We start from the raw sequence: 72,089 nt of genomic DNA, 5'->3' as shown, positions 1-72,089 counted from the left end.
GGAGAGAAACGGTGGGTGTATGATACAAAATGTTCACATATCTTATATGGTACACCTCTCCTTCTTCCCATTCTTTCTCCTCCTTTTTCTCCTCTTTCTTTTTCTTCTCTTCTTTAATGTCTTTTCATAAAATTTTATATTGTTTTTCAAAAATATACTACACAGCTTTGTTAGCTGTAGTCATAAAAATGTAATATTTTTATTTTTTTAAGTCCTATTTTCTTCAATTATGTTGCTTCTATTTTTGTTTCTGGTATATTGGAAAATAATTCATTTTGTATATTGATTTTATAATTTATTGCATATTGACCTAATAAATTCAAATACTTTGTCTAGAAAGTCTATTTAATTTTCTATGGGAATAATGAAAATAGTTGTAAGTGATAAGTTTCTATTTCAATAGCTTATAATTTTTATTTATTTTCCTTATCCTTTTGCTTTACTTAAGCCTTCAAATAAAATATTCAAAAGCAGTAATGAAAACACTCAACCATGCTTTTTTTCTTTTAATTTAAAAATAAACTGTTGTTTAATGATGGATTTTTGGAAGATATACTTTATTCAATTTGTAAATCTCAGGTTTATTCTTAGTTTGCTAAACTTCTTTTTCATAAAAATACAATAGGTACTGAATTTTCTAATTGCATTATGATATCTCTTTGAGACATAAATGATTTAAAGTATTACTTTTCTAGATGTTTGCTTTTGAAATTTTTCATAGCTAACTTATTATATTTTTTTAATTAATGGAATTTTGATCACAAATGTAGTCTATATATTAAGTCTTTGAAAATTGCTAAGTCTTTCTTCAGTGCTTAGAATGTGGCCTTTTTTTTTTTTAATGAGTAGGTTTATGGTTAATTTGTTGGCATCTGTTGAATTCTGCTCATTTTTCTTTATATATTTTAAGACTATAACATTAATTTTTTACATTTGTTAAAAAATCGAGAGAGATTTATTAGAGTTTATCATATGATAATAGAATACATAATACATGCCACAAATTATATATGTTATTATAATATGATGACTCTCTGCTTGAAAGTATATTTTGTCTAACAGTAATCTGGCTATACCATTTGTTTTCATTGCTACTTGCTTAGTATAATTTTCTTTTGTGTTTCTAGTTGCAGTCATTTTTTAACATTATGATTGTGTTTATAAGTAGTGCAAAGTTTATTTCTGTTTCTTTTTATTTACTCCTATTACTTTTGTCTTTTAACTGGAAAATTTAAGCCATTTACATGTATCACAATTATGAATGCTTTTGACTTGTTGCTAAAATTTTATTGTTCTATTATTTTTGTTAATCTCTTTTGTTGCCTTCTTTGCATTTGATAAGTGTTTCCTTTTTTCCCCTCTAATGGTCTTAAAACCTATTTTTAAGTTTTTATGCTTAATATATATATATATACGTTTAGTGTATGTATATGTTTAGCATATATATATATGTTAAGCATAAAACATATATGTGTTGACATAGTGTATGTGTGTATGCACATACATACACACAGACACAGACACATGCACATACACACATGTACACATTCACCACTACCATTAGTCTTAAGAAGTATATAAGGCTATTAGAACCTTAAAACTTCTCAGAACTAAGAACTGTTTTTGCTTTACATGTTATTGTTGTCTAATATTTTAATTATGACTTATATTTCACTCCCAACATGTATTGGATATTATTAGTGTTTTATTATAGTTACTATGTTTAAACTACATACATATTTATCAATTCCTTTGGTCACTATTTCTTTTTTTAATTTTTTTATTGAAGTATAGTTGGTTTACAATGTTTCAGGTGTACAGCAAAGTGATTTAGTTATATTCATATGTATCTCTATTCTTTTTCAGATTCTTTTCCAGTCACTATGTCTTCTTACGTTTCATCCCTTCTTTCTTTTCTTTATATTATTTTACTTTATATTTCCTAAAGCAAATTCTTTAGACATTTATTTAGTAAGTATTCATAAGTGGTAAACTCTATCAATATTTATCTAAATTCTCTTTATTTTACCTTTTTTATTAAATAAAAATTAAATATCTATAAAATTATGGATGGGAAGTTATATTGGCTCTGTATTATTAAGGGCTTTTTCCCTCTGTTCTTATTATTCTGCTCTTGTCTATATTCTTGTTATTGATAGTCTGCTGTCAGTCTGATCATCATAATTTCTACTTAAAATGCCTTTCCTTTGTGGCTGATTTAAAATCTTCTTTTTAAAGAGGAATTTTTAAAGATGGTGGCACAGGAGGTTCCTGTACTCCATTCCTCCCACAAACATTAAACATACAGCCATATATGGAGCACTTCTCTCTGAAAGAAAGCCAGAAACTGAGTGACTTCTACACATTGGATGAACAAGAAAAGACCCATATCAAAAGAGGTAGGAAAGTCTGGGTTTTCCAGAGAAGTAAAAGCTGAAAGAGTTCATCACCACTAGACTGGCCTTATAGGAAATATTAAGGGGACTTCTTCAAGATGAAGCAAAAGAACACTAATTAGTAAATGGAAAACATATGAAAGAATAAATCTCACTGGTGAAAGAATAAATCTCACATAGTTAAATTCAGAGTATTCTAATGCCATAATGGTGGTGGGTAAGTCACTTATAAATCTAATAAGTTTAAAAGACAAAAGTAGTAAAAATAACTATACAATAATCTGTTAATGCATACACAAATTAAAAAGATGTAAATTGTGACACTGAAAGCATAAAACATGGGTGAACAGTGGTAAAAATACAGAACTTCAGTATGCACTTGAAATTAAGTAGTTATCAGATTAAAATAGTCTATTATATTTATAAATAGTTTTATGTAAACTTCATGGTAACCACAAAGCAAAAATCTGTGGTAAATACACAAAAGAAAAAGGGAAGGAAATCCAAGAATGCCACAGGTTTGTGATGTGTGATGAAATCATCAAATCACAAAGGAAAAAAATCAAGAAAAGGAGAAAGTAACAAAAGAATTACAAAACAGCCAGAAAACAATTAATAAAATGGCAATAGTACGTCCATACCTACCTATAAACACTTTAAGTAAATGGACTAAATTCTCCAATCAAAAGACATAGAGCCTCCTTCAAGAGACAATGAAAATCTCAAACACCAACTTTATACTGCAAGGAACTAGTAAAAGAAGGACAAATGAAGCCCAAAATTAGTAGGAGGAAAGAAATTACAAAGATCACAGTGGAAATAAGTTAAAAAGAGACTAAAAAAACAATAGAAAAGATCAATGAAACTAAGAGCTGGTTCTTTGAAAAGATAAACAAAATTGACACACCTTTGGTTAGATTCATGAAGACTAAATGAGAGAGGACTCCAATAAATGAAATCAGAAATGAAAGAGATGTTAAGAACTAAATAGACATTTTTCCAAAGAAGACATTCCAAAGAAAACATACCTGGACAACAGTTATGTGAAAAGGTGTTCAATATCACTAATCATCAGGGAAACATAAATCAAAATCACATCATGCCTGTTAAAATGACTATAAAAAACGCAAGAGATAACCAAGTATCAGCAAGGATGATAAGAGAAGGGAATGCTTGTGCACTGTAGGTGGGAATATAAGTTGGTGCAGCCACTATGGAAAGCATTATGCAGGTTCTTTAAAATTTTTAAATTAGAACTACCTTATGATCTATCAATTCAATTTCTGAAAACAGGATCTTGAGGATATATCTGTATTTCCATCATCTTACAGCATTATTTACAATAACCAAGATATGTAAACAACCTATGTGTTTGTTAAGGGATGGCTAGACAAAAAAGATTTGGTATATATATCCAATGGAATATTATTCAGCCATGAGAAAGAAGGAAATCCTGCCATTTGTGACAACATGGTTGGATCTTGAGTGCATTATGCCACCTGAAATAAGTTAGACAATGACAGACAAATACTGTGTCATATCACTTATATGTGGAATATAAAAGCCAAACTCATATAAACAGAGACTAGCATGGTTACCAGGGATTTGGGGGGTGTGGGAAATTGGAAGATGTTGCTCAAAGAGCAGAAATTTCCAGTTAAAAGATGAATAAGTTCTGGGGTTCTAAAGTACAGCATAGTCATTATAGTTAGTAACACTATTATATACTTGAAATTTGAAAATAAAATACACTTGACCTTTGAGCAGCCTGGGTCTTAGGGGGACCGACCCTCCATGCAGTCAAAATCCATGTAAAACTTAAGTTGGCTCTTCATATACATGGTTACTCTGTATGCATAGTTCCACATCCAGAGATTCAACCAACGTCAGATCATATAGCACTGTAGTATTTACTATTGAAAAAATCTTTGTATAAGTGGACCCATGCAGTTCAAACCTGTGTTGTTCAAGGGGCAACTGTAAATCTTTTTGGTTTTGGCACCTTAAATGTTTATTTCCATTTATATAAATATTCATTATATATTCTTTGTGCCTTTTAATATCTTGACACATATTTCATTAATTCTGGAAAATTATCGCCTGTTATCTCTCTGAATACTGTCACTTCTCCATTTTCTTGTCTGTTTCTCTAAAACTGCTATTAGCATTCTTAAATCTTTTCTGTCTCCTTTCCATGTTTTCTAATGTTTATTTGCTGTTGATCTTCCATCTGTGTCAATCTAGGTAATTTCTTCTGTTTTATTTTGAGCTTACTGAAGTTTTTTTTAGCTGTATTTAAACTGTTTTTCTGATCCAATGACTATATAATTTCAGTAATTGTATTTGTAATTTCAAGAAGTTCTATTTGATATTTAAATAATATACTTCATAATTTGGGGGGACTTGTTCTGTTTTCTTCCTTTTCATATTTTAATTTTTATCTTTATCCACTAATTTTTAAATATATATTTTATACTTATATTCCAAAATCCTAATCTAAAAATTCTGGGAGTCTACGTCTTCTCGGTCTTTCACTATACCATATTCATTTTTGTGTTGACTAATTTTATATTGTGTGTTAATATCTGTTAAGCTTTATACATAGGAATTTTGTGCAGTCCTAGTTGAGGGTCATTGTACAAATAAGTTGTCTTTGCTTTTGGTTGGTATCCCAAGGACCTTCAAAGCTATAAACTCATGAAAATGTAGATGTTTAGTTACAATTTCATGGGTAGATATTTTCCACCTGGAGTTCAGGTTAAACATGATTTTTCTTTTTATATTCCTCTACTGGCAGTAGATATCTCTCTGCCGGCATTATTCTGGCATTTTAGTTCTGACTTCCCACTTTCATGGACCCCCCCAAGGCTTCAAGTCCTCTACTGATGCAGCCATTAATATCCAAATTCTTGAACACAAAGGTTGGGGGAAATTCTGAAGTTAACTACACATTTACTTGTTTTTAATTTATTTATTTATGACTGCATTGGGTCTTTGTTGCTGAGCATGGGCTTCCTCTAGTTGGGGCAAGCGGGGGCTACTCTTCGTTGTGGTAAGCGGGGGCTACTCTTGGTTGCGGTGTGTGGGCTTCTCATTGTGGTGGCTTCTCTTGTTGCGGAGCACAGGCTCCAGGGGCGTGGGCTTCAGTAGTTGTGGCATGTGGGCTCAGTAATCGTGGCTCACAGGCTTAGCGCAGGCTTAGTAGTTGTGGCTCACGGGCTTAGCTGCTCCGTGGCAAGTGGGATCTTCCCAGACCAGGGCTCAAACCCGTGTCCCCTGCACTGGCAGGCAGATTCTTAACCACTGCGCCACCAGGGAAGTCCCTACACATTTACTTCTAATTAGCCGCTTTAGTCTTGGCTTTCTTTTCATTTTAGTATGTAGAGACTTTCTTTACTTTCTTGTGAGCTAACTCATATAATTGAGGGAATATTTATAATATTTTAAACCAGCATTCCTAAAGTGTCTTTTATGAGGAGGTTATTTGAATTATTTATTCTGTCATATCATTTAACAGTCTCTCTCAATTAATATGTGTGTGTGTGTGTTTGTGTAATTGAACATTTTTACTGATCAATAGGACCAGTGTTGACTTAACTGGTGGAAAAAAAATCACCACAGCTCATACATGCTAATATGCTTTATTTGCTGAGAGCACACTTAGAAGATATATGTGCTACATACAAGATACACTTTTTTCCCAATTTATGCTTTGCAAAGGACATACAAGTATAATGCCTTCTTCCTTTAAAAATGATTATGCAGGGCTTCCTTGGTGGCGCAGTGGTTGCGAGTCTGCCTGCCAATGCAGGGGACACGGGTTCGTGCCCCGGTCCGGGAAGATACCACATGCCGCGGAGCTGCTGGGCCCGTGAGCCATGGCTGCTGAGCCTGCGCATCTGGAGCCTGTGCTCTGCAACGGGAGAGGCCACAACAGTGAGAGGCCCGCGTACGGCAAAAAAAAAAAAAAAGATTATGCAGTAGAAAATTTAGAATTTGTAGTGGCTGAAGTAGGTGAAAAAAGACAAATGGGCTTCAAATGTCATTGTGAATTTTACTTCAGTTATTTTAAAGATTGTGTCAATTTAGTAAAGAGCTCCTCATGGATTCTTAAAGAAGCCTTCGGGAAGTAGGCACTGACTATACACAGAACACTACCTGTAAAACTGAGACAAAAAGATTACCCCATTTCAACTCTAGAAAGAGGAATATTAATAAAAGCCTTTTATGGATAGTACAAAAATGAGCATTTGATCTCTTCTACAATGTCGAAAATCGTTTTTTTAATGGAGAGCATAAACTAAATGAGAGAAAAAATAATATGGCAAAGATTAATATCTTACAATGACTATACAAAATTTCTCTGAGTGCTCCTTTATTTCTTTTCCATTTTCTTTTATTTTATTTCCATTTGCTCCTAAATCACTAATCACCAAATTTTCAAAAGGCACAGTCAATACTGAAGTCATTTACTAACCTGATCGTCTAGTGTCATATGCCACATTACATAACTCTATATGCCAATATAATCAAAATCTTAATGAAACCGAATTAAGCTGTCTGTGCTTTGGCTCTTCAGGTATCTTGTCTCTTTATTATAGAAGTCAATCTCATTTGTTAAGCCCTTTATAAATTTTAACTAAGCCAAGAAATATTTAGCTAAATGTTTTATTGAGATCCTGAGAAAATAAACCAATTCCTTTCTCTATATTCTTAATTTTTTTCCCTATTCCCCTCTACCTATTTTTTTGTTCAATTCTGTGTTGTGTAAAATTCAGGTTGGGTTGATTTTTACTATTGTGAGAAATATGTGTACACATGAGTGGTAAAATACATGTGTCATTTAAATAATAAGTATTAATGAATATATAACCATCACCTTGCTCAAAAAAAAGATAATATTTCTGGCACCCTTGAAGCTTCTTAATGTTCCTCTCCCAAAATATTTTTTCCTGAAAAAATTATCACTCTCCTGATCTGTTATAACACTCCTTTGCTTATCTTTTATATTTTACTATGTATTTACCCATTTATAACTTTGTTTTAGTTTGCCTGGTCTTGAACTCTACATAAATTAACTCGTACTATACATAATTGTGTGCCTTCTTTCCTATGGTAAATATTATGAACTTGTTTTATATTGTTGCACATTGCGTGTTTTAAACAGGGTTCTCCAGAAAGCAAAAACAAGTGTGTGTGTGTGTGTGTGTGTGTGTGTGTGTGTGTGTGTATAGAGAGAGAGAGAGAGAGAGAGAGAGACAGAGAGAGAGAGAGACAGAGAGACAGAGAGTTGGAGAGAGACAGAGAGACAGAGAGACAGAGAGAGAGAGATTTATTAGAGGAATTGGCACAGACAAAATATGGAGGCTGAGAAGTCCCACAGTGTACAGTCTGCAAGCTGGAGAACCAGGAGAGTAGGTGGTGTAATTCAGTCCAAGTCCAAAGCCAGGGCAGCCAATGGTCTAAGTCCCCATCTAAATCCAAAGGTCTGAGAACTAGGAATGCTGACTTCAAAGGGCAGAACATAGATGTCCCATTCAACCAGAGAGAAATTTCACACTTCCTCTGCCTTTTGTTCTATTCAGGTCCTCAAAGGGTTGGATAATGTCTACCAGCATTGCTGATCTTTACTCGGTCTACGAATTCAAATGCTAATCTAATTTGCTTCCATGTTCTGGCTATTGTAAATAGTGCTGCAATGAACATTGGGGTGCATGTATATTTTTGAATTTTTAGTTTTTTAAGGAACCTCTATACTGTTCCCCATAGTGGCTGTACCAATTAACATTCCCACCAACAGTGTAGGAAGATTCCCTTTTCTCCACACCCTCTCCAGCATTTATTGTTTCTAGATTTTTTTGATGATGGCTATCCTGACTGGTGTGAGGTGATACCTCATTGTAGTTTTGATTTGCATTTCTCTAACGATTAGTGATGTTAAGCATCTTTTCATGTGCTTTTTGGCCATCTGTATGTCTTCTTTAGAGAAATGTCTATTTAGGTCTTCTGCCCATTTTTGGATTGCATTGTTTTTTTTTTAATATTGAGCTGCATGAGCTATTTATATATTTTGGAGATTAATCCCTTGTCGGTTGCTTCATTTGCAAATATTTTCTCCCATTCTGAGGGTTATCTTTTCCTGCAAAAACTTTTAAGTTTAATTAGATCCCATTTGTTTATTTTGTTTTTATTTTCATTACTCTAGGAGGTGGATCAAAAAAGATCTTACTGCAATTTATGCCAGGGTGTGTTCTGCCTGTGTTTTCCTCCAGGAGTTTTATAGTATCTAGCCTAACATTTAGGTCTTTAATCCATTTTGAGTTTATTTTTCTGTATGGTGTTAGTGGGTGTTCTAATTTCATTCTTTTACATGTAGCTGTCCATTTTTCCCTGCACCACATATTGAAGAGAGTGTCTTTTCTTCATTGTATATTCTTGTCTCCTTTGTCATAGATTAGGTGACCATAGGTGCATGGGTTTATCTCTGGATTTTCTATCCTGTTCCATTGATCTATATTTCTGTTTTTGTGCCAGTACCATACTGTTTTGATTAGTGTATGCCCATCAACATAGGAATGGATAAAGAAGATGTGGTACATATATACAATGAAATATTAGCCATAAAAAAGAACAAAATAATGCCATTTGCAGCAACATGAATGGACCTAGCGATTGTCATACTGAGTGAAGTAAGTCAGACAGAGAAAGACAAATATCATTTGATATCGCTTATATGTGGAATACAGTCACAGATATAGGAAACAAACTTATGGGTACCAGGTGGGAAAGGGAGGGAGAGATAAATTGGGAGATTGGAATTGACATATACACACGACTATATACACTACTATATATAAAATAGGTAACTAATAAGGACCTATGTATAGCATAGGGAACTCTACTCCATACTCTGTAATGAAGAGAATCTAAAAAATAGTGTATATATGTATATGTATAAGTGATTCACTTTACCGTATACCTGAAACTAACATAACATTGTAAATCAACTATACTCTTAAACAGATTTTTTAAAACTGCTAATCTCTTCCAGAAACACCTCACAGACACACTCAAATAATGTTTTACTAGCATTCTGGGCATCCATTAGCATAGTCAAGTTAACACACAAAATTAACCATCACACAGCCCATTCATTTTTGTAGACGTTCAAAACATGTTATCCTGAAAATATGCCACTTTTGCATATTAACTATTTTGAGCTTGAAAGCACTAGAGAAACAGCAGTTGCAGGAAGGGCTCTCTGACCTTCCCCTTTCTACCTAAAAGCAGGTCATAAAATTAACCATGAGAAAGGTGCCCTCACTGTACCAGGAGGAGAACATTCTTATCACTGGAGACTGAGGGGTGGTGTCAAAACCGATCTGTACAAACAAATCTATTAAAATAACCCTTATCTTCTATTAATTTTCGCTATTTATTTCCTATTCACTTTCTCATAATTTACTACCCTTAGCCTGTATATCTTTGTTTTGTCACTTCTCCACAAATGTATCATTTCTTTGTTAAAAATGAATAAGCTCTTGGTCCTAACTGCTTATTGGGGTTTTCGTTTTCCTTAGGAAAACTCCTTTGTGCACATAAAAATATTAAGTAAAATTGGTGTGTTTTTTCCTGTAAATCTGTCTTATGTAAGTTTAATTTTCAGGTTCAGCCATAGAATCTAAGAGAGTGTTTTTCCTCCCCAATATTTTCATACTTTACGGCTTTATATTGCTTGAATAAAAATGTATCCATTCTATGAATGGTGAACATATCCAGTTTCAGACTAGTCTGAAAAAAACTTGTGGAACACAATCTTGTACATGTCTTCTGGTACACACGAACAAAAGTTTTTCTAGAGTATATATGCATAGAATTGAATTGCTACCTTGTAGAATATGTGTAATTTAAAATTTCCTAAATAGTGTTCCCAAATAGTGTACTAGTTTGCACCCATAGTATCCACATTTTCATCCACACTTAGCATCTTCAGATATGTTTAAATGTTTGTTAATCTGGTAGGTTTTTAATGGAACCTAATTGTGGTTTTAATTTGCATTTCTCTGATTACTAAATGAGTTGAGATTTTTTCACATGTGTTTGAGGGATTTTGACTTCCTCTTTTTTGTAATACCTAGATTAAAAAATTACATGTAGAAAGCACATTTGGTAAAGCATATTCTATCAAGTTAAACATGTCTTTCAAACCTAATCAACCTATAGGGTTTGTTGGCTAATCTATGCTTCTTGTTAGACTCATATATATACCTGAATGTAGTAGTTAACACTCCTTTAGAATTCAGAGCATTGAGTTAAGGTTTAGGAAATATGGTGGAGTACAAAAGAAAGAAAATATAATACTTAGATGAGTAAAACTTGTTGATCTCAGAGAGTTTGTTAATAAATTTGAACTGATTTTCTAAAAACTTAATAAAAATATTGAAGATATGTAGCATAAGAGACTTATCTAAGTAAATTGAAACTAGTTTATGAAGTTTTCATGGAAAATGTGCATTTTAAGTTAGTTTTGAATCTTCCAGTTAAAAAAAAAAGGTTTTACTGAACACTAGCGAAGTACTTGCAACTGTTTGAAGTAGTTGGAAAAAGATAAGTTATGAAAAAGTCTTAATATAATGGTCTAACTATCCACTGTGCTTAAAGGATGAGATTATCACAGATAATTATTGATAATGTAATGATGAAATAATTGTAGAAAATATAAATTAACTTTTTAATACACCCTGTGAGTATTGGAATTCATAAAATGGTCTACCTTTAGATAAGAAAAAAATGAGATGATAGTGTCTTTGTCCTTAAAATGGGTGAGTTGTAGACTGTCAAAAGAATCTCAAAATGAGTAAATAGTATGGATGGATAAAGGTGAGGCAAGGGAGATTTTGGTAGAGGAGAAACATTTATTGAATATTCCTTCAAGGGAAACGCTAAGCTTGACACTCACTGCCTGTACATGTCTTAGTTCTTCTAGTATTTTTTTTTTTTTTTTTTTTTTTTTTGCTGTATGCGGGCCTCTCACCACTGTGGCCTCTCCCTCCGTGGAGCACAGGCTCCGGACGCACAGGCCCAGCGGCCACGGCTCACGGCTCACAGCCGCTCCACGGCAGGGGGGATCCTCCCGGACCGGGGCACGAACCCGCATCCCCCACATCGGCAGGCGGACCCCCAACCACTGCACCACCAGGGAAGCCCAGTTCTAGTATTTTAAATGATGTCAGTTTTACTTGAAGAAATAGTGGTGTTAGATAAATGTTGGTCTTTAGGGTAGGGTCTGGTAATATTATCTCTAATGTCTAAAACTATATGTCTACTTTTCATGCTTAAAATAAATGCTTTTATTTCCTTATGTGCACACCATCCATTATGAAGAAAAAAAACCTGGCAATTATTTATTTAGTTTGTTCAATGCATATAGTCAATTAAAGTAGCAAATTCTGTGGGGCTAGAATTATATGGCATTTCCTCATTTAAAAGAAAAATGACATTGTTACTGCATAAGCAAAAGTTATGGTCTGATAACCAGAAACTCTCAATTCTCAGTCACTTGTGAGGACAAAGTAGATTGCATTTTAAATTTTTTATTTTCTATTTGTTTCTCATGCAAAAACACATCCTGATCAGCAGAGCAACTCTATTCATAGAAACTTGAGAGTCACAAGTGGACCTAGGCTGATGGGGCAAACACAGTTTGGAATATAGTTTGTCACTTTGCCAGGTGAAAAATAAAGCTCAGGAGATTTGTACAACAAATTAAATATTTTGCCAAGAAGTGTTACAAATCATTTACACACACAATTTGTGGCCAGAACTCCTAAATTTACTCCATGCAACAATAAGGATCAAGGAAATATACTATGTGCCTGTATACTATGTTGAGCATTAGAAGCAGTGAGCAACACTAAGCTTTGCCCACCTAAAATTACTACCTTTTCACTTCACATAACAGAGATAAAATCTTTAATAATGGATAAACTTTCTGGTTATTTTCTTTTATTTGTTAAAATTGTATAAGCAATTGAAATTTTTCTGGTTAATTTTCCTTATTATGTGATCAAAAAATTTTTTATTGGCTTTATTAACTTGGGATTTTTAATTTAGTGTCAATACAAATAACGACCATCATCACTCACAAAAATTATGGTGCCTGTTTGAATGGCACAGTAACAGCACCACCATTAGATGTTACTGCTTCAAAGGTTAATATTTAAACTGAACAGACATCAATTTGATGATCATTTATTATTTTGCTATCAATATTTATATGAGTTCTCCTTTTAAATACAGTTCACTGATTTTATTCCAGTTAAATATAACAACATCCAGCTCTTATCTACGCAAAATATGTAACTTGGGGGTCATGAAAAATATAAATATTAATAAGGGTATTCAGCATCCTGAAGAACAATGGAGTCACACATGTACCTGCTAGAACTCATCTGAATCATATGGAAATAAAAAATAATAATAATTTGGAGATGATGATTCAGCATTGTTCTCAATGATAATGTGCCTCTGAGAATAAATATTATAAAATCTTAAGTAATCAATCCATATTTTAATGCCTTTGAAAGGAGAGTGGGGATTCTCCAAAGAGTTTCCAGATCACTGAGAAAGAAATGAATAACGTTGTTTGTGCAAGTGGTTGGGAGTTGGAAAATTAAATTGAAGGATTATATTTATTAGAAAGAGACCATTGAGAAACACTGACTATGAAGGATTTATAAGAATTGATATAACCCTCTACAATGTTGTATACATAAGACAATACATTCCATATTTTGTGGTAGTTTAACAGATGTAAAGCATAATTTTGACAAAATGTCCCTCTTTACCATTTGATTACAGCTTAACTCATGAGGTGTAAATCTACTGTACAAAATATTTCGTAGTATAAAATGCATGTGGAAGTCCTGTTAACAATCAGTACATTATTTGTCAGGTATACATGTGAGTCTGTTTTGCCTGTTTTCACTATTACTTTGTATTAATAATTTTGTCTTATGAAAAAAGAATAAATTAAAAAAAATTTAGAATAGTTTTAGGTTTACAGAAAATTTGCAAAGTTCCTGAATATCCCTCACCTGTCGTACATTGCCATGTTACATTTGTCAATGTAAAAAGTAAATGAAATTATTCTAAAAGACTAAAACTCATTTAAAGATTAAAGAACTACAGAGGTAACTTTTAAAATATGAATAGAGAGATGAATTATATTACTAGAATCAAGTGTGCTTGAACAAATAAATATAAGCCAGCCAAGAATCACAATTATTTGGTGCTCCTATAAAGCTTTTTATAATCTCTTCATCCAAGGTAATCAGAACATTTATATCTGACTTGAAAGGCAAAGACTGATGGGTATGCCAGGTTAAAGACACACAAGTCAGTTAAGGAGCGCTAGAAATTGATAAGATTTCTTTCATGAGGACTAACATTTTTCAATTCATTTATTCCTATTCTGATTAATTATGACACTATTTTGAGAGGATTCTGGCAGATTTATTGCTAATTAGTTTGGCTCATTCAAACTTGCTGCCTAGTACAGGATATAGTGACAGCCCTTATGTGGGGTTATATTTATTAGGAGAGTAAAATCAGTGGATTGGGTCCCTGTTTAAATAGATATTTTTAAGGAAAATTTCCTTCATCTAAACATGTATCCTCCTAATAACGAAAGACAATGTGAATTAAGAAAGGTAACTATTTTCATGTTGAGCTTTAACATTTTACATGAATAAAATATTTATCCATTCTTCTCATAGAAATTTTAAAAGCTGTACATTTGTATCTATCAGTTATACTCTTAAAATTAGTTATACTCTATAAATTTTCATGTAGTATATTTTTAAGTAAAAACAACATTGAAACTTTGTTTTTTCAGAAAAATGGTAGAAAGAAAAATTTATATTAATATTTGCAGTTAAATCAGGAGAAAGATTTCCTTTATTGAAAGCGATTTTTGAAAAAAAAATGATCACGGTCTTTGTTCAGACCTGTGAGTGTCCTACCCCTGTAACAGCCTGGTCTCCCTGCCGTCAATACCACCCCATGCCAATCCATTTCCCCGTCCTATAAGTTTTATTGCTTTAAATCACTCATCTGATCATACCACATTCAGTAAAATAAATAAATAATATTTTTAAATTAAAAAATTCATAGCATTCTAACTGCTGAAGAATGGGTTTTTACAGGGCCAAACAGTCTGGGACTCAGGTCTCTCTAGTTGAAAATTAGGGTCAGGTATGCCAATGTATTTGCAGTGCCCTTATTTTCTCATGCCTATTGCCCTTGCATTGGTGTCATCTCAACATCTGCTTACTCTTCATTTTTAAAGATTCTGTTAGTACCTCCTCTGTGAATTCTTCCCCAATTCCCCAGGAGCACCTTCTTGCCTCTTCACTTAGCGCTCAGTTTATTCCTGATTAATGTGCATGCTATTCTTTGGACACTGCTTGTTTACTCATTCTTCTTTTACTTCAGAATGTGTAAGAAATTTTGCATTTTGCATTCCTCAAGTGAATAGCATAGTCCCTGCCAAAGAGTAAAACACTCAATAAATACTGATAGAGGAAAGAGTAGGAAAATGTATAGTGATTTTAATTGCAGTAAAGAAAATAAATGCCATCAAGAAATACCTAAATAATTTCATCTTGTTTATAGGGTAAGAAATATTTTTCCTCAGTTGTTAAATATGACAGATACTGATATGACATTATCCCTTAAAATTTTTTTTTTTGCCTGCCAGAACATTGCAAGAGAAAAAGCCTTAGCTATGAGGCTTTGTTCATTTCCTCTTTTTCTCATTTTGGAGGAGTCAGTTAACAACTGGTGCCTACATGCCTAAGAACTGATGTTACCTGGACATCTAACATAATACTGTGCCTCTACGTACTAGAAAATACAAAGAAGCAAGAGGATTAACATTTATAACTTTTAAGTTATGAATTTCTAAATAACACTTTCTGAATCTAGTTATGTGAAATCCTTTTTTGAGCTCCTATTTTCTTCTCATTTCTCTATTGCTGAAAAATTCTGATTCTTCCCCCCTCCCCAACCACTTTTAGAGAACAAGTAGTCTACTCTTTGAGAGTTAGAAGGATGGTTAGTGTCTCAACTTTGATAGAGAGTGTGACTTCACAAATGTAAATATGCAGTAGAGAAAGAGATCCATCTTAAAAAGAATGTAGCTTTGACTGTTGGCATGTGGAGCTGACTGGAAGAAATTAGAAGAAAAATTAGACTCAGTCATTAAAGAGCCACAGCACCTTGGGTCGAAAGAGAAAGACTATGCAAAACTTAAAATGATATTTGAGTACCTAACATTCTACAAAGTAGAAGAAGGCTGAAGTGAGCATATTCTTCAATACTATCTTCAGATATGGCTCAAGAGAATAATGGAGAAGGAAGTAAATCCCAGAGGGCAGAACCAAGGGCCACGGAGCACAATAAGCTTTGGGGTTACCTTCAGGGAGTAAAAAAGGTGACTTAATCAAAGGATATTCTCTATCTTCCAAATTTAGCATTGCTGTGGAATAGCAACCGTTTTGTGTCTCCAGTTCGTCTGCTATCTTGAAGGGGTTTTTTGTGTGTGTGATTAATTCGTACATACATACAATGAAATATTACTCAGAATCTAAAAGTTTGTGCTCTAAGTCTATGAATCTGTTTCTGTTTTATAAATAAGTTCATTTGTATCATTTCTTTTTAGATTCTGCATGTAAGCAATATCATATGATATTTCTCTTTCTGTCTGACTTACTTCACTCAGTATGACAATCTCTAGGTCTCTCCATATTTCTGCAAATGGCATTATTTCATTCTTTTTAATGGCTGAGTAATATACCATTGTATATATGTACCACAGCTTCTTTATCCATTCCTCTATTGATGGACATTTAGGTTGCTTCCATGTCTTGGCTATTGTAGACAGTGCTGGAATGAACATTGGGGTGCATGCATCCTTTCGGATCATGTTTTTCTCCAGATATATGCCCAGGAGTGGGATTGCAGGACTATCTGGTAGCTCAATTTTTAGGTTTTTTTTTTTTTTTTTTTTTTCGTTACGTGGGCCTCTCACTGTTGCGGCCTTTCCCGTTGAGGAGCACAGGCTCCGGACGCGCAGGCTCAGCGGCCATGGCTCACGGGACCAGCCGCTCCGCAGCCTGTGGGATCTTCCCGGAGCGGGGCACGAATGTGTGTCCCCTGCATCGGCAGGCAGACTCTCAACCACTGCACCACCAGGGAAGCCCTATTTTTAGTTTTTTTAAGGAAACTTCATACTATTCTCCATAGTGGCTGTACCAATTTACATTCCCCCCAATAGTGTAGGAGGTTTCCCTTCTCTCCACACCCTCTCCAGCATTTATTGTTTGTGGATTTTTTGATTAAAAAACACATAGCTTTTAGTTCAACAATTCTAACAACTTATCATAAAGATATATATAAGCAAAATGACCTATATATAAGAATGTTCAATACAATATTTTTTGTAATAGTAAAAGAATGGAAACAATCTAAATGTCAGCAGGGAAAATAATGATGTATTTATGTAGACATTATAAAGGATTAGTCATTTTTTTCTGGAAATATACTCAAAATATATTGTTATGTTAAAAAAGAAGGTGAAGAATAGTGTGTACTTGCCGCCATACAGATCAAATTTGAAAATATATTTACCTGAATACATATGATGTATAGTTAGGGTGACCACATATTTTAGTTTGCCCCATATATTTCTGATTTTCACCTGTTGTCCTAGCATAATGAAAACTTGTACACCCTTTTACTCTCATAAAAGTCTCAGTTTGGTCGATAAACTATATGTGTGCCTTAAGTTCAGGTGGTATGTGCCTAGAATATTATTTAAGTATGCACAAGAAATACAATTATGGCTGCCACCAGGATTGTTGTGGGTCTGGAATGGAAAAAACAATTTATATATAGTTTTTTGTAAGTGTATCGTAACCATGTGCATGGATTTTCAATTCATAAGAGTATAAAAATTTGAAATTGTTAAAATTTATTTCCATAAGATTTTTATAGAATGTGAAATTATTGTGAAATACAGGAAAAATGATTAAAATAGCAACACGAAATTATACTGTTATGTGGAGAGAAAGAAGCAAATAGAATCATCATTAGAGAATATTTAAATGTACAGTGACCTAGAATTGCATTCTGCTGCTACAATGCCAAATTGTGGACCTAAGGCAGAGTATAATTTTCTCACTGACCTCTTGATGTTTTGCAAAAATAAAATGTGTGAGATAATTATAATGGCTCCCAGTAATTAAATAGACTCCTAATTTGTAAATAAATCTTGCATATTTTCAGTTCTTACCAGGATATAGTATCTATCTTAACACCATGGAAAAGCTCAGAAGACTTTTTTCCTCAAAATTCAATCTATTTTTTCTTCAGGCCAGAAGGCTATCATAAAATCAAGCATTGTAGGACAAGCTTCACTAATTATTTGTTAGAATATAAGCTTCTGGTATGACAGCAGCTTTTTCTGGCTGGTTCACTGTGATAGTAGTGAACCATTAGCTATAATAGTGCCTGGCATATTATAAGGATACAATAACTACTTATTGAATAAATGGATTAATTAAGAAAAATTACAATTTGACAGGTATTCCCATACTATAGTTTGGTATATAAATTGGCATAAACTTCTTTCAGGGTGAGGTATTTTAATAGCACAGAGTTAAAAGTATATTTTTTGAATGGGCAATTTTATTTCTAGAAATTTATCTTGGAAGATACTCATACAAAGCACTAGAATTCATACAACATATGTTATATGCTCAATGTGGCATTACTGTAAATAGTAAAAATGTCATAAGTATTCATTTATTCATATTTAGGGGAATAAAGTCAATTATTTTCTATTCATAAATGGAATATAATGCAGGTATTGAAAATAAAGTAGATATATATGTACTGAGTTTGAATTGATTTATAAGAAAGAAAAGGCAGGTGAAGGAAGGAAGGGAGGAAGGAAGAAAGAAAGGGAGGGAGGGAGGAAACTACCCGCAAAGAATCCCCAGATTGGCAAGGTCAAATATGAAAACTTTTAGTCAGCAATGAAATCAATTAAATGAATATCTTTTATAAATATATTTTTTAAGTTAACTGTAAATTTTACCAAAAATTTCTATAATGTATAAATATATATAGCATATATATATATATTTATTTGATCATGGTTTTATTTCCCTGTTACTAAGCTCTACAAAAGCTGGTATTCTGATTTTTGTGTTCATTTCTTTGCCACTTATTCCAATTCATTGTAGACACTCAACAATTATGTGGGTTTTCTTTTTTTTTTTTTTTTTGGTGATGTATATAAAGCTAAGCTATCGAGATATCTCAGAAATAAAGTCAAAGATCAGGGATGGAGTAATATCATATATTCTCTGTCATGTGAACTAGATATATTTAAAATAAGAGGGTTGGACAAGTTTCTCCTAATAAGTCTAGAGGCCCAGGGATCAATATTTTGCTGACAGTACTTTGAGCTCCTGCTGCTTTATTATGTACATATAGAAAGACACAGGCAGGCTTCACTTCTTTTGTATTTTAATATTTCCTCTGGCAATCTAAGCAGGGTAGCCATCTCCATGCCCTTTGTGTTACATAATGCTGTTGACTAAAATCATTATGCAGATGTGTGAGTCTGCAAAAATCAGTGTCTAACAGGCATCTCCTGTTCCCCGCCTCCTGCCTCATGAATGTAAAAGAACTTTGATTTGGTTGGACAATGCAACTCCTATTGTGCACACTGTGTGTAATTTTCTTTGTTTTGTCTCATTGTGTAGCCTTTGGTCAAGCAAAACTATCTGATTTAAACTGCTGATAGTCCACAGTATTTACTCTGTGGTAATATAAGGCATGGTTTCATGCTGAATTTTCAAATTCAAATGACCATAACCCTAAACTTGGTAGAGACTGTGATTTTTATGACTGATTTTTTTTTTTTTCGGTACGCGGGCCTCTCACTGTTGTGGCCTCTCCCGTTGCGGAGCACAGGCTCCGGATGCACAGGCTCAGCGGCCATGGCTCACGGGCCTAGCCGCTCTGCGGCATGTGGGATCTTCCCGGACCGGGGCATGAACCCGTGTACCCTGCACTGGCAGGCAGACTCTCAACCACTGCGCCACCAGGGAAGCCCTATGACTGATTTTTAAAACTGTTTCTTCGGAAGAAAAGTAATCGCTACTATGGTTTTTGGTGATATTGATAAGTTAGTAAAGATCTTGGAGCAGTTTTAGAAATAAAATGTTATAGAGCCTTTATATGGGATTATTTGTGGAGACTCAACTTCACTTTACTGACATTTACATACAAACAGCATTTCCTGGTGTTCTGCTGTTAGAATAACACAGAAGGGAGAGTGACTCAGAGCCTGAAACCAACCAGAAAAATGAGAGCCCTGAGTGCTCATCCCACCTTCTGTGCCAGCACTGCCAGAAGGGCTTCGATGAGTTAACAAATGATAAATTTATGATTGGGTAAAAAGTGACCCACACTACATTTTTTCTATTATTTTTGAAGCCTAAGAAAACCTATTTAATTGAACTATTCATTTAAAAAAATTTGAACTCTCTGAGTAAGAAGGAAACACAGACTATAATTTAAATATTCCTTGACCTCCTGCTTTCAAAGAGGTTAAAGCACACTAATATTAAGGTAAAAATCTATTTCCAAATAATTATAGTCCTTGGGCTTGTGAGAGGGTAATATATTGAAAGGCATTAACTATAATAGATATGTGATAACTGCCATTTGACTGACACTCAGGTACTACTTGAAGGACTTCTCCAAGGACGGAAGATTCTTTCTACCTCATAAAAACCTGGATGCCCCCAAAGGAGGAAAGAGTAAGTGTTCTTGAGAAGATATTTATTTGAATATGTTTTGAACAGGGAATTATAAGAGAAATAATTATACTATTAAAATCAAGTTCATATGATAAAAACAATAATATTTATAGGGCTTTTATAATTTGTCAGACATTTTAAACATATAAAAATTCCTTTAATTCTCCAAAGAACCATGTGATGTAATTTTACAAATAAAGAGACTAGGGCCTAGAAAGGTTAAAAAATTCCCAAAGGTTCTACCTCTAGTAAATGGTAAGGCTAAGATTAAAATACAGGCAATTGGACTGAACATAGTAAGTTATAAAAACTAAAGACAAATTTCTACTGAAAGTATTTTTCTTTTAAAATTTGGAATGTCTAACTGATATGTGAGAATATTATTTGAGTTCCTATTTTACCTCTTTTTAAATAAGTTCTCTCAATTATAAGAGGTGTTTATCTTGGTGATTAGGTTTTATTAATGGCATACAGGTAAAAACAATTCCAAATTATCATATATTTTGCCTCTTAAGAGTTGTGCAGTCATTAATAGAGAAGTACAAGAAGCCATTTGATAAACAGAGGCCTTTGTTCATAATATGTTATACATAAAATTTCTCTTAATTTGTCCTTGTGATTCATAAATAAATGAAACATTAGATGTAGGAAAGGCAGATTTTTATGTTTTATATTTAATAAAAACTATTTTAATTACTTAAGAAGAAATGTATCCTGACTGATATACTTAGCATAGTACTTACTATATAGAATTTGTTTAATGAATTAATTTTTAAATTAATTAGTAAATCTAAGATTGCCTAGATATAAAAATCACTATATTGTGTTTAAAAGTAAAGCTATGCTTTGGGACATTATAAGCTTTGGACAACTAGTCCTGATGTATTTCATATGAGGTAAAATAAATATTTTCAAGAATTAATTTTTACTCTACATTATATTTTAAATTTAATCTATGACATTCTCATTTTGCATACTGATTTTGTTTTACATTAACCAGTTATCTGTAACGTGGAAATACCTTTGGACTAAGAGAAGCAAAAAGAGTTTGATTCAATCATATGCATTATCATTTCAACAAATATGTGATAAAAAAGTAGGTCTCAAAGTACAATGCTTACCTTTACTAATTCAAAGAATGTGTTATTTAGAATATATATCCTAATGGAAGCTATTTGGGGAGAAATAAGTAGTATATATAGAAGGATAAATGAGACTTTTCAAAGGTTTATGGAAGGTAAAAATGATTTGTGAGATATTAATTCTGGGGAGACACAGACAAGGCAGACAGGTTTCTTGTCCTGAAGGAGTCCATTTTGTTAGAGGGTGACAATCAGTTAAAAGAAAAACAAAGTAGATTAAAATGACAAGATATTATGACAGTTATGAGAAAGGTAAGTGCCTTCTGTGGTAGGATAAAGAATGGCTCTGTGGACACGAGAAGATCTGTAAAATCAAAGCATCAAAAAGATAATGAGGTAGGATTTAATTGCTGGTACTTTCTTGTGTTTCTTTTGCATATGCGTAACATACTAAAGAATTTTTACAAGCTGCACGGTTATGAAAGAAAAAAAAAACAATGTGAATGTCTAATTGAAGGGGTTTTTAATAAACTTTGATAATGGTGCTTAATTTCCACCTATATTTACTTGTTTCCTCCTGTAAGAGCCCATGAATTCCCAGTTAGGGCAATGTTTTAGAAACTCAATATATTATGTAATGGACTACAAAGCTATAAATAACATCATAAATAAAACCAATCTAATTATATCACAACAGAGGCTAAGAATCCATTTGTAACCTACCAAAAGATCCAGCTGAAGATACATATGTTTTCCTTAAAATAATGAAGTATAGAATGTGTGAATTTTATTTCACAAGCAAGCCTGAGGTTTTGTGTATGTCAAACTAGGGAGAGGCTATATGTTTTCCGTGAAAAAGAAAAAGGATTACTTTTAATAAAATTAGAAGCAGAAAAGTTTCAAGCTTATTTCAGTCATGAATATGCCATAGCTAAATTAAAATCCACAGTTTTATATCTGGAATTCAAAAAGAGTGTTTCAAATTGGAGGAATTTCAGCTATTTGTTTAAACATGGATGTTAAATCACTCAGATTTTCTTGGATAACAAAACATAATGAAATATACATATGTCAGTCTGAGAATTTGTAACTATGTCTGTCCTGTTAATAACGGGAATACTTGATGACCTGGATTCCACTCACATGGAAAAAGAAAAGAAGCAATGAAAACTAGATTCATTGCTTGCCTACACTTTATGTAAATATGATTCACATTACTCAGAGCTTCAAACTCTATTACAAAGGGAAACTAGGATTTGAAGCTTTCTTGTAAGCAGTAACACAGAGAGCAGGGTTATATCTGGAAGTAGTAACCTGTGTGTTTCCTGTGTATTTCTCTTCTCATCTTCCAGCATTTCATTCGAACCCTAAGCCCTTTTCATCCTCTCTTTCATCATACATAGAACTGACAAGTAAATACTTAGAGAAAGCATTGGTGTAAGTGATAAACTGAAAGATTCTACCATGTACTTAGAGAGCAAGTTTTTCTCCACCCAAAGATAATTTTAGGTCTGTGGTAAATGGGAGGGAAGGGGAACTGGTGGCATAGGGGAGATGCAGATTTAAAGGAAGGAATAGAGAAGCAAGAGCCATTGGCATGAAAAAGGACAGAAGTTCCAGAATGTTGTTGATTCCGGATCCTCATCTATTCACAGCCTCTGGACCACTTGCCAGCTAGTAGTTTGAACCATTAAGTTCATCTGAATATGAATAGGTGGTCTTGGGCATTCTGTACTGCAGTGGGACATGAGAAAAACATTTTCCCAGTCCCATTCTATGGCGGAATTGAATAAAACTAGTTCTATTTATTTATAGGATTTATTTATTCATAGGATTTCCCTATAAGTTAGCTCAGTGTTGGGCCCTCTGGAATTTAATACATACCGTTGAAATGACTTGTTAGTTCCAAATATGTGTGGCCTTTCATTTTACAAAGTGTCATGTGTATTTTTTTTAATAGTTTAGTTTTCTAGATAGCCTGACATAGTACAGTCCTCTAGATGTTCTCCTCAATCCAAAAAAAGGGGACAGTCTTTTTAAAAATAAAATTATTTTTTTCCTGTAAATAAAAATCAGCAAGGGATTCTTAGGTATTATTTTCATGACATTCGCTATTGGTTTGTGACTTTCAGAATGTGAAGTATCAACTTTCAAAAAATCACATGAGAATACTACTTCAAAAGATGAGTTACTTGTTTTTCAGGTACTGTTACTGATATTCAAAACGGCAGTGTATTTATGTATGTTCAGCTCTTCTTCAGAGTAATGATGCTTATACTATCCTTCAGGGAAGTTAAGTAGGAGAATTTGTAAGTTTTATAATTGACTCTAAATTTCACTTTTAGAAGAATTTTACACTCAGTCATGTTTTATTTAACATCTCAGAATGGCAAGTGGATGAGTATTCCTGTATCACCAAGGTATCAATGAAGCATTAATTTATAGCAACATGCAGAGAGGTGGAAAAAAACCTTTGACAGACTTTAGGTAGTAGGAAGTGAAGAATAAATTTTACAAGAATTTAAATATCACACAGAATTTAGTTTGCAGTTATTATCCCAAGATAACTTCAGTATAGGAAAATAACTTTTCCAAGTCTTTCTCTATATAAGAAATCTGGTGTTATATATAGGTAAGATCCTCTGGAAACAATATGCTGCATGGCCCCAAATCAAAATAAATAATCACAGTCTCTGATTGGGTAATCTCACTTATGGAAATTTGATTTAAGGGAACAATTATCAACAATATAATGCTATACACTCAGAAAAGTTTGGTAAAATTTTAATTCATAAAATTAAAAAAGTGAAAATCTTATGTCTAAGGAGGTTTTAAAGGTTATAATACATCGGCTAAAAGGAATGTTATGTAGATATTAAAAATTATAAATATGAAGGAGAAACGAAAATTTTCATGCAAAAAGCACAGAATTAGACTTTTTAAAATGGCTATTTATAACATGTTACACAAAGTCAAAGTGTTATAGAAAGAAAAAAACAGTTATTTGATTAGAGCCGGCAAAACTGTATAGAATGTGAATTGTATTGAATATATTGTACTGTGTTGAATACATATGATTAGGGGTTGAAACAAGTTCATATCAATTTTACCCCTTGACGAAGTAAGTCTAGCGGTAGTGTTAGAATCACATTATTATTCATATCTTATTTTTTCAAAATTACTTTAATGTTTTTGTATTGTTATTGAAAATGTTATTTTTAAATAAATAGGAATTATAAGTTAAATATATCAAACCATTATATAAATTAAATATTACAATATTTAACCATTACCTTTATCCTCTATCCATCTAAGAAAGAAAAATCACAATTTTATATATCTGGCTCAATTTTTTTTTTCTTAATTAGGCTAGGCATACAGTAGGAAACTGATAAAGATCTTGTTGACAAATGAAAATCGCTAGGAATTAAAATTAGCCTGCTTATGCTAATCAATACTTGGAAGACATTGAGGCATGCACATTCATTAGAAAATCATTACTGCACATAAAAGATGTATTTGAAGCCACACTAATGTAAAACTTTAAAAGATATGTTTAGTGCAAGTCTTAATAGGTGAAGAGTGATAAGGAAGGAGTCATTAGTGCAGTGTTTGTAAAGTGCAGTAAATGGACCATTGCAATTCTCTGTGTTCTCTCATGATTTTCTGCAGATATAGCTGCTGCTGCTGTTTGTAGTGGCATGAGGAAGGGGAGAGAAGAAAAAATTTTCTTTATGTTTCCCAAATTGGAAATGTGGAATTTATATTCCATTCAGATTTTAATTCAATCTTGTTCTATTCTTAATCTCTACATTGTTAAGGTTTTCCCATGAACTACAGAATCACATTGTTGAGTTTGTCTCTATTATCAGCCTTTGAACAAGGCTCAGTGATTTTGGTCCAAGTGTTTCACATCATTTTCTTTTTATTGTTTATGTTTAATAATTTATCATATATCACCTTTTACTGCTATTACTCTAATTTAAGATATGAATCAATGGCTAAAAAATAGTTTATTTAAAGTGTGGGGATAAACAAAGTACTGTGAAAAGCACATTCAGAATGATGTATGTAGGAAGTGAGTGCACACATAGAAAGTGCAGACCATGTGCTGAGAAAACTCTAATTTCACAGAAGTGGCCATCAAAGGAAATTTTTAAAAATCGGAAGTTTAAGGCTGAATATTTTAAAACTGGATGTTACTGGACAATTTCATTGTGTCTTAAAAATGTATCTCAAAGAGTAACAAAACCACTAGAGATTTTTCATCATTTTCTGTGAAACACAAATGACTTCTCTGGAATGCAGTTGATATTTATACAACAAACATCAAATTTTTTTCTAGTGTATAGATTGACATATTCTATATTTGTAAGGAGGTCTTATTTATTTTTACAATATTATTCCAAGTTATTGCTATTAATTTTGTGATCATGCTTTTTATTGTACAAGTGATTGATTAGTCATTAAATATGAGGAAGAAAACAAATGTACAGAAGCTTCATGTACATTTTTATTCCTTAGAAGGAAAGGAGGTTTAAAAATCACATTTTTGGCAGAAAAATATATAAAACCAATTTTAAGTTTGTTACAAATAATACACTCATAAAAATACAGAAGTAGCTATTAGAAAATATTTTTTTCATAAATGCAATATTGATAGTTATTAAATCAATGATATATAATGGGAAAAACATTTACTGTATATGAACCTATCATCTATTTATTTTAGATTATTATCAGTACACAGTATGTTTACACATGTATGTGCACACAAAGCATATCTATGTATCATATATATATACATATATGCATGTTTATGTATATCTATATTTGAAGGAGAAGTGCTCTGCTTATTAATGAAATTATATGCATTATAAGAAAAGGCTTCTCATTTTATAATCTATGCAGTAAATTGGAAGAGGATAAAAAATGAGAAAGTTGTATGAGTAGCAAGAAAGTGTTTAAGTGTATAGGTAGGAATTTTCAGTATTTTCAGTGATTTTGCCTAAGATAACTAAACCCTACCACCCATATCATCTGATAGTTATTACCCTATCAGTCAATTATTTGCCAATTCATGCTAAACTTCTCCAAAAATGGTGATATTTACTCTCCTTATTTTCTCACCTGATACTTATTTCTCATCTACTCCAATTTGACTTCAAGCACAGTATTGCCTCTGAAATAATTCTTGATAATGGCCATGGGGGGCATGTTTAGCAAACAGGAAGAAGCTGCATTGGAATCTCTGATTAATTTAGTGATGAGTCAGAAAAACAGAGTGACTAGGAGCCCTTCAACTTATGCAACTGACTTTCATTTCCCCAAAAAATGCTTCCTAAGGAAGTCTTTTACTTTCATTTTGATGCCTTTCTGACTGCCAGGCCTGCTTTTTCTTTTTTTTTTTTAACAGCTTTATTGGAGTATAATTGCTTTACAATGGTGTGTTACTTTCTGCTTTATAACAAAGTGAATCAGTTATACATATACATATTTCCCATATCTCTTCCCTCTTGCGTCTCCCTCCCTCCCACCCTCTCTATCCCACCCCTCTAGGTGGTCACAAACCACCTAGCTGATCTCCCTGTGCTATGTGGCTGCTTCCCACTAGCTATCTATTTTATGTTTGGTAGTGTATATATGTCCATGCCACTCTCTCACTTTGTCACAGCTTACCCTTCCCTGCTTTTGATTCAGTATTTAAAGATAAAAGTATATTACCTTAATCATCAGACACAAATGAAGAATGAAAGCAAGGATTCCATTTCTTGTATTTTCCTTTCTAGAAGATCCAGGCAACTGCTAATCATTGTTTCAAGGAAAGAAAGAAAGAAAGAAAGGGGGGGGGGAAGGAAGAAAAGAAAAAGAGAGAGAGAGAAAGGAAAGAAAGAAAGGAGGGAGGGAAGAAAGAAAAAAAGAAAGAAAAGGAAGGAAGAAAGAAAAAAAGAAAGAAAAGGAAGGAAGAAAGAAAAGAGAGAAAGAAAGAAAGAACGAAACGGGGGAAGGAAGGAAGAAAGAGAGAAAGACGGAGGGAGGGAGGAAGAAGGAAGGAAGAGGAAAAGGAAAAAAAGGAAAAATAGGCCTAGTTTTATCTGGTTTATTATAACTATCTCTTGATTTGCATCTCATAGTTAACATAGATGTCAGGTAAAATCTGTTTGGCTTCATATATTATATTATGAACTATCCCTCCTTTATTGGTTAATTTAGAAATTCACTGAAATATCTACAAATGAGGCTGTATATCTCAGTGATAACAGTTCTAAACTGCATTTGGCACGTAATCTGCTTACTATCACTTCTTGGCATAGTAGTAATTCTTTAAAGTGACTTTAATTTCAGAAATGCTCTGTGGATTGTAAAATTTTAAAAGCACTGGCTACCACCAGCAGAATGGCTTTTGGATAAGTGGATAATTATAACCTTTCTAAGAACTAAATTAATTAGCTGCCCTGCTTTCCTAAGGAGAAAGCTTTGTACTTTGCACATAAGGATCCCTCATGTTGCCACCTTACAATCACACCCACTTCAATCCAACACCACCTTCTTCTTATCTCTAACCCTTGGCAACAACTAATATGTTCTCTCTAAAATTTTGTCTTTTTACAGTACTGTATTAAAGAATAATACAGTATGTATTATTAGAGATTGGCTGTTTTCACTCAACATAATTCCCCAGGGATTCATCTACTTTGTTGTTATTTATTATTATTATTTTTGTTCAGTATTCAATGATCTGTATGAACCATGGTTTAACCATTCACATTTATTCACTATTCATTATTTGTATATAATAATTTCATCAGCAAATAATGTCATTTTTCCTTTTTTATTATTATACTAATTATTTATTTTTGAATGCTTTAATGCATTGGCCTGAACCTTCAGTATAATATTAGATAGAAGTCTTGAAAGCAAGTATTGTGTAGGTTTTTGGTAGATGCTATATATTATATCAAGGAAGTTCCTTTTTCTTCCTGATATGCAAAGAGGATTTCTTTTAAATCGTGATTGCATGCTGAAATGTTTTTAATGCTTTCCTTCATCTATTGGGATGAACATATGATTTTTATCCCTTTTTTGGTTAATATCTTCAATTGTGTCTTGCATTCCTGGAATAAGTGTCACTTAGTCATGATGTAATATACTTTTGATATTTCCCAGACTTGATTTTCTGTCTTGTTTTTAGAATTTTTACACTTACATTAATAAAGAGAATTTTGTCATCTTGTAAAGTTCTTATTATGATTATTATTAAGGATATGAAGTCTCATATAGTTGGAAAATATTCCCTCTTTCTTTATTCTCTGGAAAACTTTATGTGAGATTGGTGATATTTCTTCCTTGTATGTTTTGAAGAATTCATCTCCAAAATGATTTAAGCCTGCAGTTTTCTTTGTGTGAAGTTTTTAGTAATGGATTCAGTTTTAAAAGAGATGTAGTAGTATTTAGATCTTTTATTTTCTTTTGTGCCTTAAATATTATTGTTGTTATATTTGTTAATTATGCATATATTTAAAAATATAATGCATTGGTATTTCTGGTTTGTACTCTCAGTATGTGTTTATATGTATCATATTTTTACTCTTTTAATTGTTCATCATTTCAACTTGTATATTCAGAAGGGGTCATTATTGGCCTTTGAAGTTCAATATAAATTTTAGAATTTGTTTTGCCCTCTCTTCTTCTCAAAAACACAAATTTGGCTGGAATTTTTATTGGAGCAGTGTTTACTCTAAAGATCAATTTGGGGGATAATTTATATAATATTCCATGAAATATTTATGTCTCCTTTAGTTTGCAATAGTTTTAGTTTTCCTTATACATCTTCTGTATACCATTTATATATTCCTTTCTATGTATTTGATATTATTGATATTATTGTTCATGGAAATATTTTAAAATTTCATCTTTATTATGTTTCTGCTATTGTACAGGTATGCAAATACTGCACTTTAACCCTGTATAATCTGTTTACTCAGTAAATTCTCTTTTGAATTTTAGTATTTTTTTGTATATTCTTTTGTTTTCTACATATACACGTATGTGGTCTACAGTAGAAGCAGATAACTCACCCTTCCAGCATTGTGTTTCCTTAAGTCCCTCACCCAACTCTACAAGATTATGAACTACATTTTTTTTCTTTCAGGTTATTGCAGTTCATAGGTTTAGCAAGTATTTTACCACTACGTAATGGTGGGTCACTCTGACTCTAGCGTTTTATAAGTTTATTCACTGTACAACACCCTGCCCTAAAGACACTGCTACATATTCAGGGTTCTGTTATGTGAATAACTTTCACCTATGTATCAATTTCTGTATTAGTCATCTATTGTCACCCTAATACTACGTAGCACACACCATAAACATCTCAGCAGCATACCTTAAGCAAGATTCCTTTAGGGCTTTTGGGTATGTGTATTGGCTGTGGAATTGGCTAGACTAATTTGAAATACTCCAAATATTCCAATCTCAGGCCCAAGGATATCGGCTACTTCGAATATGTTCTGATCTTGATTAGCGTCAAAAACTCCCCAAAAAGATAACGGAAACTTTCAAAATCTCTTAAGACATTGTCTTGAAACTGTCTCACTGTCACTTCTACCCTAATCCCACAGATCAAAGTAAGTTATATGGTCAAGAAAAACAGCAACAGGGATGTGAAGTATATGTTCCCCCTGTTCCATACAGCTTCATGATTTGGAAAATGTCTTGAGGAGACTAGCTTTATGTTTGAGATTGGAAAGGTTTCCAAATTCTTTACTAAAGTCTTACAAAACCACCTAAATTTTGGCCTTTGTCTTTTTGCATATTGGCACTCCTAATGGGCAAAACACTGATTCTTAGCTTCCTGCCTATTCCTAGAATCAGTAGATACCCCCAGAGAAAAATCAGCTATAAACAGTCTGCTCCATGGTTCTCCTGGAATCTTATGTCTTCTAACTCTCATTGCTTCAGTAGCTCCCTGATGTCTTTTAACAGTTTGTATTTCTTAATCTATATTTTCTATTTTTGTTTTTTGGCAATAGCTACTCCCTCCCTTCTAGAATTGTTTTTTAAATAAATAAATATTCGTGTTATAATTTAAACTCTTAGAAATCTGATATGCTTGCTTTTTAACCCTATAGATATCATCACCGTTTTGAGGTTTAGTGTATCACTCCCATTCTTGTTATTAAGAGACAATTTTCCACAGCATCTCTGCATATCTTGTATAAGCTTTTGTTCCCTACTATCTTTTCAAGAAGGTTTCTATAATGAACAACCTTAGAAAATATAGATAATCCCCTTCCAGGGCATAGAACAGATTTATCTGCTGTCCAGTAATAAAAATAATGTCTCCTTCTGGGGAAAATGTTGGGTGGGTTTACTAGCTTCCCAAGATCTAAGTTTCTTAGCTGTGAGGGAGATTCATTGTGTGACTACTGTTCATCTCCATTGGAACTTTTGGGCTGGAGAAATCAAGGTGAACATGAATTTCAAGCTATCTGCTTGAGTATTATGTCTTCTAGCATCCATGAAACTGTGACATGATAAATTGTTAACTTGTAGGAAGAGTAAAATCACAAACCCCCTCACTGTTCTTGATATCAGTTTTACACTTTATTACATATGGATGTGTCTAATTTTTTGTGTATCTTAAAATTTAAATAAAGGATATCATTTCCAAGACAATATTGCCAGTTTGATGCATGTCTAGTTATATTTTCTTGTTGGTTAAACACACATTACCCTGATTAGAAATGGAGTGAAACAACTTTTTATATATTTAATGCTTTTATGATTAGTCATCTTTAAATTGCCTGTTTATATATATTTTGCCCATTTTCTTTCATTTTACTTTCCTTTTTTAAAGTTTATTTGTAGGAGTTAGTTTTTTGTCCATAGTATTAAAAACTACAAACTATCTTTGTCAGTAATATTTTCTACCAATATCATCTCCCAGCCAATATCTTGCAGTTAACTATTTTATGATTTCCTTTTAAAGAAATGTATGTATTGAATTTATCAATTGATTGATTTATCAAATTATAAATTATTATTTATCAGTTTTTAAAATTTATCAGCATATATCTATTTTATGGTTTGTGCCTTTTATATCTTATTTAAGCAACTTGTGCTTAATATGTTGTTTTATATTTTAATTTAAAATATTGAATATTTGATTTTTCAACTAATAATTTTTAAAAAGAAAATTTGTTTTATATAATTTCTTTTCATATTAGTAGTAATTGTGTAATTTTAATCTTTTATGTTTATATTTGGAAACAATATGAAAATTAAGGAATAAACAATTGAATAGTAAATATTTTTTAAACCACTGCTATTATGAAATAGGTCTCTATAATTATGTAGATTTCTTTCAGTGTTCTCTATTCTATTCAATCAGTCTGCCTCCACCAATATACAGCTTCTTAGCTTCTATGACTCTAAAATATGGCTTAATATCTTATATATTTCTATGGTTAAATATTCCTCTTTTTCTGCTATACTAGCTTCTTCATAAATTTATTACCCACGCATGGCTCTATGATTTATTTTGATTTTTATGATCATCTTGCCAAGATATCAAACACTCTCAGAATCTTAATTAGAAACACATTATATATTTATACACAAAATACATGTCTGTGTGTGTATATATATATATATATATATATACACACACATATATATGTAATAAGAGTAAGTTATTGTTAAAATAGTTCTTTCTTCCAGCTATGAACATGGCATATTGCTCTTTTATTATTTTTTAAGTGTTTAATTTCTTTTAATGAAAAAATCACTGTTATTAACTTGTATTCCTGGGGAATCATGAAGGATATTGTTAATATTTGTTTATCTCAAGTATAGCATTGGTTTTCAAATACATATATAAGTTTTTTAATACTTACATATGTCATTCATGCATTTTGTAATATGAAAGAACATACACAAATAGTTAAAGAGGCTGAGAGTGGAAGATAATTTGGTAACCATGATTTTTGTACATACAAAATCAGTCATTTGAATCATTTGCTCTTTTATAATGGGCATGTGATGTTGCTTTCAGAAAAAAATAATAAAGATTACAGAGAGAAAAAGTTCTTGCAATAAATTCTTAGAATTTTTTCATTAATTTCTTACCCATGGAACCCTCTTGCACTGTTGGTGGGAATGTAAATTAATACAGCCATTATGGAGAACAGTATGGAGGTTCCTTATAAAACTAAAAAGAGAACTACCATATGACCCAGCAATACCACTACTGGGCATATACCCTGAGAAAACCATAATTCAAAAAGAGACATGTACCACAATGTTCATTGCAGGTGTATTTACAATAGCCCAGACATGGAAGCAGCCTAAGTGTCCATTGACAGATGAATGGATAAAGAAGATGTGGTACATACATACAATGGAATATTACTCAGCTATAAAAAGGAGCAAAATTGGGTCATTTGTAGTGAGGTGGATGGACCTAGAGTCTGTCACACAGAGTGAAGTAAGTCAGAAAGAGTAAAACAAATACCGTATGCTAACACATATATATGCATCTAAAAAAAAAAAAATGGTTCCGATGAAACTATGGGCACGACAGGAATAAAGACGCAGATGTAGAGAATGGACTTGAGGATATGGGGAGGGGGAAGGGTAAACTGGGATGAAGTGAGAGAGTGACATGGACATATATACACTGCCAAATGTAAAATAGATAGCTCGTAGGAAGGAGCTGCATAGCACAGGGAGATCAGCTCGCTGCTTTATGACCACCTAGAGGGGTGGGAGAGGGAGGGTGGGAGAGAGGCCAAAGGGGGAGGGATATGGGGATATATGTATACATATAGCTGATTCACTTTGTTATACAGCAGAAACTAACACAACATTGTAAAGCAAGTAGACTGCAATAAAGATGTTAAAAAAAAAATTCTTACCCATGTTTTAAGTTTAGCCCAAGAACCTTATATTTTATTTGTTAATACCAAAAAATTTTTAAAATCAATTTCCTATTTGCCAATTACTAGTATACAAGTGGACTTTTAATTATGTGTACTGATTGTACATCCAAAACAATGGCTAAACTCTCTAATTTGTTCTAATACATTAAGAAAAAGTTCTGGAATTTTATATAGACAACCACATCACTGCAAATACAGAAACATGTGTTCCTTCTATTTTATCTATCTATCTATCTATCTAATCTAGTCATTGGCTAGAAGTTCAAATGTAATTTTTGTTTCACTAAATTTGAACATCTTGTTTTCACAATGTCAAGTGAAATGCAATATCTATCTTTTTTTAAAACTGTTTATTTTTTTGGCTGCATTGGGTCTTAGTTGCTGTGTGCGGGCTTTCTCTAGTGTGGTGAACAGGGGCTACTGTTCGTTGTGGTGTGTGGGCTTCTCATTGTGGTGGCTTCTCTTGTGGAGCACGGGCTCTAGGCGCATGGGCTTCGGTAGTTTTGGCACGTGGGCTCAGTAGTTCTGGCTGGTGGGCTGTAGAGCACAGGTTCAGTAGTTGTGGCACATGGGCTTAGTTGCTCTGCAGGATGTGGTATCTTCCCAGACCAGGGCTCGAGCCCATGTCCCCTGCATTGGCAGGCAGCTTTTTAACCACTGCACCACCAGGGAAGTACAATATATTTTTTAAAGAAATATATTTTCTGCAAGCTTTGTCTTGTAGATTGACTTGATTTCTCTAATGTAAGATATGGGCAATGTTTAATGTGTTTTCGTTTTGGATATATATTTAACTGAAAAAGAAATCTAGATTCTCTTGGCTTTTTCTCCCCTCCCTCAGCTTTCTCAGCATATTATCCCCCGTTTTCTGGAAATTATTATTATTGATGAAAAGTCTAGGATCATTCTCATTGCTTTTCCCTTTGTAGAAAATTTTTTGCTATTTTTTAGGTTTTGCTTTTTGTCTTTACATGTTCTGTCATTTTATCACTTAGTTGAAGCTCCATTGTGCCTCTTATCTAAAGACTCATATCTTTCTGCAACCCTGCAACTGTTTCAGCCATTATCACACTATATATTGTTTTTTCCACTTTTTTCTTCTCTTATGACCTCATTAGAAGTACAATGGCCTGTCTTATTTTATATTCCATATCTTTTAACCTCTTTCATGTTTTCCATCACTTTAATTCTATGTTTACATTCTGTTTCCCTTAATTCTACCTTCCATATTTCAAACTCCAATAGCCTAATCTGTTATTTAATCTGTCATATGTTACATTGAATGATTATATTGAATTTTAGTTCTATTTGATTTTTCCCAAATATCCACATTTATTCTATGCTTATTTCCTGAGTCCCTAACTATCTTATGTGTTATTTTAAATATACATATTTCATATTTTTCAGATTATCTGAGGTTCTCTGGGTGCATTGGATTTATTTATTTTTACTGAAGTATAGTTGATTTATAATGTGTTAGTTTCAGGTGTAGAGCAAAGTGATTCAGTTATATATGTATAAATATTCTTTTATATATATATTCTTTTTCAGATTATTTTCCCTTATAGGTTATTACAAAATATTGAGTATAGTTCCTTGTTCTATACAGTATAGGTCCTTGTTGGTTATCTATTTTATATATGGTAGTGTGTATACGTTGATCCCAAACTCCTAATTTATCCCTCCCCCCCTTTCCCCTTTGGTAACCGTAAGTTTGTTTTCTATGTCTGTGGGTCTATTTCTGTTTTGTATATAAGTTCATTTGTATCTTTTTTTTTTCATTTTTTCTTTACATTCCACATATAAGCAGTATCATATGACATTTGTCTTTCTTTGTCTAACTTAATTCACTTAGTATGATAATCTCTAGTTCCATCCATATTGCTGTAAATGGCATTATTTCATTCTTTTATGACTGAATATTTAATTGTATATATGTACCACATCTTCTTTATCCATTCCTCTGTCAGTGGACCTTTAGGTTGCTTCCATGTCTTGGCTATTGTAAATAGTGCTTCAATGAACATTGAGGTGTATGTATCTTTTCGAATTATGGTTTTCTCCAGATACATGCCCAGGGGTGGGATTGCAGGATCATATGGTAGCTCTATTTTTAGCTTTTTAAGGAACCTCCATACTGTTCTCCATAGTGGCTGTACCAATTTACATTTCCACCAACAGTGTAGGAGGGTTCCTCTTTCTCCACACCCTCTCCAGCATTTATTATGCGTAGACTTCTGATGATGGCCATTCTGACTGGTGTGAGTTGATACCTCATTGTAGTTTTGATTGCATTTCTCTAACAAATAGCGATGTTGAGCATTTTTCCATGTGCCTTTTAGCCATCTGTATGTCTTTGGAGAAATGCCTGTTGGGTGCATTGGATTTATAAACTCTCATGTAGAAATTTTCTCATGTAGAAAGTTTCCCCTTGTTCGTTTCATAATTTTTTATTGCAATACCATTTTCAGTGGTGGTATTTTTGTCTGTGGGATTTTGATGTGCTTCAGTTATGAAAGTGATCTTGCAGAGAAGGGTTTCTGACATTTCTTTGTTGGCCTACATGTGTCTATGAAACTGTTCAATTTTTTTGTTTATTTCTTTGTTTTTTGTTTTCTCACTTTCCAGATATTTAGAGTTCATAAACCACAACCTAGGGTGGCTCAGGCATGGGATTTAAATTTTTCAAAGATGGCTGTTTTTTCCTCCTTTCCCATAGATTTATCAGGCATCCATTTCATTTTGAGCTTTGTGCTGCATAGATACTTCCAATCTCCTTTCACCCACCCAGTGGTTGTGTTTTCTATTCTAGTGTGCTTGTCAGAATCCTAGCCTCAGCAGTTAGGACATATATCTGAGAACAGAATACCATGGACTGTCCCGATATCAATTTGAACTTAATTCTCTGCTTTAATTTCTCAAAACTTACTTGTTTATTTTCAAGTCTAGTTATATATATATATATATATATATATATATATATATATATATATATATTTTAATTGTGTATGGGTGCTAGTGTGATGTTGGGGTGGAAGGGGGAAAAGTACATAGCAGTTTAGTTTTTTATATTGCTAGAAGCCTCCAAAAGTGATTTTTGTATGCAAATCTCTAAATGTCTCATCTACTTGAACAATGCTTTTAAATATTTTAGTGATTATACTTGACTATTATAAATAATAGTCCACTAGAGTAAAGCATTTTGAGAGCAGAAACGAAAGCTCATTTAAATTTTTACCCTAATTATATTTTAAACAAATGTATGGCTAAACAGTATTTGTTGAATTAAAATTTATATAGAATACATGTAGATTTGTTCTGAAATAAAGTGTCCTGAAGAAGGAATGTAGATAAAGAAATTTCCTAACATTCTCATAAAAACATTCTCTACGTCTGTCATAGGTTCCTACTTAATTAAAAGGACCTGAGATACTTTAAAATAAAAACATACCATAAGTGATTATTTGCAAATGTTGAATGTGCTTTTCTTCACTCTAGGTAACTGAATAAAATCTTTAAGATATTTAAGTTGGCAATGTCTCAAGTAAAACAGTGACTTTCAGTAAACCAGTAAAATAGTTCTGGCTACTAGAGAAGTATATTTCCATTTATTATAAAGACAAGTTCTAACTTACCAATTTTAAATCAACTTTTTTTTTTTTTTTTTTTTTTTTTTTTTTGCGGTACGCGGGCCTCTCACTGTTGTGGCGTCTCCCATTGCGGTGCACAGGCTCCGGACGCGCAGGCTCAGCGGCCATGGCTCACGGGCCCAGGCGCTCCGCGGCATGTGGTATCTTCCCGGACCAGGGCACGAACTCGTGTCCTTTGCATCGGCAGGCGGACTCTCAACCACTGCGCCACCAGGGAAGCCCCAACAGTTTCTTTTTAAGAAAATATTTCACTCCTTCAGTGGGATAGATACTGTTGAGTATATATTTTCAGGAGAGATTAAGGGAAATTTTGTTAATTGAAATGTTTTTCATTTTATTTCTTACATATGCTGTCAGGTAGACTTTCCTTGCCTGAATTGCAATCAAGTAATAATTCATCAGATACCAGCAGTTTCCTTAGAGTGAGTAGCGATATAAAAAAGAAAGAAGTTCTCATTTTGAAAGAGTTTGACCTTTTATTAAATATGTAAAGGCAAAGGGAGTTAAACACTCTTTAACATATTTCACAGGCCCCAGTTAAGAAAGGCTGTAATTATTATTACAGAACAAACTGAGTCAATTAGTCTTCTGGAACTTATGCTTTACCATCCTTAGCAACCTTCTCAGCCTACTGTTAAAAGCACTGAGCTGTGGATCTCTGTAACACTGTCAGCATTTGATTTAGTTTACAAAGAGAAATGAATTACAGCCATCTCCTAGAGAGTGAAATTGCATTGTAACGTGATGAAGTTGTCTGACTAGAAGGTAAATGAGAAGAAAAAAACTCAGACCTCTTAATATCTTCCACCATCTTCATAAATGTACTGATGAAAAGGAAGCAAGGGGACAAAAGACCTAATTATAAAAATATAGCTCTATTATCTGTGCTGGAAACCAAATCTCTTAAAAAAATTGCTTCCATGTATTTTATACAATTTGTACTACATACTACTTCATATCCTAAACACATACATTTTTAAAAAGAATAAACATTTTAAGGAAGAAACCATGATTTATATATTTGAGTGAGCAGTATTAATTTTTAGCACTGGTTAAGGTGTGATTTTAAAATAATGTGGTTGTTTTTATAGGCTTCACATGGAATCCATTCTAACTTCTCTATTATTCTCAACTAGCATAACTTAGTTATGATCAATAATTTATATCATGTTTTAATGTTTAAGCTAGTGGAGAAAATATTGCTTATTTTTATTACCACTGGAAACTAGTTAGCAACAGCTGTCTTCATTCAAAGACCAGCTATTCATTAAAGCAATAGTTCTCAGAAATTTGCATCACCTGGTGGGCTTGATAAACCAGAGATTGCTGGCCCCCAGTCCCAGAGTTTCTGATTCAGTAGATCTGAGGTAGAGAAAGAGAATTTTCATTTTTAACAAGTTCCCTGGTGATGTTCTTGCTGCTGGTCCTGGGATGACAATATGAGAACCACTGCTGTAAAGAATAATTGTTCTCATACTTACATCTGAAAAAGTTACCTTGGGAAGCCATGAAATATACAGATCCCTGTGTCTGCTGTCTAGACATTCAGATTCAATAGAATCCTAAATAGTTAGAACTACAGTTTAACTTCCTCAAAGTACTGAGGGGCCACCTAGTAGGTATATCCATTTAGTTATTTATTCAGCAAATATTTATCTAGTTTCAGCTATGTACCAAGTACCATTCCAGACCCCAGGGATGTTCATGGTAAACAGAACAAACATGATCCCTTACAGGCTGGCATGTTAGGCTGGGGTGGGCAAGGAGACAATCACGTATTGCTTGTAATAGCAAAATCTTGTAAACCCTACCTGTCCCTAAAATATTCATCTGTACACTAGAATATTAAGTAGCAGTTATTTATCTACACACACTGATGTGGAAAGATCAGGGCATATTTTTCAGTTGGAAAAAGCGAGTTCCAGATCAGCACATAAAGAATGATACAATATGTATAAAATCAAAGTTAAAATAAAACTATGTATGTCTATGAATACATTGATATCCATTAAAAAAGTGTGAAAAACATAACAAACTAACAAGTGTAGGTATCAGTACTGAGAATATTGATTTTTTGTTTTTTATTATAAGCAAAATATTCATATGCTTTTATGAAATTAAAAAGTATTACAAAGTAGTGGGTAAGACAATAGAAAATTGGGCAAAGTGCTCTCCCTCATAAAAGAAAAACTAAAAATGACAATAAAATGATTAACTCTCAACATTAGTCATCAAGGAAATACACATTAAAATATCCCTAAATACTTATTTAGACATCGTATAGATGCAAGTAGGAAGAAAGTACAAGCTTTGCTTGCCTGATTCAAAAATGATTACATGGGCTTCCCTGGTGGCGCAGTGGTTGAGAGTCTGCCTGCCGATGCAGGGGACACGGGTTCGTGCCCTAGTCCGGGAAGATCCCACATGCCGCGGAGAGCTGGGCCCGTGACCCATGGCCGGTGAGCCTGCGCGTCCGGAGCTTGTGCTCCGCAACGGGAGAGGCCACAGCAGTGAGAGGTCCACGTACCGCAAAAAAAAAAAAAAAAAGATTACATAGGAAACGTCAGACCAGGATTTGCAACCAGATCTTAAACTGTCTGCTATACTCACTACATAGAAACAGACTCACAGAAACAGCCTCAACAAACCCATCACCTTCAGAGTCTGCATCTTGCTTCCTAAAGGATATTTCAGGGAATGCTTCTATGGAATTAGTCTCAAAACTAGTCCTTCACCTACCTTCTCCTTTCAACCATGACTTGCTCTCCTGTACTCCTACCATCTAGCTTTTCTAAAACATGACAGCTTGATGAGGAAATTTTTCCAACATGTAACTCTCACCAATTATTTCATCCCAATCCCTCTCCTCAAGTGTGCCATCTCTGATCATTTAGTAAAGAATTCTCTGTTTGACATGGCTTGTAGGAGGCAGTAAATGTAACTCATCTCTTGTTATTCCCCTTATATTGGAATCTAGTTATAATTAAGACACAGAGACAAGTATATAGAGATAGAAATACTGATAAATCTGATACAGATAATCAGAAAATTTTAGATCTGTGGCCAAAGATGCCTTGATAATATTTCATCCCAATATTAGATTTATGCTCCCAAACACTGCTGCAGCTGGAAAATTGAACTTAAAGCAACAAAGCTTGCTATAACGAATTTATTGCATGGCTAGAGAGAAGACCCTAATGCAACCTTCTGTGAATGGACCAGCCACCAGCAAGATAAGTCTCAATTAACTGAGTTTGGCAGTCTCAGTGCCTTCTCTCAAATTTTCCAATCTTTAAAGATATTCTTCCCCAACTGAGGAGTTAATTAGGAAAGAAAAGCTACAAGAGATACCTTATAGCACAGCTTAGTGGTTCTCTAACTTCAGAGAGCATGAAAGTCACATGGAGAGCTTGTTAAAACACAGGCTTTTAGGTCCTCACACCAGAGTTTCTGATACGGCAGGTCTTGGGTGGAGCCTAAGTAATACTGCTGCAAGCTGGTTGGTCATCAAAGTTGAAGAACCACAGTAATAGTGCATTAGAATCATCTGGGAGATCTTTTAGAAAATACGGATGCTTCAGCTCTATCCAAACCAATTAAATCTGTCTCTGAAGGTGGGGCCCCATTCACTGGGGTTTGTAAATTCTTTCTAGGTGATTCTAATATTCAGCTTTTTCACGTCAACTTGAAGTAGTTGTGTTACATAGATACTTGAGGCCAGGAAAATTTAAGTTTTAATTTGTCTCTTAATTTTCTCTTAAATTTTAAATTCACATAACTTAGTCACTGGAGGCATATATTTCTGAATACTCAGAAGAGAAAACACAAGTTTGTAGCTATAGATTTTTTTTCTTTTTTTTCATAGATATATTTTTTTAAAGATTTTCCATATATAAGGATGTATATACTTTTTTGGCATTGCAAAATGCCAATAATAGTTTCCCTTATTTAAATAAGAATTGTTTCTCATTTTTATAAAGAAGATAAATTTACATTTATACTGATGTTTTGAGTATTCACTTTTTCTTTAAATATTAAAATTTTACCAGAAACCATAGAAAAGCACTGCTTTGAGGTACCTTTGTTAGGGGCATTTATATAAAATTCATGTAAACAAATTTAGCTTAAGATGATTGCTTTCATTTTGAAAAAAAGTAATTTTTCTCTTTTATTATGAAAAACTTAATACACACTATATTAAGAGTAATAACAGAGAAGCAAACTCCTGAACAGCAATCAATCAATTTAAGAATTAAGGCTTGCTTTCAAAGCTTCAAGGTGACCACCAATGAATCACATGGGAAGTAACTAATAACATAAATTTTGTATTTATCATCCCTTTGGTATTTTCATAGTACTATCACATTACTAAATAGTCTTCCAAATTGGATGTAAAAGCTGACATTCCCTACAGCAGTATATGATTATCCTCTTTGCTTGAAATCCTAACCAATCTTTGATATTGTGCAAGGAGTTGTAAGTCCTTAAACAGCCTAATTCTTATAGTGTGTGCTATAACTTAATAGAGGAATTTAACTTGATTCACAATTAAATTCATGGGACTTCCCTGGTGGCGCAGTGGTTAAGAATCTGCCTGCCAATGCAGGGGACACAGGTTTGAGCCCTGTTCCAGGAAGATCCTACATGCCATGGAGCCACTAAGCCTGTGTACCACGACTACTGAGCCTGTGCTCTAGAGCCCATGAGCCACAACTACTGAGCCCGCATGCCACAACTACTGAAGCCTACGTGCCTAGAGTGCAACAAGAGAAGCCACCGCAAAAAGAAGTCTGCGCACCGCAATGAAGAGCAGCCCCTGCTTGCCACAACTAGAGAAAGCCTGCATGCAGTAACAAAGACCCAACACAGCCATAAACAAACAAATAAATAAGTTCATATACTAAATAAAAGAACAAACCAGTAAATGTAAAGAAAATTAATAACTAAAATTTCAGGGGATGGTTTATCTCAAGGGCCTTCAGAATGTGTCTGGTCTATTTGGTTTACCATGAATATCCTTCTTTATGATCCCTCCCACCCTTAGATTGCAACACAGATAGAAGTGGATCACTTGCTTGGTAACCAAATTGCAAAATCCTACCTACCCATAATTTAATACTTATATCAGTCTGAAACTGATTACAAGATGTTAAGAACATAAAGTCTATTAAACACCAATTTCTTGCAGCAGTTGGTCACTAATACCTCCTTCTTATTGATCTTATCAACATACACTGTATTATGTGGTTAGTTTCCCATGTATTTAGGGGATATTAGGATGCTGTATACCACTTGTAATAAAATCCAAATTGTGTAGTATGGCTTACACTACACCTTTATAACCACATTCTCTGTGTTTCAGCCTTGTTTTTTTCAATTTCTCAAACATACCATGTTTTTTTGCCTCTTAAATAGCACAGTATGTTCTTACTTTGTAAAGACACCCACCCTCTGAATTATAAATGAGTAAAAAAGTACATAGTGGTGAATTTTCATTGATATTACCTGTTACATTTGTCATGCTTTGGACTTTACCCCCAGGGAACTGCATATTCCAGGTTCCTCTTATCAATGTCAAAACAGGATCCATGACATCTTTTTGGCACATCTCACATCTTCATAACCCAAAGCAGTCTCTTGCAAACTAAATGCATTTTATTTCTCTTGGTTTCCTTCTGTTTATTAAAGAATCGATGCTTTCCTTTACACAACTTTTTCCATAGTCTGGGTTTCATGTTGGAGTCCTATGCACATAATATTTTTACACCTTCTTGCCCCTTAATAATGATATTAAAAATCTTATATTTTATGCAGCTTACCAAATTTTATACCAATGCATTCATATTTTATCTTTTCAAACTTGAAAATAATAGTAGATCTTATCTTGTTATATGCTTACGTTTAATTTCTTTTCAGGATTTCCATATTTCTGCTATATTATTTTCTGGCTTGTGTAAGATTAAATGATGAAATTCTCTTATAATACTAGTTACTTCTTATTAAGTGTTGGCACTGGGTTTGGTGTTCCACAGTTATGATCCCATTCATTCTTCACAACAACACTGTAAGCCAGAAATAATTATTCCCAATTAACACAGAAGGAAATTGACCTCAGAGAGGTTAAGTAATCTATTTAAGTTTGCTAATAAATAAACCTAGTGGGTCTGTTGATTCTAAACCAAGCTGCTAGCCACTAAATTCTGCATTTCAATCTTTTTAGACCATACCCACATCCACAAAATGTTATTGACACATTTTACTTATAGTTTTGCTTCTACCTGATATTTTCTAGAGTTTCTTTCTCTTTCTACCTCTCTCTCGTTATGATATATCCAACATAGAAACCAAACCACTATTCCTTTTTAAATTATATATTAATATGAGAAAAAGATACAGAGTCAGATGGGCAAATAGATGGACAGATGGAGAAGAACTCTGAGTTTGATCTGTTTGTTTTATGATACTGTAATTTTCATATTTTTTAATTGCTCAGACTTTGAAATTTTTAAAAAATAAAGTGAATAGATATAAGTGAAAGTTCATTAGGAGGTCTTTGTGTTATCCTAGGGGGCACCTACAATGTACCTACCTCTTACTGTTGGCCCAGTGGATTATCAGTTACATATTAAGTATAGATTTTGGCATTTCATACAAGGAAGTGATTGCTAGTAGTCTTTCCACTTTAGGGCTAGTGTTTGGGTCCAGCTTTAATGTCCAGCATCATAGAGTTATGATGAAGGTGTGTTCATGCTAGTCAGGCAGGGAGAATCTCAGTCTCAGTCTCTTTCTCTCTCTCTCTCTTTCTCCCCAACCTCCCTTATTCCTTCCCTCTCTCTGCCCTAGTTTTTGTTTTCTATCCTTGCAACTATATGCACTGCTAATTGGAGGGGTTATATACCTGGCTATCTAATTTAAAAGTGTATCAGTTATTTAGGAAGGTTTTTTTTTCCCCCTAAATTTGAGGGAGTTTTGTCTTGGTTTAGAGGACATTGAATAATGTAATAGAGTGTATCTTCACATTTAGTTTTACAGCAAAAACACACAAAAAATCTCTTACATTAAACTCTGGTAAAATGTGATTAGCTATTAAGGTTTATCCTTTTATCAGACTTTGCCTTATCCAAGAGAGTAAATCTGAAAGGGAAAAGATGATAGAAATTCTTGTTTAGAATCTCCTTCATACAAGAGGGATGCTTAAACTAAATTGTATGTTCTTATTATTCTTGAAACTGGTTGGCATTTGTTGTTCACATAAAATCCAATGGTTTTAAAAGCTTTCAGCAGGCTTTAAGATAACTACCATGGTCTGAGAGTTAACCAAGTTTGCCCACACCATGAGGCCATTTATATTTATAATTGGGAGATATATAGTTTATTTTTGAAGACTCTACCAGTATATACTCACCAGTAACGGTAAGTACTAAGCACCTTCACTGATCTTTATTTCCTTGTGAAATAAATCTCACGCTAGCATAGAGCCAGAAACTTAAGAGTCCTTGGGTAGATCTGTTTCCTCACTAGAGTCTCCATGTTAGGCTTAGACTTAATACAGCTTGGACTTTTAATGTTGTCTTCAGAACTGGTCTCTTTGTTACTAAATATATATGTGCAGTTAAAAAAATTAGAGAATACTATCTGGGGCAGACATCATAAGTTTGCTCACTTAGCACCCATTCCTGGTTTTACTTAAGTAGAAACCTGGTTTTACTTCAGTAGAAACATAAAAATCCTTGTCTTCTCTGGCTGGTTTTACTTCAGTAGAAGTTTTTGCCTGGTTTTACTTCAGTAGAAACATAAAAATCCTTGTCTTCTCTGGCTCTCTTGAAGCTAGAATGACCAATGAGATGTAATAAATTCTCATACCACAGCCTGTTCCACCTTCCTCCTGTATCTGCCCTGAATGCCAGCAAGGTGACTGGAGCTATAGAGCTATTGTGCTTACTAGTAACTTCCAGGGAAGGGCATAGGGAATAACAGATGTCTTGGCTCCACTGAAAACCAGACCAAACTCTTAACTACCTACCTTCAGACTACATATTTTTTTTATATATATATATATATATATATATATATATATACACACACACACATATATATATATGTGTGTGTATATATATATATATATAAAAATTAAGCATATTCTCTTAAGCCACTATAGGTGGTTTCCTGAAGTTTAAATTAATTTAAAATAAAAAAATCTAACAGCTAATATATCTAACATAATATGAACTAAGTGATACTGCTTACCTAGTTTATTAAATAATGAAAATACTAGGTCCTTAACCATGAAAGAAAATTGAAGCTAACAGTGAGAAAATTTTCTATAGTCCAGTTTTGAGGTGAGAAAGAAAATGTGGATTCTCAAACCAGTTATTAAAAATAATCATTTTTTAAAAAAGTTTCTCTTTGTCAGTATTAATATGTTGGGCATTTGTTGGTTGGCATCGTATCATTTATCCCACCTCTTTTTCTTCCTAAGAGTACCTGAAATTTCCCACCTGTAATATTTGCAAAGGATGGATTATTCCACCTCCGTTTCTGGGGGTGCACTAAGATTGACTAAATCCAATTAACATGACCCATTTCCCGGACAAGATAATTTTTCCAGATAAGTACATACGAAAATATCAGGGCAAGTAGTGTTGATACATCACAATTACCTGGCTTTGATTTGGCTGTTAGGGAAACAGACTCTCTCTTACCTGCTGTATATGAACATGGGAGCATTTGGTAGAAGATGCTAGCAGCTAAATTGGGAATACAAAGACAGAGAGGCCATCACGGAATGGAGGCATGGTTAAGGAAAAAGATCTGAAAGGGAATGAACTGTGTCCTGGTTATATTGCTGGGATTCAAGGTATCAGCCTATCTTGAAACTAGAACAATCCATACATTGCACAGTGAAGTGTTCAAAATTTCCTTTATTTTAAAAGTTTGAATGAGTTGAGTTTCTATTACTTGAAACAGAAAGACTCCTAAAATATACATTATCTACTTGCTTTGTACAGTGTCAAAATAAAGGGGATTATAATAGTTTTTGATATTTTGTCACTATTATAATATTGTGTCCTCTTTCTCACTCTCGCTTTCACTCTCTTTCTTTTGCTACATGTGGCTAAATGAAAGTCCATTCTGTTTTCTTGGCTAGTTTTACAGTGTTGTATAGGGGGACAAGCAATAAAATGAGAACTACAATATTACTCTTTAAATTCACTGTCCTGTACATGTGTTTTTTAATCATTTGAGTCAAGAAATGTAGGGAGAGAAAACTTGATCCAGTTTATACTTGAAATTTGGATCAAGCATAGATCAAAATTACTTCAATCCTTGAACCATTCAGTAAACTCATCTAATAAATTCAGTTTACTTTAAAACTTCAAATGGGAGTTGAAGAAGATGGTTTCCAACTTTCTGACAGTAAGGCCTTGCCTTCCTCACTTCTTTGTACAGGCCTTTCATAGGCTGAGTCCTACATAGTCCCTGAGCCAAGATACAAAGTATTTGAGAACACCCCTCTGCTTTGAAGGTAAAGTGCAAAATTAGTCTTATTGTGGAAAGTCCAATATACATTGTGTGTAGGAATAGTCCAGGGCGTCTCTGTGAGCACTCTCACATAAACTCACTGGACTTGGCAGACTGGTAGTAGTTGTACATGACCAAGTTTTTGATCAGCACTGAATCTGGAGCATATGTTCTCAAAATCAGTTTACTTATCTGATCCCTGAGAATCTGTATTATTCTATGTGGTCACCCTCTCAGAGGCCAGGCTTTTGGTTCTCAAAATTTAGTGTGTGTGAGTATCACCCAGGAAAGCTTGTTGAAAATGCAGATTCATCCATGCCATCTTCCCCAGAAGTATCTGCTGAGGTGGTTGGAGAATCACAATTGAGAAATATTAGGATAGGCATCCCCAGTTTCCAGATACTAGCTATTTAAAGCTGGATAGACTACCTAAAACCTTTACACTTCAAACACACTTGATTTTAAGCTCTAATAATGCCTGAAGAATCTCATTTCTGCTGTAATATTTCCTTCAAATGAGATGTAATTGGGTAAAGATTCACAAGCAGAACACTTTCCTCTCAGAATAAAGCAAAGTGGACTGCCCTCTCTCTCATGCCATGGAAGCAACTCCTAAAGATGAGAAAAAGAAATATCCTATTTTATCTTCCTTAAGAAGCTCGAAGTCTGCTAAAGGAAGTAAGAAAAAGTTCAAGTGCCTATAATAAAATGAAGAAATTTATACATTGTAAGAAAGAAAATAGTGCTATGGCAGTTCAAAGATAATGGAAAGAATGTTCAACTTAAGGTTGTCTTACAAAATCAATGTTTTACGCAAATGCTTCTCTTTTGGTGGTCTTTTACTTGTTTTTTAATAGCTCTGCTCTAGGAGTCAGGTAATCAGCATGAGGTACCAGTGAGGTATCAATTGCCTAAGAGCAAATTTACAGAGTTTAACACTGTATACATTCTTGAGATCTGAATCTTACAGAAACTTAACATCTACTTCTTGAAAGTGTGGTTAATACTGTATGAATTCACCTTCAAAATTAGCACAACCAAGTGAAAAATATTGAAGAAAGTAATGAATTAGCCAAGGAATTTGTGAATGGTCTAATTCTTGTTTGGAGGAACAGTGGCAGAAGAAGGAAAGAAATGGAAACATTTTTGTAAAGTAAACTGAGATGGACAAATAGATAGGATGGACATGCCATATAACCACATAACTAATGGACCTTTGGACAATGATTCTAGTAATAGAGGTACCATTTAAAAATAAGATGATACAGCATTCTCAAACCCTAACAACCTCAAACTAAAATTGAATAGTCATGTTCAGAGCATTCAGAAGAGTGTATCTGTATGGAGAGAGAGACAGAGACAGAGACAGAGGGTGAGTTTGGTATAGTAATAATGGTCTTCTCAGATATACCAATATGATTGAAAACTTTTTGCCTGTAGTGTCATCTTTAAAATTGACAAATGAAATTTTTAATTTTTCTGTATTGATCCACTTTTTACTGCTTAGCTTTTTAAATAGTTTGTCCTCTGACTCATTGCTTTATTCATTTATTAAATATTGTAATGCAGTTCACTAGACTCTGCCCTATATACAGGAGAATTTAAAATCACGGTACCAAGCTTTATAATAAATAGTGCTATATGTTATAGCAAAGCATTTGAAATACAGTATAATATTAATAGAAGTGGATATATAAATTAGAGTGGTAGCACAATAGAGGAAAAAAGACTGTAGAAAATGGGGAGATAGTAATCCAGCAAATAAAGACTTTGTAGAAGACATCTTAAGTGATTTCTAAGATTTGCCAAAATATATATGGAAATATAGTGATTCCATGTTCTTATACATTTCAAAATAATTACCATGATAAATCTAGTTATGACATGTCACCATGCAAAGGCATTACATAGTTATTGACTATATTCCCCACACTGTACATTTCATACACATGACTAATTTATTTTGCAACTGGAAATGTGTACCTCTTAATCTCCTGCACCTACTTCTTTCCTCCCCCACCCCTTCTCTTCTGGCAACCATCTGTTTGTTCTCTGTATCTATAACTCTGTTTCTGTTTTGTTATGTTTGTTTTTTTTTTTATTTGTTTGCTTTTTAGATTCCACGTATAAGTGAAATCATACAGTATTTGTCATTTTCTGTCTGACTTATTTCACTTAGCATAATACCCTCTAGATCCATACATGTTGTTGGAGATAGCAAGGCTTTACTCTTTTTTATGGCTGAGTAATATTCCATTGTGTATAAATACCACATCTTCTTTATCCATTCATCCATCCAGTGGGCACTTAGGTTGCTTCTATATCTTGGCTGTTGTAAATAATGCTGCAACGAACATAGGAGTGCATATATCTTTTCTGATTAGACTTTTTATTTGCTATGGGTATATACTGGGGGTGGAATTTCTGGGTCATATGGTAGTTCTATTTTTAATTTTCTGAGGAATCTCCATTTGGTTTTTCAAAGTGGGTGTATCAATTTACATGCCCACCAACAGTGCACAGGTGTTCCCTTTTGTCCATATTCTCACCAACACTTGTTATTTGTTGTCTTTTTGATAAGTCATTCTGGCAGGTATGAGGTGATATCTCATTGTGGTTTTGATTTACCTTTCCCTGATGATTAGTGATGTTGAGCATCTTTTTATGTGCCTGTTGAGTACATTTATGCCTTTGTTCGAAAATGTCTATTCAGATCCTTTGCACATTTTTCAATCAGGTGGTTTGTTTTCTTTATTTCTTTTTCTTTCTTTCATTCTTTCTTTTTTTTTTTTTTTTTGATGTTGAGTTGTATGAGTCCTTTTATATTTTGGATATTAACCCCTTATCAGTTAGATCATTTGAAAATATCTTCCCCCATTCAGTAGGTGACCTTTTCATTTTGTTGATAGTTTCCTAACATAGTGTTGTCCATCAATCATACTTCAAAAACAAACAAACTTATAGAAAAAGAGATTAAATGTGTCGTTGCCAGAGGCATGGAAGTAGTGGTAATTGAATGAAAATAGTCAAAAGGAAGAAACTTCCAATTATAAGGTAAATAAGTACTAGGAACATAATGTACGACATGATAAATATAATTAAAATTGCTGTATGTTATATATGAAAATTGTTACAAAAGTAAATCCTAAGTTCTCATTTCAAGAAAAATTTTTCTATTTCTTTAGTTTTGTATCTATATGATATGATGGATGTTCACTAAACTTATGTGATAATCATTTCGTGATGTATGTAAATCAAATCTTTATCCTGTACACCTTAAAAATAAATAGATTGTACATATCTTTCAAATATATATATATATATAGATTGTACATATCTTTCAAATATATACACACACACACACACACACACACACACACACACACACACACAAGAAGACCTAAAAGGAAAAAAATGTGTGGAAAGTAATCGTGTCATGAGAGATTGAGAGATATGTGGACTCAGTATAATAAAGGCAGAAAACCTGAAGTTAAATAAAACAGTATTTGTTCTTGAAGTTTCAAATTATTTGGTTATAATTGGTTAGGATGGTTTTATTTTCAATTATAGTAATTTTGTAGGCTTTGTTATAAATAGGAAATTTGACATATGTCAGTTTATAAATATTATATTGTGGGTCAATGTTGATTATTCTTTCAGAGGATGCTATTATTCAGAATGGATTATATAAACATTATATCTTAGTTATTAACATATGGTATAAAAACTTGATATAGCCTTTCAGTAGGAGAAATATATGACAGAGAGATAGAATGTCTAAAAAAGGGCACACAATGTCAGTTAAATCATAGTAGGTTTGTCCTTTCAAGGAAAAATATTTCTCTCATGACTCAGAGCACATTGTAGCACATTTCCTTCAAAGTCATAGAAGTCAGGGACATATTTCCATTAACAGACTTTATGTATTTTTTGACATTAGCTTTACAATTTTCTCAAAAATAATGCTAAATTTCCGTGAAATTTTAGCTGAATATCAGGTTTGAAATCAGAACTAAGTGAAGAAACTAAAGAATTGCCACAACTACTAATTACAGAATACATAAAATTTTCCTTACTTCAAATTGTAAGTTCGAGGTAAATATGATTTTATCTTTCATTGATTACATAGAGTAAATTAAAATATTGTGAAATGAATCACAAGGGCAGCTGATTTTCCTTTTGTCCAGTAGCATAAATGGTGTGATGTTTGTGAAGATGATTTCCCCAGATTCTAATGTGGGTATTGTTAAGATGTTTTCACTTGTATGTGAGAATTTTAACAACCATAATGTGACTTCCTCTTCATTGAGAGTTCAAAAATCTATCTTCTTGAACACCTTTAGATTGGAGAAAACAAAAAAAGATTTCAAATAACAAACCTAACTTTGCACATCAAGTAAAGAGAAAAAGAAGAACAAGCAAAGCCCAGAGTTAGCAGAAGTAAGGAAATGACCAATATCAGAGCAGAAATAAATGAGACAGAGACCAGAAAATAATAGAAAAGATTAACAAAACTAAGAACTTAAAAAAAAAAAAAGATAAAATTGATGCATCTTTAGCTAGACTAAGAAAACAAGAAAGAACTCACATAAATAAAGTCAGAAAATAAAGAGAAGATACTACAGTTTATACCACAGGAACACAAAGGATCATAAAAATTACCATGAACAATAATATGCCAACAAATTGGATAACTTAGGAGAAATTGGCAAATTCCTAGAATCATACAACTTACTAAGACTGAATCCTGAAGAAATAGAAAATCTGAAAAGACCAATAATGAGTAAGGAGATTGAATCAGTAATCAGAAACTTTCCATAAAGAAAAGCCCAGCACTAGATGGCTTAATTGGTAAATTCTACAAAACATTTAAAGAAAAAACGCCAATCCTTCTCAAACTCTTCCAAAAAATACAACAGAGAATGCTGCCAATCTAATTTTTGGAGGCCAGCATCTCCCTGATACCAAAGCCATATAAGGACACTAAGAGAAAAGAAAAGGCCAATATCCCTGAATAATGAATAATAGATTCAAAATTTCTCAGAAGACTACAATTCAGTAGAACTCTCAAAGAATCATATGCCATTATCAAGTGGTGTTTATCCTTAGTATGCAAGGATGATTCAACATATGCAAATCAATACATGTGTTATGCCATATTAGTAGAATATAATATAAAATTTATATGATCATTTCAATAGGTGCATAAAAAGCAGTTGAGAAAATTCAACATCTTTTCATATTTAAAAATCTCAACAGAGGTTTATAGAGGGAATGTACCTCAATATAATAAAGGTCATATATGACAAGCCCGCAGCTAACATCATACTCAAAGATAAAAGGTTGAAAGTTTTTCCTTTTAAATCAAAAACAAGACAAGGTTGCCTACTGTCACCACCCCAACTAAGCATGTTGCTGGAAGTCCTAGCCAGAGCAGTTAAACAAAAGACATCAAAATCAGAAAGGCAGAAGTAAAGTTGTCTGTTTTCAGATGATATGATCTTATATATAAAAAACCATAAAGACGCCACTAAAACTGGTAGAGTTAATAAATGAATTCAGTATAGTTGTAGGATACAAAAATCAATATAAAGACATAAGTTGCACTTTTATACACTAACAATGAAATATCTGAAAAAGAAAACAATGCAATTTGCAATAGCATCAAAAGTAACAAAATAATTAGGAATAAATTTAACCAAAGAGGTGAAAGATCCATACACTGAAAAGTATAAGCCCTTGAAGACACAAAATAAATGGGAAGTTATTTGTGTTCTTGGATTAGAAGAATTAGTATTTTTTAAATGTCCATACTACCCAAAGTAATCTACAGATTCAGCATAAAATCTGAGAAAATTTCAATGGCATTTTTCACAGAAATAGAAAAAGCAATCCTAAAACTTGTATGGAACTATGATAGTCTCCAAACAGCCAAAGAAGTCCTGAGAGTAAAGAACAAAGCAGGAGGCATCACACTTCCTCATTTCAAATTATATTACAAAACTACATTAATCAAAAGATTATGATATTGACATAAAAATAGACACACAGACCAATGGAACAGAATCAAGAGTCCAGAAATAAATCCTCACATATACACTCAACTAACATTTGCCAAGAGAGCCAAGAATACTCAATGTGGAAAGAATAGTCTCTTCAATAAATGGTGTTGGGAAAACTGGATAATCATATGTGGAAGAAAAAAATTGGACCCCTATCTTATACCATTCACAAAAATTAACTTGGAATAGATTAAAGACTTAAACATAAGGCTCCAATCTGAAGAACTCTTGGAAGACTACCATGGGAAAAACCTTTCCATTGGTCTTGGCAACAATTTTTTTGGATATTACACCAAAAGCACAAGCACCAAAGGAAAAAATAAATGAGTGGGACTGAATCAAACTAAAAAAACTTGGCAAAGCAAAAGAACAATCAACAAAATGAAAAGGCAACCTATGGAATGAAGTAAAATACTTACAAAGCATCTATAAGGGGTTAACATCCAAAATACATAAGCAGCTCTTGCAACCCCATAGCAAAAAAACAGTCTGATTAGAAAATGGGCTGAAGAGAATTTTCCAAAGAAGACATGTCAATAGCCAACACGTACATGAAAAGATGCTTAATATCACTAATCATCAGAAACACAATGAGATATCATTTCATATCTGTTAAAATGACTATTTTAAGAAAGACAAGTGCTCAAAAGTGAAGGTGAGGATGTGAAGAAAAGGGAGCCTTCGAGTGCTGTTGGTGGAATTGTAAATTGGTGCAGCCACTATGGAAAACAGTATGGAGGTTCCACAAAAAAATTAAAAGTAGAACTACCATATAATCCACCAATCCCATTTCTGGATATATATCCAACGAAAATGAAATTAGAGTCTTGCAGAGATAGCTATACTCTCATATTCATTTCAGCATCATTCACAATAGCAAAGATATGGAAATAACCTAAGTGTTCATCAACGGGTAAATGGATAAAGATGTGTTTACGATGGAATATTATTCCTCCATGAGAAAGAAGGAAATCCTGCCATTTGTGATGACATGGATGGACCTTGAGGCCATTATGCTAAATGAAATAAGTCAGACAGAGAAGGACAAATACTGCATGATCTCACTTGTATGTGAAATCTAAAAAGCTGATTGACAGAAACAGCAAGTAGGCTGGTGGTTGCCAGGGGCTGGGAAATGGGGAAAACAGAAAGATGTTGCTAAAGGGTAAAACCTACTAGTTACAAGATGAATGAGTTCTGGAAATCTGTTGGCATGGCAACTATAGTTAAAAATACTGTATTACAAACTTGAAAGTTGCTAAGAGAACAGACATGTTTTCACCAGACACACACACACACACACACACACACACACACACATGTCATTATGTGAGGTGACAGAGCTGTTAAGTAACTGTATTTTGGTGATTTTTTTTGTTGTTGTTGCTCATTTATTTGTAATTGATTCTTCCTGCTTTTATAGATGTTAAGGGCATAGGTGGTGAGGATTAAATGAGATAATGTATTGTGTCAGTTTGGGACTGAGATCAGCTTGAACATTTTACATCATATATGTATATCAAATCATCATGTTGTACACCTTAAACTTATGCAATGTTATATGTCAGTAATATCTCAATAAACGTGGAAGAAAAGAATATATTGTGTATATCTTAACTTGGCATTTTATAAACATAGTTTCATGTACACATTGTAGAAGATACTTATAAAAATAAATATATTCTGTAAACATCGCCATGATATTAATATCTTTGTATGTTCTTTGAGTTCTTACAATTGTTTTTGCTCTGTCACTTTAACTTGCTTTGTCTCCCATATTCTCTATCTATGTTTTCTTTGGTTAGTTGCATAGGCATTCTGTTTTGTGATGCAGTGTCCCCTATAGCCCTCTTTTTAAAGCAAATGTATCATTTTTCCTGTCTTTCAATATCCACATCAATATTTTTCAAATTTAAATGAAAATGCTTTTTACTTTAGAAACACATCTATTTAGACACTCTGATTCTAATTATGCACAAATGATTAGACATTTCTGTCAATATCGTAAAACCTTGAGCTATATTTTAATCAATAAATTAGTATTTTTACATCCATTTTCCAGAACTGATTATGTAGTTATTTTGTATATGCATGCATAACTCTTAAGATATATAAACACATGGCAAACTGGGTCATTGTTATTCATCGTATGCATTTACAAGAGACAGTTTTTTTATCATTGACAATTATCTTAAACTTAACCTCATCATAGTCCCAAATGACTTAAAGTCATGTTAAAATAAACCTCTAAATATAATAGCAGAAAAACTTTCAAATTCTAAATAATTATTTAAAAATTATTTGTGTCTACATCTAGCTAAATATTTGTATTTAAATAACTTAAAATTATGTAATTTAAATACTATATCACATAAAATACACTGAAATATGATTATAAAAATTATCAGATTCATTTCCTGGTATCTTTTTTTAAAAATTACTATTTTCCTACTATTTTAATAAACATCCAGAGGTTTTTCAGTTTTTATCCCAATCAAAATAGTACTTTTAAATACAACTGAAAAACAAATTAGAAATTCTACTATTCAACTAGTACAGAAATGCCAAGAATACCTAGATGAATTATTGTACTTATTTACTATGTTTAAAACTAAAACAAAAACTGATTTTTATCTTATAAAAGGATAGCAAATTTTGCTTAATAGTCAATTAGTGAAGAAATATTATTTCTTGCATTTCGAGTATTCTAGACCTAAACATTCTATTCAACTTGTTTTCTAAAGGTAGTCCAAAAAGTTGAATATTTTAATTTTGACTAAAGCATTTCTACAGACTTCATTCTTCATGCACAGTTATTCTTCTGTTGTCCTGCAGTCATTTGAAATCACAAGGGCATAGTTCCTATAGCAAGTTAAATTCTGGTAGGACAATCAATACATTTTAGAGCTTATGCAAGATATTAATATACTATATTTTGTTATGCAAGATATTAATATACTATATTTTGAACACTGTCTGCAGCCATTCCTTAAAATGAACATAGAGGAGAATTTTGCCAGTATCTAAAGACTTATCTGTTAAAATGTCAAAAAATATATTTGAACCATCAATTTAATTGAAGATAAGTCTTAGCCTACTCTTTTCCCAAAACAGTATGGGAGGGAGGGGGGTATAGGTTAAGAACTTATATTTAGTGCTAATGAAAGAATCCATTTTTGTTCTAAAAGCATCTTGGCATCACTCTGAGATGCAGTTTCCTATCAGTTTCGCTTGAAAGAGGCTATGACTTTGCCTGAATAGAAAACCAAACCAAACCAAAGCATAATCATCTGAAACATAGGTTGTATCAAATAAATAAGTTTTAGACAAATTATAATTTTGGGGGCAGACTGCCTAGGCAAGCTAATTTCAACTTATACTTTTGACCAAACAAAACAATTATAGAGGATATAAAATTACGAACATCATTTTAATTACTTTTTCAAAGTTAGAGAATTCCATACTGTTTATGAATTCAGACTATAATGGATCTTCATTTTCTTCTTTAAATTATAACCTTATATGTTGAATATGCTTCATTTAAAAAAAAAAACCTCATGATCTCACCGTTCAAGATACTGGAGAAAAATAAAATTTAAGTTAATTTTACTTCTCCTACTTGTATTTACTTAGATGATATAATTTAATTAGTAAAGGAAAGTCTGGTCAACAGGGGCAGGTAGTAAATATGTCTAATACAACTTTGAATGCATTTGGATATGAGGATGAGAATTGATGTAGCAAAGGAGGTCCTAGAAATATCTGCTGTTAATGTGACTGAAATTTACTCATATAAAGTATTATCACATTTTAGAGACAATACTGATAGAGATTGTTCCATTTTCCTCTTCATGTTTTTCTTGGATCTTGATCAGATAGTATCTCAATTCAAAGTGGAAGTATAATGACAATACAAATAAGATCCTCTTTTCCTTTTCACCATTGCATTACTTCCTTGTGATGTGTGATGTATAGTGTTAAGATTAACATAGTTAATGAGAGATGACAGAAGGCAATGAGATACCAAGTTTTGTAAATGCTAGATGTGAAAAGGAAATTCATACAAGTTGAATTCAAAAGAGGCATCTTTCATTTCAATTTTTGTTTATCCACTAGGAAAGCTACATCCACATATGTCAATAAGTATCCCTATTAGCTGTGTCTTAAAAGTGCATATAAAATATCACTGTATTTCAACAACTGTCGTCACCTGATATTTTTTTTAAGTCACCTAATTAATCCGTATGTCTATACAAGATTTTACTAACACTAATAATTTAGCATTTACATAGGTGCCTATTGGTATATATCACTTGGAGAAAATTTAGATTATTCCTTGCAATATTATTTATATGGCGCACAGTATCACTGGACCAATAAACTCATCTATTTTAATATTCTTTTTTTTAACATCTTTATTGGCGTATAATTGCTTTACAATGGTGTGTTAGTTTCTACTGTATAACAAAGTGAATCAGCTATACATATACATATATCCCCATATCTCCTTCCTCTTGCGTCTCCCTCTAACCCTCGCTATCCCACCCCTCTAGGTGGTCACAAAGCACCGAGCTGATCTCCCTGTGCTATGTGGCTGCTTCCAACTAGCTATCTATTTTATATTTGGTAGTGTATATATGTCCATGCCACTCTCACTTCATCCCAGCTTACCCTTCCCCCTCCCCGTGTCCTCACGTCCATTCTCTACGTCTGTGTCTTTATTCCTGTTGAGCCCCTAGGTTCTTCAGAACCATTTTTTTTTAATGATTCCATATATATGTGTTAGTATACGGTATTTGTTTATTTGTTTTCTCTTTCTGACTTCATTCTGTATGACATACTCAAAATCCATCCACCTCACTACAAATAACTCAATTTCGTTTCTTTTTATGGCTAAGTAATATTACATTGTATATATGTGCCACATCTTCTTTATCCATTCATCTGTTAATGGACACTTAGGTGGCTTCCATGTCCTGGCTATTGTAAATAGAGCTGCAGTGAACATTGTGGTACATGAGTCTTTTTGAATTATGGTTTTCTCTGGGTATATACCCAGTAGTGGGATTGCTGGGTTATATGGTAGTTCTATTTTTAGTTTTTAAGGAACCTCCATACTGTTCTCCATAGTGGCTGTATCAATTTACTTTCCGGCCAACAGTGCAAGAGGGTTCCCTTTTCTCCACACCCTCTCCAGCATTTATTGTTTGTAGACTTTTTTGATGATGGCCATTCTGACTGGTGTGAGATGATGCCTCATTGTAGTTTTGATTTGCATTTCTCTAATGATTAGTGATGTTGAGCATCCCTTCATGTGTTTGTTGACAATCTGTATATCTTCTTTGGAGAAATGTCTATTTAAGTCTTCTGCCCATTTTTGGATTGGGTTGTTTGTTTTTTTTGATACTGAGCTGCATGAGCTGCTTGTAAATTTTGGAGATTAACCCTTTGTCAGTTGCTTCATTTGCAAATATTTTCCCCCATTCTGAGAGTTGTCTTTTTGTTATTATGTTTTCTTTGCTGTGCAAAAGCTTTTAAGTTTCATTATGTCCCATTAGTTTATTTTTGTTTTTACTTGCATTTCTCTAGGAGGTGGGTCAAAAAGGATCTTGCTGTGATTTATGTCAAAGAGTGGTCTTCCTATGTTTCCTCTAAGAATTTTATACTGTCTGGCCTTACATTTAGGTCTTTAATCCATTTTGAGTTTATTTATGTGTATGGTGTTAGGGAGTGTTCTAATTTCATTATTTTACATGTAGCTGTCCAGTTTTCCCAGCACCACTTATTGAAGTCTTTTCTCCATTGCATATTCTTGCCTCCTTTATCAAAAATAAGGTGAATATATATGTGTGGGTTTATCTCTGGGCTTTCTATCCTGTTCCATTGATCTATATTTCTGTTTTTGTGCCTGTACCATACTGTCTTGATGACTGTAGCTTTATAGTATAGTCTGAAGTCCGGGAGCCTGATTCCTCCATCTCAGTTTTTCTTTCTCAAGATTGCTTTGGCTGCTTGGGGTCTTTTGTGTTTCCATACAAATTGCGAAATTTTTTGTTCTAGTTCAGTGACAAATGTCATTGGTAGTTTGATAGGGATTGCCTTGAATCTGTAGATTGCTTTGGGTAGTATAGTCATTTTCACAATGTTGGTTCTTCCAATCCAAGAACATGGTATACCTCTCCATCTGTTTGTATCATCTTTAATTTCTTTCATCAGTGTCTTATAGTTTTATGCATACAGGTCTTTTGTCTCCTTAGGTAGGTTTATTCCTAGATATTTTATTCTTTTTTTGCAATGGTAAATGGGAGTGTTTCCTTAATTTCTCTTTCAGATTGTTCATCATTAATGTATAGGAATGCAAATGATTTCTGTACATTAATTTTGTATCCTGGTACTTTACCAAATTCATTGATTAGCTCTCGTAGTTTTCTGGTAGCATCTTTAGGATTCTCTTTGTATAGGATCTACAAACAGTGACAGCTTTACTTCTTCTCTTCCGATTTTGATTCCTTTTATTTCTTTTTCTTCTCTGATTTCTGTAGCTAGAACTTCCAAAACTAGGTTGAATAATAGTTGTGAGAGGGGACAACTTTGTCTTGTTCCTGATCTTAGAGGAAATGGTTTCAGTTTTTCACCACTGAGAACGATGTTGGCTATGGGTTTGTCATATATGACCTTTATTATGTTGAGGTAAGTTGCCTCTATGCCTACTTTCTGGAGGGTTTTTATCATAAATTGGTGTGGAATTTTGTGAAAAGCTTTTTCTGCATCTATTGAGATGATCGTATGGTTTTTCTTCTTTAGCTTGTTAATATGGTTTATCACATTGATTGATTTGCATATATTGAAGAATTCTTGCATTCCTGTGATAAACCCCCCTATTTCATGGTGTATGATCTTTCTAATGCTGTAGGATTCTCTTTGCTAGTATTTTGTTGAGGATTTTTACATCTGTGTTCATCAGTGATATTGGCCTGTAGTTTTCTTTTTTTTGTGACATCTTTGTCTGGTTTTGGTATCAGGGTGATGGTGGCCTCATAGAATCAGTCTGGGAGTGTTCCTCCCCTGCTATATTTTGGAAGACTTTGAGAAGGATGGGTGTTAGCTCTTCTCTAAATGTTTGATAGAATTCACCTGTGAAGCCATCTGGTCCTGGGCTTTTGTTTGTTGGAAGGTTTTTAATCACAGTCTCAATTTCAGTGCTTGTGATTGGTCTGTTTATATTTTCTGTTTCTTCCTGGTTCAGTCTCAGAAGGTTGTACTTTTCTAAGAATTTGTCCATTTCTTCCAGGTTGTCCATTTTATTGGTATGTAGTTGCTTTTAGTAAACGCTCATGATCCTTTGTATTCCTGTAGTGTCAGTTGTTACCTCTCCTTTTTTATTTGTAATTCTATTGATTTGAGTCTTCTCCCTTTTTTTCTTGATGAGTGTGGCTAATGGTTTATGAATTTTGTTTATCTTCCCCAAGAACCAGCTTTTAGTTTTATTGATCTTTACTATTGTTTCCTTCATTTCTTTTTCATTTATTTCTGATCTGATCTTTATGATTTCTTCCCTTCTGCTAACTTTGAGGTTTCTTTGTTCTTCTTTCTTAATTGCTTTAGGTGTAAGGTTAGGTTGTTTTTCTGAGATGTTTCTTGTTTCTTGAGGTAGGATTTTATTGCTGTAACCTTCCCTCTTAGAACTGCTTTTGCTGCATCCCATAGGTTTTGGGTTGTCGTGTTTTCATTGTCATTTGTTTCTAGGTATTTTTTTATTTCCTCTTTGATTTTTTCAGTGATCTCTTGGTTATGTAGTAGTGTATTGTTTAGCCTCTATGTGTTTGTATCTTTTACAGATTTTTTCCTGTAACTGATATCTAGTCTCATAGCATTGTGGTCAGAAAAGGTGCTTGATACGATTGCAATTTTCTTAAATTTCCCAAGGCTTGATTTTTGACCCAAGATATGATCTATCCTGGAAATATTTTAACATTTTTGGCACATTAAACAAATACTACTTTACTTGAGAGTATATTAAATTTATAAATTGGTCTAGAAAATATCTAAATAAAATGATACTTGCAATGCAGATCTGGTCTGAAAATAACTACATGTATCAGAAGATTTTAAAAAATGGTAGAAATTGGTTCAATGAAATAACCACAGTCAGTTGCCAAAGAATTAAATTAGTTTTCCCAAATATAAGTAGTGAATCAGATTGAGGCCACATTTGTTACAAGAATAGGAATTTGTGCAAGATCAGGATTTCAGAAAAAAAAAAAAAAGATATTTTAAATAGTAATTCTCTGTTCATTTTGACTCTTTGAAGGGTAGCAATGGAAAATAACTAAAACCTTAGATGAGGCGTTAGCTCTGGAGGTTCATTTGATCTAATTGATGGCTCAAGATAATATTTATAAAGCTCCCAACAAATGGTTTGGCTTACAGTAGGTCTTTAGTAAGAAATGGTTCCTTTACCTTCTAGGTTTAGGAGACAAAGTAGAAACAGAGCCATGTCAGCTGCAATTGTAAATCATAGGTCATGTTTCTACTGTTGTTTTTTTTTTTTGCGGTACGTGGGCCTCTCACTGTTGTGGTCTCTCCCGTTGCGGAGCACAGACTCCGGACGCACAGGCTCAGCAGCCATGGCTCACGGGCCCAGCCGCTCCACGGCATGTGGGATCCTCCCGGATCCCCTGCACGAACCCGTATCCCCTGCATCGGCAGGCGGACTCCCAACCACTGCACCACCAGGGAAGCCCTCTACTGTTTTATAATAAGCTTATGAGGACAACAATAACTCTGTAAGTGTTTCCATATTATCTCATTAACTATTTGATGTGCTTTATAAAGTGAAATTTTGTGAAATAGCCAATTTTGCCTTGATTTGGTTGATAATTTACTTTGATTGAGATTGCATTGGATTTCTAGATAAATTTGAGGAAGAATTCATATCTTAATAAGGTTACATCGCTCCTCCATGATTATGGCATATCTGTTATATTCACATCATTAAAATTAATTCATTGTTCCTAATTCTAAAGATAAGCTGTATTACTTGAGTTCAATTTTTTGGTGCATTTTTACAAGTTGTGCAATTCCATGGCTCAGTTTATTTCTTCATGACAGAGACATATATTATAGTTATTGATTTTTTTAATCAAGAAAGGAAAATATTTAGATACAAAATAGATTTACATAAATAAAAATACCATTAGAGCAAAATCAATTAAAGTATGTGTTGATATTGCAATTTCAATTTCAGGAATTTATCCTAGAGAATGTAAAACTGAGGATCTTCATTTCAGTATTTTTCATATATTAGCAAAAAAAAAAAAAGTACCTGGAGACCATCGATCATATTATTCAACATAAGAGAATGGTTTAATAGATTTCAATATATGTATAAACCAGAACATTATGTATTTGATAAAATGAATGATATAGATGTGAATGTACTGACAGGTCATATTGCAGGAAAAATGTAAATGTAAAATGATATCAATTCTTTGATTTCCTAAAAGCTATAGGTATATGTCTACATCTATTCTCAAAATTGGTAATCTTTAATCACCTTCTGAAGTAAAGTATCTGAAGAAATATTTTAGTCTTTAATTTGTACAACTATAAACTATTATTTTTCTGTTGAGAAGATATTTTGAACTTCTTTTTAAATGAAAACATGGAGAAATGAGTGGATAATTGTTAGTTGTTGGAGAACTTATAGGTGAATAAATTATATCATTGAGGTAAAAATCTCAAACAAGTGTAATTATGCCAGCTAAAAGAATGTGATTTTACTTTTGATATAATACAAATGCAAACAATGTGAATTTTCCTATTTCTTAACTAAAGGTAACTGATTTTTAAAATTGGACATAAAAATTTTTCTTTGAATATTAGCAGTCTTAAATTCTGTGACAAATAAAGTATTTGAAAATCTGTTAAGAACAATAGAAAATTTAAGGTTTTACCCTATTTACAAACTAAACGATTAGTCTGCCACATTTTGTTTTTTAAAGTATGCTCCACAGAAGGCACAAGACTCCTAGATAAGAGCAAAGGACTTAACATCACTGCAGTGTGAACATCACATTTTCATTGGTTCGCCTTGCACCTCAAGTCCTATGAGGCAATACAGAGGGGTCCTGATACATGCCTGCACTCAGGTTACATTATAGGACAGAAGCCCTGAGCTTAGGAAATCCAAATACTTTATAATAAGCAACAAGCATGGCTGTTTGCTCTGAAAGGAGACACACTTTTCCAAGTTTGTTTGCTGGATGTGCAGAAATGTGAAAGATCTGTTGAGAATGGTCTCCCAACAATAACCACCCCTTGTTTCTACATCATCCTGGGACTAAATTTTTTTCCATGACTATAACACCTTGTCAGGCAGTCTAATTAACCTGATGGATAGAGACTGGGACAAAATCCATTCAGTTGTCTCATTCAGTGGTAAGACTTCAAGCTGCAGCGGGGTACCAACATGCATTGTCTCAACCATGCCTACAAGTGTCCCATATTGAAATATTCCATAAACCATCGGGGTCTAACTTAAAATAGCTTGTGGCTTCCTCCATCTAACTGGCATTTCTGTATTGACCTATTCTCTTAGCTATGGCATTCATCCAGCTACAGCATGAGATATTAGTAATTGCACAGACTTCATTTTGTCCCCAAAGAGAGCACCTAAGGCATTTCTATCATCCACAACTACCCTTGGTTAGTGAGCTGCATCTGAGTTGAATACCTCTCAGGGCTGAGGTGGCATCATTGATCTCTTTAGCTAAAATAATGGGCACATTTCATGATACCTTTTCTAATTGTACAACTTACACTGTAGAGACAACTGCCTGCACTGTATATACAGATAACAAGTCAGTCCCCTCCCAAAGGCATTCCCCTAAGTGACCAAGAGTTACCTAATTTAGGAGAGATCACCTCAGTTGTCTGAGGGCTATGTGTTCTACAGGTGGTATTTCCTTAAGCAATTGCAGGTCTGTTACGACTACCATGAAGGGGCACATCACTGTTTCAGGGAGGGATGCAAGTTAATGCCTGGTTTCCACACAAGAAATACAGTTCTAGAGATGTACATTGTGTCCCTGGAAAGTAATTGTTATTTAGAATTGTTGGAGTCTCCCAAATGGGACCTACATTGCGCAGAGGTCGCAGGATGGTGCCTCCAATACCTCCATTGTTCATGGTGCATCTCCCTTTCTGCTAGTAAGTCTTTGAATCCCCATGACTAATTGAGTCTGCCCTTTGTTCTTAAGGAAATACCTAAGGGAAGTCATCCCAATCTTTTCTATGTCCCAACACCCAGGTGGTATTTTCCATGGTCTGGGGTGACATCCAATGGGATGCTTAGCCATGGTATACTACTTTTCTATTTTAGCCTAGCAAATCAGTTACAAACTTAGCATCTTAGCACAATACATGCTTATTATTTCATATGTATGTGAGAAGTCTGGGCACAGATTATCTGGGTTCTCTGACTCAGGCTCTTGATAGGCTGCAAGGCTATCTTGGTCTGTGGTCACATCAGAGGCCTAACTGGGAAAATGTCCACTTTCAGCCTGTTTCTGTTGTTAGCAGAGTTCATTTATTTGTGGCTGTACAACTGAGGTCCTCATTTTTTTATGACTATTGGCTAGGGACAGTTCCTTGCCATATGACACTCTGCATGGGCCCTCTCACATAATAGCTTACTTTGTTAAGCCAACAAAGTGATTTTCTCTCACCATGATAGCAAACCAGTCTTAATATATCAAGTAATGTAATCACAGGGGTGCTAGCCCATCACCATTGCCATATAACATAACTTAATCAAAGGAGAGACATCCCGTATTTTGCCATATATTATTGTTTAGAAGCTAGCCTCAGAACCTACTACATTCAAGGAGGAAGAAATTCACTAACATCAATGGGGAAGGATAGGAGATGCAAGAAGCCAATTTAGATTCTGCCTAACACAGGGGACTGCAGGAATGAGGGTGGGAAAAGAAAATCCAGGGTGTATTTTTATTCAAGACAAGGATTCCAGGGATGGATATGAAAACAAAAAGATCATGTTATTCTGTATTCTCCCATACTTTCAAGGGTCTAATGTGTTCCCTGTAAAAGTAGTGGGGTGATTGTTTCCCCTGCTCTGCAAAATTGTTTTGCCTTCAGGAGCTATACTGTAACTTTTATTCTAATCATATCCTCCTTGTAGCCAGAGCTTTCATCTAGAAGAGTCAGGAGCAAGAGACCTATCATGTCCTTTGCATAAGTCTCTGTGGGGGACTTGTCAAGAAATGTACTCAACTCATTACCTCTTTCATTGCCCTCTGATTGTTGCCACGAATGAGAAGATTTGAGTCCTTTCTGAGGACAACAACATTTGTATGACCAAAGAGGATTACTAAGGTGTTTAAACTGGGGAGAGATGATGGATGTAGAGTCAGAAAACTTTTTGAGCAATATTTGAGGAGGGAATTCCAATGTTCAACAATACCAAATGCCCATGTATCTTAGGTATTGTAAAAGGTCCATTTAAGGACCATCAACCCTTTGCTGAGTGGTTTTTGTAATAAAACTCATACCATTTTCAGACTGCAAACAATCTGGAAAGTCAAAAACATTATGCAAATTAATTTTAAGGGTGCTAGTGGTGTGGATAGCATCAGCTGATTGAGTTGGAAAATCAACACTGTAACCTGGAAAGTTGTAACATAGGGTTCCAGTCTATGATGATGGATGTATTGCTACACCTGGAATGATGATAGATCCGGACAGGCAACAATAGTTAGCAAAATCTTGTTAGTACAGTTTCAAACAACAGTTTGGTTTCAGTCATTCTCATCAGAGAGCAGGCCCTTATTGTGGGCAACAAATAGTGAATGTTTAGTTTTCTAGGGCTGTTATAACAAATTACCACAACTTGGTGGTTTCAAACAACAGAAGTGTATTCTCCCACAGATCTAGAGTCCAGAAGTCCAAAGTCAAGATGTCAACAGGACTGGCTCTTTCTGAAGTTTCAGAGGGAAACCGTTCCATACTCCAATACTAGCTTCTGGTGGCTGCCGGCAATTCTTGGTGTTTTGGGGCTTGTAAATGTATTACTTCAGTCTCTGCTGCCTGAGTCTTCACATGACCTTACTCTTTGGGTCTCTTATGTTTTGGTGTGTCTCAAATCTCTCACTCCTTTTTCTTATGAGGAAACAAATTATTAAATTTAGGGCCTACCCTAAATCCAGGATGATCTCGTCTCTAGAACCTTAACTTAATTACATCTGCAATGCAACTATTCTAAATAAAATAACATTCATAGATGCCAGGGGTTAGTATTTGGAATATCTTTATAGAGCCATATTTAACCCACTATAGTGACCCAGATGGTTCAATAAGAAGCCATGATTTGTATCTACAGTTTGTGGCCCCAAAGAGATTGCTTAACTTGCCAGTTTAGTCTTCAACTAGGGTTAGAGGGGGAAGGCGGGAACAAAGGGTACAGAAGGAGACAGTGACTGTGACTTACTAAGCAAGGCTTTGCATTTACTTTCATTTTCAAGCCACATCGTTTTTGGCTCAAAAACAAAAAAATGTTCTAATGTTTTCTTTCTACTCAAAGCTCTTGAATTGCAAGTTCCTCATCACAGACAATATTTGTTTTGGCTTTGGGACACCTTGGTTTCATTGTCATGGAGCTATTATGGCCTTTTAGGAAGGACCATGGAGCTTGCTTCCCCATTGTCATATTAATATCCTCTTCTCATTACTCCCTCTCCCTTCAGAGGAGAGTGAACAAAAAACAGGCACCATTTGGACAATTTGTTTTGATGCTGTCTTTCACTGCTCAGTCTCTAAATATTAATTCTTCTCCTGTTAAATAATGGGTAAGTCATTGGGATATACTTCCTCCTAGTTTCCCACTACTAGGGCAAGAACAGGCACTACCAGATCCCAGGGAGTCATCTTGTATTTCCTATCCCAGCCCAAGAGTCCTCATCCTTCCTCTTTCAGAAAGCCCTTTCTGTCAACATCACATTCTCATTGCCAAACTGTCAAGAACTATGAAAGGTCTGAGATCATATCCTACTTGCAAGCTAACAGGTGAGCCTGCCACGGTTTCATGGATGCTGACTGAGACTGCTAGACAGAAAGGACTTTATTTCTCACATCACAGCAAGTATTGTGAGAATTAGTGCATTTTTGGCCAGCTGTACTTACCCCTAAGTTCCATGGGGTGATGCAGATGGGCTCAGACTGGTGGCTACATGTGTATAATTGTCCAAGTCACTGGGTTATAATGATAGTTTCATAACAGATACCCATCTTTTCTAGAGTGAAAAGAAGTGACTTTATTAAGACCACACATACATTATTGATCCACAGGGGGAAATAATTTTGATTTTTAATTAAATAATGTTTATGAGATATAGTATACAAATATTAACAAAAATGCTTCAGTTTTTAAGTTTATAGTCGCTATGGGTTTTGCTGCATAAAGCTTAAAGTTTATAAATTTTAAAATTACCTAATTAGAAGTGAAAAACCAAACAAAACTAAAAGCACATATTTGATAATGTACCAATATACTAACTTAATGCTTCTTTCCTGAATAATGGTATTTTTAACCTCAGTAAAAATGTAAAATTGACTGAAACTCAACTGTAATGCTACCTCTTTGGCAGGTACTTATTTTGGTAGTAGGGCACATATTTCTTAAATTTTTCAATGCAAATGGATCAAGTAGGAAAACTTGCATTTAATATTTACTCATTGGATATGTGTAACGGGAGGCTGTTCAACACGAAGTCTTAAGAGAGAATGTTTGGATCAGGTAAAGATTGGACTAAATGAGCTCTTTTATATATATATATATGCATACAGTCAACTTTTTTGATTTTATGATTTTAGCAGGAACCTCTTAATGTTTATTTTATTGGTAAGGTCCTAGCTAAAAATGCAATAGTATCCAATTTTGAAAATCACCTCACATAATCTAGAACACATGGGACTCCAGTTAATGTGGGGGATATCCTTCCTAAAGTTTAAGTTTTAATAAATTAAATTTAAAGATAATAAAATTATAATACATAATCAGAGGAAACATGTATTTAATATACCAGTGATTAATTTTTTTGGAAATTTAATAGGTGAACATGAAACTCAGACCTATTTTTTTTAAACATACTGAAATATTTCTACAGGGAATTTTTCTTGGTGTTCTCCCTCAAATTTCTTCTTTTCAAGTTTTGCATTTATCCCTCACCTTCCTAACAATGGATATATGTAATCTCAGATATGATGTCATAACTTTTATTGTCAATATATAGACTACTTTATTATTTCAAATAAGTGTGTGCGTATTTTCAGTAATGAACTAAAGTTTGTATGCTCAGAGAGGGCATTTGTGAAGTGTGTATGCATACATGCACACACCCACACTCTCGTATTTCTTTTTGCAGTGTTGTGAATGCCTAGATATACTAGAAACAATGTAGGTTAATGGCAACAACAGTATTGTACCAGCACTGCCTGTCTTTCTGTTTTCAGAAAGTTTATTTCTACCAAAGGTCATTCATTCTTTTAGTCATAGGATATTTTTGTTTTTATTTTAGTCAAAAAACATCTTGTTTTAGTACAATATCATTTTCTAAGATAATAGATGTTGTGTAGTTCTTCAGTTTTTTTGTTATTTGTTTTTACTCTTTCTACTAAATGGTAAAGCATAACTTTGTGGATCTTATGTGGATTTCTTCATTTGATGAGGTAATGTAATTTTTTGAGGTGTCAAACAGACAAATTTCATGACATTTGAGCACACAAATCATTTAGAAAACAATAGACCTTCCCTAGAAATACCTATGCTGCTGTCCATTTTTATCTTCAGGACTTTTTCCCCATTACTATGTGAATATCTTGGTTACCTGAACAACTGTTCTTACAAGTTTCTCACTCCAATTGTATAAAGTAGGCTGTGTGTTAAAGTGTAGGTCACAATGTTGGTGCTGTGAATATTTATAATATTTTGACATTTAGGAAGAAGATGCCTTTCTATACTGTTACCCCTAGCAGTGTTTTAGTTGATGTATTTCTAAAAATGGAGCAATTCATTTATACTATGTTACTTCAGACTTAATGGACACAAAACCTACCTTTCACAGGCATAAAATTCAGTTGTCTTATTTCTACTGCAAGAATTATGTTTAGAAGCTGTGGAGTCACAACATGCATTAATGTTTTCTGTTTCTATATTTATTTATCCCTGGGTAGCCACATTCACAGAACTGGCAGGGATATCAAGAAACTGCAGAATCTATATTAGAATGGCATCTTAAATATATGAAACAGTTTTTTCTTTGTTAGGATCTCCAGAAACAGAGAATCTCCAAATTATTTTGGAAATTTGCTTAAGTTTCACCAAATATAGTACCAAAAAATTCTTCTGATCTCACATAAATCTTCTATCTGTAGTTTAAATTTTACTTATATCATTTGAGAAAAATGGGGTTCTTGTCACCTTTCTTGTAATTGAACCAAGAAAGAACAACAGCAATAATATTACCCATTGGTCTTCTCTTCATTTTTTGATGATTGAAGCTGTCTTAAGTCCTTTTGCTATTCTTTCAGTTATAAAATTTGATATTTGATGAGAGTCAGGAATATTCCAAGGAAAATAAGTGGGTTACACAATTATTTTAAAGTCTTGCAGACATCACTATAAAGTTTGTGGATGTTGAATTTAACCAGTGTATGTTCATGCTTTCTAGTTCTTTTAAGGTCAAAGCTGTATTGCCAGGGCTTTTATATTTTTACTGAGGTAAAACTTATAAAATGTTAAAATTCATCCATCTTAAATGCACATGTAATGAATTTTGACAAGTTAATATGTCTGTATAACCAACACTCAATCAAGATAGCAAATATTACCATTACCACAGAAGTTCCCTCAGACCTAATTTCTGTCAACCCTTACCTATTAGGCAACCACTGTTTTGATTTTGAATACTGTAGATTAGTTTATCTGACTTCAAAATTAGTATAAATGGAATCATATAGCATTTCCTTTTTTTTTTAACTGTATAAACTGTTTTAGAGACTCATCCATGTTGTTGTGTATATCATTAGTTCATTCCTTTTTTTGCTGAATAGCATTCCATTGTGTGAGTATACTAGTTAATCCATTTTCCTATTGAAAGACATTGTGGTTCTTTAAAGTTTCTGGCTATTATAAATACTACTTCTATAAATATTTTTTAAAAGTCCTTTTGTGTACATATGTTTTCATTTCTCATGGGTAAATAACCACGAGTAAAATTGCTGGGTCACAGATGAGGTATATGTTTAACTTCATAAGGAAACACCAAACAATTCTCCCATGGTGGTTGTATTGTTTTACATTCTCATCAACAATGAACTGAAGTTCTAACTACTCCATATCCTAATTGATATTTGGTATTGTCAATTTTTATGATTTTAGACAATATTTAGAAATATTTTAGACATTTCTTTTTTTATATTTAATTTTTTTTTGTTGTATAAAAGAAAATGATTTGCCACCCTGAGAGCATAACTTTCTCTTCAATTTTAAACTCTCTTTGTTTATTCAATTACCTTTATACTTCATATAAATTTTAGAATCAGCTTGTTAGTTTCAACCCCCCCAAAATCCTGCCGGAATTTTTATTAAAACTGAGGTAAATCTATAGAACTGCTTGTGGACTATCTACATATTATAATACTGAGTGCTACATACTTCTACTTAAAAGCCATTAGCCTCGCTAAGCAAGATTTTTTTGTTTTAAGAAAGTTTTGTAATCGTTCATTAGATTTATTCTTAATAATTTTTTGATGACAGTGTAAAGGAGTTTTTTAAGCATTTTAAAAAAATGTTCTGCTAGTTTTTAAAATACAATTGACTTTTTACTGATCTTATGTCCTGAACATGCTAAATTTACATTTTTTAAAAAATTGCATATTTCATAGAATTTTGAAGGTAGACAGTAATGTCGTCTTCCAGTAAAACCAGTCATACTTTGTCCTTTCTGATATTTTTTTAAAATTTATTTTTCTTTATTAAATGATTTGGAATTCTAATAAAATATTGAGAAGTACTAAAAGTGAGCATTCTTGCCTTTTTGTGATCTAAGAGGCAAAATGCTCAATATTTCACCACTAAGAATAACGTCAGCTATAGATTTTTCTTAATGAGCTTTGACAGATGGAGGAAAGTCTATTCTATTCTTAGATTTTTGAGAGTTTTTAAAAATCATGAATGGGTATTGATTTTGGTAAAATGCTATTTATACTTTTTATAAATCTATTGAATTTCTTATTTATCATATGATTGATTGCATAGTCTGCCCAATATTATAAAAAAGGGACCTACATAATCATTTTAAGCCTCAAACTCAATCTCCTTGGGTATAATTATTAATTATGACTAATATTCCTGCAAAATTCTTAATCACATTTTAATCTATTTTCTGTTTGAACGCTAAAAATCTCTTTGATTACTAATAGGAGAGTGAATAATTGGAGTCCTGAAGAATAATAATGACATTTAAGGGTAAATATCAGCAGTGATCCCAAATAACTTATTTTTTTAGGTGAGGGAATTGTTATTGTATCAATACACGACTTTCAGTTTCTAAGACAATATTTGAATACAGTTTTCTAATTAAAATATTAATTACATTCTACATGAAAACTTTATATTTTTCCTTTCACAAAATAGCACCTCGATGTGATTTTGTTTGTTGCCATGTCACAATCACCATTCACTAATATGTTATTTTTGCTCTATCTAAAGTACCACACTTTGCAATACAATCATGGGAAATGGTAAGGAGTATTCTCTTAAAAGAACACTCTAGCCCATTTACTATGTATTGCAAAAGACCTATGAGCATTCATAAAATCAATAAAACACAGGAGAAAACATTTGCAAGTTATGAATCTGATATTAATGTCCAAATACATAGAGAACTCATACAACTCTATAGCAAAAGGCCAAACAATTTGATTAAAAAATGTGCAGAAGGGGCTTCCCTGGTAGCGCAGTGGTTGAGAGTCCGCCTGCCGATGCAGGGGACACGGGTTTGTGCCTCAGTCAGGGAAGATCCCACATGCCGCGGAGCAGCTGGGCCCGTGAGCCATGGCCGCTGAGCCTGCGCATCCGGAGCCTGTGCCCCACAACGGGAGAGACCACAACAGAGAGAGGCCTGCGTACCACCAAAAAAAAAAAAAAATGTGCAGAGGAGCTGAATAGACATTTGTCCAAAGAGGACATACAAATGACCAACAGGTATATGAATAGGTATTTAACATCACTGATCATTAAGGATATATAAATATATATATATATATATATATATATATATAAACATAAAATGAAATTTTTCAGTCATAAAAAAAGGAAATCCTGGGCTTCTGGTGGCGCAGCGGTTGAAAGTCCGCCTGCCAATGCAGGGGACACGGGTTCGTGCCCTGGTCTGGGAAGATCCCACATGCCGCGGAGCAGCTGGGCCCGTGAGCCATGGCTGCTGAGCCTGCACGTCTGG

The 72,089-nt window shown here is 33.5% G+C and overlaps 1 long non-coding RNA gene across 1 annotated transcript; it reads left to right on the top strand.

Annotated features, from left to right (window-relative positions):
- Positions 1-20,211: 20,211 nt before the first annotated feature.
- Positions 20,212-61,245, top strand: LOC141278203 (uncharacterized). The gene is made up of 3 exons (XR_012330550.1): positions 20,212-20,293; positions 23,508-23,578; positions 61,153-61,245. It is a non-coding gene; the product is annotated as an uncharacterized lncRNA (long non-coding RNA).
- The last annotated feature ends 10,844 nt before the right edge of the window (positions 61,246-72,089 follow it).

Source organism: Tursiops truncatus, chromosome 3 (assembly GCF_011762595.2).
Source record: "Tursiops truncatus isolate mTurTru1 chromosome 3, mTurTru1.mat.Y, whole genome shotgun sequence".
Lineage (NCBI taxonomy): Eukaryota > Metazoa > Chordata > Mammalia > Artiodactyla > Delphinidae > Tursiops > Tursiops truncatus.
The sequence above is the reverse complement of the archived record's forward strand: the minus strand, read 5'-3'. Positions and strand labels throughout refer to the sequence as shown.